Source organism: Geotrypetes seraphini, chromosome 8, assembly GCF_902459505.1.
Source record: "Geotrypetes seraphini chromosome 8, aGeoSer1.1, whole genome shotgun sequence".
Lineage (NCBI taxonomy): Eukaryota > Metazoa > Chordata > Amphibia > Gymnophiona > Dermophiidae > Geotrypetes > Geotrypetes seraphini.
The window spans coordinates 5393948-5465656 of NC_047091.1; the positions used below are offsets into that span (position 1 = coordinate 5393948).

Here is a 71709-nt window from a genome sequence, read left to right on the forward strand (position 1 = left end):
TAGAGCTTTAAATGGTTAACAAATAAATTACAGATCATCCTTAAACAAACTGAATTTCAGATGTCATAACATTTATGAAATAAAAAAAAAAAAAAAAGTCTTGAGATCTTTGTGGAACAGATACAAAGCCATTCCCCCGTGCAGCAGAACCCTGCTGATCCTGCCAAACCATCCCCCTGCGCAGCATCTTTCCTTCCATCCTTCCCATCTCCCCGTGCAGAATCCCATGGACCCTCCCACCGTGAGGCTGACAAACCTCCCTTTCAAACAGTAGCAGTGGCAGCCTTCCCTATGCTGTGGGTTTATTTGGGGGGGGGGCTTATATTAGGACAGTAGTAAGAATTCAAGCCTAGTTTAAAAACTAGAGGAAAATGATCTCACAACCTTAAAGACAGACTTTAATCTGTTCCACTTTTCATTGGTCAAAAATAAAATTTTTTTGAAGGTTAAGTGTCTATAATATGCTTTCAAAATATACGATATGTAATCTTAAGCAGCTAAATTTCAAACACAAAATCATCAAGAGCTTAAAGACATTACAGCAAGCACTTATTTTATGCAACCTGGCGGGGCCCATTTCACAGGCTTCAGGAAGCCTATTAAAACGGTAAAACAGGCCCTGTTGCTCTTCCTCTTTAAATTGTAGATCATGTGACATAAATGAGCCACTGCTAGAACTCTGGAAGCTTCCAAATCTACAGGGTTGTGTTCTTGCCCAGAAATAGCTAAGAAAAAAAAACAACTTTTTTTTAATTGAATCAGGTTGGGCAGACTGGATGGACCATTCAGGTCTTTATCTGCCGTCATCTACTTTGTTACTAAATCTTGTCTGCAAGTTATTACAGTACAATGGATGAAGCCTGGTGCTTGGAATATGGGTTTACTGCTTGAACACAACAAGAAACATACAAATGAAAGAAAAAATACATACAAGTAGTAAAAATCCATAAAAGGCTTTATTTTAAAAGATTTTTTTTTAAAGAATTTCAAATACATGTAGAAAGCACGGTCTAACCCATGAACACATGGAAGAAGCATCATTTACCTTAAACTTGAGCCACTGTATTGCCAACAATTCAAGAATGCCATAGTCCCAAAATTCTCAGAAGATCCTACACCACATAATTCAGAGATGTACAAATGGAGCCAATTTTGCAGCATGAGAAACAATGACACCCAATGTATCAAGATAAGTTATGCACACAGAGAATCTGTGTAGTAGTTCAGAAGTCGCCATATACATGACCATTAACTCATCTCTTACACGCCCCAGCAGGTCCTATGCAATTCAGAAATATTCTCCTGCTGTGCGAGAGCAAATCAAGAAGTTGCAGGATTTATCTTCTTTTTCTATCCTACCATTGTTTTGATGTTCTTTTCCTAGTGTTACTTTATTGTACACTGAATGCACTCTCATAATGCGGTGTATCAAATTTAATACACTTGGACGTTCTCTTGGCATTTTGATTGGACAGCTGGGTTCTCGCAAGTTTCTTAGGCTAGTGCAACGGAGAAAAGCAATAATACATCCCCATAGTTAGTGTTTGTAAATTTATCAAATGACATTTTCATGGAAGAAAAATACAGGTTTGGAAATCAAGATTAGATTTTGCATAAGTTCAGTAAAGCAGAGCTGTCCACAAAAACCCACCGAGACCCTCACCCCTCTTCACATCAGTAAGCTTGAAACTTGTTCAATATACTTAACCTGATATGGCTTTAAATTTCATACGTCTGTCTGAAAAACCATAACATGCACTGTTTAACAAAGCATCTATAGCTTGAAAGTTCCATGAGATGATCTGTGATTTCATAAGAATACAGTGCCAGGTGTTACCAAACCATTAAATTCATTTTGACTTGTGCTTTAATAATATAGTTAATAGTTTTAGTCATTAACACAGACATCTGACTTCATGGCCTTTCTAAGCGTCGTAAAAATGAATGCTGTGCTTAAGGGCCTGGCCTAGCCTTCACAGTGCATGTAAATATTTTTTTCAACACTAAAAGACAAGATAAACTTTGAGAACAGTACATGGCCAGCCAGCTTCGCCACTACTTTGGTATTGGGTCATGCTGTTTTGTTTATTTGGCTTAGGTATTCCCTAAGCAATGCGAGGTGCACAACCGAGGTTTAGAAAACAGAATACATTCGGAGGGTAATGTTGGACAAACTATCCCAGGCTTCTCCTATCTAGAATACATAACATTTCAAACACCATTTGCCCTCTTTTCTGGAAGGACACTGGCCCTGATTTACATAGTTATTAGACTTGTATACCATGAAATACTAGGAAGTTCTTCTTTACCCAACGTGTGGTGGACACTTGGAATGCGCTTCCAGAGGATGTTATAGGGCAGCGAACGGTACTGGGGTTTAAGAAAGGATTGGACAATTTCCTGCTGGAAAAGGGGATAGAAGGGTATAGATAAAAGATTACACAGGTCCTGGACCTGATGGGATGCCGCGTGAGCGGACTGCTGGGCGCGATGGACCTCAGGTCTGACCCAGCGGAGGCATTTCTTATGTTAATTACCTTGCTAAGTTTGGCTCCAGAATGATCAAGTCTTAAGCGTCTCGATTCGGCATTTTTTTCCCCCGGAGTATGGACTTGTTGATGTTAATCAGTAGTATAAAAATGGAACATTTCACACATGTAAGTGAACAACCTATGCCCTTCCATGCAGCAGTGCATATATCTAGACATAGTAAATAAGTACTAGTAGTAATATATATTTTTCTTAACAAAAGGAAACCGGTTCCACATTTAGTTTTCACCTTTGGCCTTTATACACAGCACTGACCAATAGCAGCAGCCCCACCACCAGTGAAAAGTGAAGGGCAAATACATACCTGAAATGTTTCCATTCCTGAGAGGGTACCAGAGGTAAAGATTAAAAAATGTCTACTTTTGGAATGGGACTGAATTAGTCAGCAGTTCAGATCTGGGGGTGTGCTTTATTCGAGGACTTCCAGTTAATGGCAATAAAAACTGGGCAACTAGAATTTTTTTTTTTTCTGCAGTTCGATGATGGTTCGGAATGAAGAGCCTTAAAAAAAAAAAGTTTACATTCTACTGCTTTACAATACAAAATAAGTTGTTTGGTGATGTTCTCCTAAATTAGCTTCAGCTGCACAGCTCTCCCCCCCCCCCCCCCTGCTGACGGAGGACCCATACCACCACTAGGTTGGTTCCTTTCCTTCCAGAGATACCACAGCGGCTGCCCTTCTTCTGAACCTGTGTCAATTACTTTATAGTTTGGTTCCAGTTTAGGCTCAACAGACACATTCAGATATTGGTTCAGGAAAAAAGACAAATAGCTAATGCTGGTTTTGGGTTCTAGATGAACCAACCGCCAAGGGAGAATCTGGTACTTAAAACAACATTGGAACAAGGCAGCAATCTCTGCCTTCCCTCCTACAAATCCTGTTTCTCAGGAGCAAAGCACTGGAGCTTTTGAAGAGTGCAGCAGTAGCGATTCCACGCTATAAATCGGTCAAGGCACAAATTTAAATGTCCTGCAGGGGCGCTGCCCCCAATGCCACCAGCTCAATGTTGATGCTCCATTTCTGGACATCTTCTATAGTATGTAAAAAGTCTGTCTTTTGTGAACCACCATCAATTGACTGTATTTCTTTTGGGTTTTTAAGTGCAAGGTGAATCTTAGTGCTCATTATCAAAAGTGATGTGCAATGTCACCACTCAGAACTAATAAGGCACCACTCGGTGTAAGTTTTCCCACCTAGGTCTGCCAGTGCGTCATTTAGCACCTTGTTATTCTGATCTTAGGTCTCTGCCAGGTACAGATCTGTGGGACCCCTTAAGATTCAAGGAATGAAAATCCGCCTGGCCTTTACCACTCCCTGCTACATGAGTACTAGGCTCTCATTTAGCTCTTCTCTACTCCAGTCCTGACCTGTAGTCACTGCCGCTTCTGCAAAGACATTTCCGCCAATACACTCTACTCCAGACCCGCCACGCCCTCTGCATTCGAATTCTGGCTGTATTTCACAAAGCCACCAAACCATTTTTAGCACCAGTGAATGTCAGCACGTCACAGGCGACACGAGGCTATTCCAAGATGAGGCTTGTCGCATCCAACGCGGATGAGGATGTGATGCAGTTTTAGACCCACCACCAATACACAGCTTCAAATTTGGGAATATTTTGTGGAGAAGTATGCGGCGCAGTGGTTGGAGCTACAGCTGGGGTTGTGGGTTCAAACCCTGCGCTGCTCCTGGGCAAGTCACTCAGTCCTCCATAGCCCCAGGTACGTTAGATAGATTGTGAACCCACCGGGACAGAGAGGGAAAAGTACTCAAGCACCTGATTGTAAAACCACTTAAATAACCTTGATAGGCGGTATATAAAAACCTAATAAACTTGAAAACTCGAGTCACCAAAACTTATGCACAAACTAGGTGATAATCTCACACACACACAAAAAAAAATCATGTGTCGCACTCAGGTTTTGTGATATCAACACCCGATGAGGGCTGGGATTAGGTTAATCAATTTTGAAAACTGCAGCATGTGAAGACACTCAAATCTTTGCTAACCTTTCTGCACCCCTAGTCTTTCCCACCACCGAAAAACTCCACCCATTATCCCTAAAACTATTTAGTTTATAAAAAGGTACAAACTTCTGCCTATGATGCCTTTTGCCTGGAAATACCCCATAATGGAGTTTTAAAGTAATCAAGCAGCAGGTAGGAAGCAGACTTTGGAATCACATTCATGTAGGTGCAAACAAAATACTTAGTTCTTTACTGCCATTTCTACCCCGTCAGACTTGCTCACCATCATTTACAAAAATGCTACAAAGGTCAATGATACTAATTTTTTAAAAAAGTGTCATCAATGAACAGAAAATGATAAATATTGCAACAAAGCTACAAAAAATATGCATTTAGAGCTGCACTATCCTTTCCTGGTGAGAACACCGCTGGCTCAGCATTGCTGGAAGCCTTGCTATCACAGAGTGCAGACCTCAGTTAAATCCTGAATCTCGACCCTTTGCTCATTTACGATTATGTCTCACTTCTGCATATTAAACTGAAAGGAATCTCGTTGAGATGCCATGCTAAGCCTCAGTCTTGTTTCCTTCTATGAAGTTGCTTATGCCTGGATCAACTCTGGAGTGCGTTTAGCACTGCAACTTACACACCTCAAAATCTGTTTCTGCAGCACATGAACCCTCAAGACGCTAAATCCAAACCCAGCTTTGGCAATGATGAAAAGAAAGGAATGTAGTGTAATAAGGCAGGTTCTTGCCAGGTCATAACCTGGATCTGCCTGCGATGAGGCATATTGATGCCACCTTTGAGTCTGTAAGTATCCACCTGGAGAGTCCATTTTCCTAGCAGTAAACCTTGAGCAGTGGTGCCCCAGAGGAATCAGTCTCTGTGTCCTGGAAAGAATCATCCTTGCCAAGTGGAGATCCTAAAAATGAAATGAAGAGAAAATAGAATACATAAATAGCAAGAAAGAACAGAGCATTTCTGAATCCTTCCATTCATCATATAAACTGAAAATTGTAAAGTTGTTACCTGGGGCACTGTATGGTCGCATTTTCCTTGCTAGGATGTCCGATGTAGTTTCTTCAGAAATCTGCACATCTAAATCTGAAAACAGAGAGGAGCAACGAGATAATACATCAGGTAGTGTGTGGAGCTCACATAATGTCTTTCCAGGAACTAATCTCTATCTATAAAAATCAGAACGTGTAACTAAAAAAAGCAATATAGCCCCATAATTACGGCATCAAGATTTACAAAGACTAGGGGGCACTCAAAGTTAGTGTAATACTTTTTAAAACCAATAGGAGGAAATATTTCTTCACTCATAGAATAGTTAAGCTCTGGAACGCATTGCCAGAGGATGTTGTAAGAGCGGTTAATGTAGCTGGTTTTAAAAAGGGTTTGGACAAGTTCCTGGATGAAAAGTTCATAAACTGCTATTGAGACAGGCATGGGAGAAGCCACTGCTTTGCCCTGGATCAGTGGCACGGAATGCTGCTACGATCTGGGATTCTAGAATCCGGTGACTCTTTGGGATTCCGGAATCTTGCTATTCCTTGGGTTTCTGTATGCTACACTTTGGGTTTTTGCCAGGTACTTGTAACTTGGATTGGCCTCTGTGAAGATGGGATACTGGGCCGGATGGACCAGTGGTCTGACCCAGTAAGGCTATTCTTATGATCATAAGTTAAGTGTAGCTTCCCTAACTTGTCTTTAAAAGGGAGTTGTTAGGGGTGTAGATGGCAAGTTTTTCCTTTTCTCAAGAGCATCTAGATCTTGAAATTGCATGCATGGACTTTGTGCAAACAATCTCAAAGTGTGGACTTGGGCTGCAAAGTAATAAAACTTGTTCTGGAGAGACACCATGGCATATAGTGTTTTGATTTACTTATAAAATATTGCATCCTGCTCATCTACAAATCTAGACTTGGAGATGAGTCTCTCTTCATTACATAGAAGCTTCCTTTGCTTCTCTGGTGCAGAATCTCTTAAAGCAGGGGTGTCCAATGTCGGTCCTCGAGGGCAGCAATCCAGTCGGGTTTTCAGGATTTCCCCAATGAATATGCATTGAAAGCAGTGCATGCACATAGATCTCATGCATATTCGTTGGGGAAATCCTGAAAACAAGACTGGATTGCGGCCCTCGAGGACCGACATTGGACACCCCTGTCTTAAAGGGTGGGCTCTGGAGGTTCTGGCAGTGGCGTAGTAAGTGGGGGGGGGGGGGGGCAGTCCGCCCTGGGCACGGTGTTCCTTGGGGTGCTGGCACCCCTCCTGCTCTCTGAACATAAGAATTGCCATACTGGGCAGACTGAAGGTCCATCAAGCCTAGTATCCAAGTACCTAGCTCGATCCCAAGTAGCAAAACAGATTTTATGCTGCTTATCTTAGGAATAAGCGGTAGATTTCCCCCAGCTATCTCAATAATGGCCTATGGACTTCTCTTTTAGGAAATTATACAAGCCTTTTTTAAACCCCGCTAAGCTAATGGATTTGGACAAGTTCCTGGACGAAAAGTCCATAGTCTGCTGTTGAGACAGATATGGGCGAAGCCACTGCTTGCCCTGGATTGGTGGCATGGAATGCTGCTACTATTTGGGTTTTTGCCAGGTACTTGTGATTTGTATTGGCCTCCATGAAGATGGGTTACTGGGCTAGATACCATTGGTCTGACCCAGTAAGGCTATTCTTATTCACAAATCTGTTACCCACAAAATGTGTTCTTAATCGGCATAAGCTTAATACGACTATTTTGCATTCCCTTTATTCCACATCTTCCTATCCAGCCCATCTTCCCATTAATTTCCTCCAATATCCTTAAACATTGTTGCTCACCATTATCCTACCCTTAACCTCCCTCTATATACTGTATATATATATATATATATATATATAGTATATTAAAAGAAATCCCACTAGGGAAGTTAAAACATCCAAAACTTATTTGCCTGAGCAGTGGGCAGCTGAAGAATGAAGTTCTTGAAATATTTCAATTAAAACTAGCTTAAAAGGGAAACTTGTTCAATGAACATAAAAATCAGTAGAATGTCAGTCCAAAACATAATACATTTAGCATGAAGACATGTGGCAAAAAAAAAAAAAAAGCCTACATACATGTTGGCCATTGTAATTTTAAAGAACTAGTTTTCAATTTTTCTCTGGTTCAGAGTTTAATAGTAAGGCTTTTTCTTAATCTACAAAAGCATATTGCTGGGTATGAATGGAGGCAGATGCAGTAGAAAGGCTTCATGATCTCATTCCCAAACCCCACTCTCTATATCCAACTGGAACATACCATCTTGGCTGGTTATGCAGGACTCTATCATGGTTTCATTGCCACTGTCTGGCAAGACTCCCTGGCTGACCTTGTTCTCTTGGCTGTGGACGGCAGGGTTTTTGGACACATATGGTGGCCTGGTCCTGCTTTTGCGGGTACTAATACGGATGATGCCACGAACTAGTCGGCACTCTGCATCCTGCTCATCCAAGTGATAGTCTTGTGTAATGCTACTAATCAGGTCAGAAATCTTGTTGGTCTTTTCTAAGAACACCGTGTCCGTCATGCATTTGGCCAGCTCGTCAATCTGATGCACAGTGAAAAGCTCCGTCAATTTACGCAAGATGAGAATATCAATCTCCATGCTGGACATGGAGCCACTCAGCTCAAACTCCAGGTCGGACTCGTGAAAAGAATAATATTCCTCAGATCCCCGATGGCTAAGAGGAGGTTTTTCCATACTGTCTCTTTTGACATTATGTTCTGGCAGCGGCTCTTTGTAACATGACTCTGTCTCAGCATGCTGGTGGCTGGGGCTTATGTTGGAATACAGTGGCACTCCCTTTATTTTGACATCTGTATAGCTGAAGCTACCACCCATGTGAGGCTTTTTGCTGTGGTTCTCGTTTCTTTCCTTAGGGGAGATACTGGCAGGACTGATGGGAGGGCGTCCATTTTCTCCAATTTTGATATCATCAGTCGAGCTCTCAGCTGAATGTGCACAGGGCAGGTAGCATTCGGAATCCTTTTGGAATCTATGTCCACAAGTCACGATGCAGCATAACACAGATTTGTAGGAGCGCCAAACCTGAGGCGTGGTAGAACAGCATGTGGTCTTTTCTGATGTTCTCTCAGCTGTGCCAGAGATGAAGGTGATCGCCTCGGACTCTCTTCCATTGGAGTCTTTAGGATTGGTTTTCCGAGTTCGATGTTTCTGAGCTTGCTGTGCCGCCAGCCTGCGGTTGGTTCTGAGCTCGGGGGTCGACCCCCCAAATACCTCCAAGCTGATATCAGTGGTGTCGGATAAGTAGTTCTTCTTACGGCTGCCATCTGGGAGAGAGCTGTATATTCGATGATTGCCACATGATTCCTGGGGGTTGCCTGGGCTCTCTTTCAGCATGGCCTACCTACAAAACAAAGCATGGGAAAGAGGTCAATGTGGGAATACAGGCAGCACTCTGTTTTGAGGTTATAGGCAGATAAATTAAGCAATCAGATCACAGGAACAAGTAAAAGGGTGATTGAGTAACCCAAATTATTTTCTTTATTCCACTGATATGAAAGATGCTTTCCATTCTGCCTCACTCAGATCCCTCCTCTCTGGTTCTCTATCTTATTGGGTAAATAAGCATCCAGATTTCTATGCTTAAACTGACCTCAGTCCATCTCTCCTTCTTTCTATTTTACTCAGCCTCTCAACCTTAGATATGGAGGGCAGTAGTATAAATATCCAAGCTTTGCTATTATTTGCTCATTGATGTTTGGTATAACCTATGGTTGTTCCATGTAGGCTATTCCAACCTTCCCAAAAGCTCAATTCTACTCTGCTACAGTTGATAGGGTTGTAGCCTTCACTCCTTTCAGGTTACCCCAGCTTCCTTGTAACAGCCATAACAGCCATTTTGGGCAAGTCACCTTAGTCATTCAGGGATACTGATGTACTTGTACCCTTGAGGTTTTCTATTTTAAAATTTATATCTTTTCATTAGTAGAAATAGTACATATCAAACCATTACAACTGAAACCGTTCAATACATTTCAACTGGTTCAATAAGATATCAAATTTCAGACATATTTTGTATATAATCCCCCCCCCCATTTATAATCTATGCCATATTCCCCCACCCCCATCTATACTTGTACCCTTGCTTTTACATATTCTAACCAAAGCTGGTTACTACAGCCTCCAAGGAAGACCTGTGCTCCTGCTAGAGTTGTCACAGTTATTCCATAAAAGCTACCCAAAGTGCTGTCGACTGGAACCATGGTAGTCCAATGCTGCCATTACTACCGTTAGGGCTTTAAACTAATACAGTTGCACATCCACTCTCTGTACACTGACTTGCGTTTTCACCCTCTGCTCTGTCATATAGATACTTTCAACACCCAAACCCCTCAATTTCTCCTACTTGTTACCTCCCGACCCTATGCCCGTTTCTTAACACTGTGCGCTCTCTCATAATACAAACACAACACAGATGTAACTAATTCGCCAAGATTCATCAAAGTCTTTTCAAGAAAAGCGTATCTTCATTTTATTATTTATGACTCATTATTTATTCTGTTATATATATTTATAGTTAGTTAGGTGCCATTGGCTTCCTGTTAGGTAGCTCCAAATGCATCATGAGAAAAATATATTATGGTTCTCGTTTCAAAATGTCCTTGAACTCACCACTTGCACTTGTTGCATAAATGTGTAAAGGGCTACCTGATCCATCACCACACCATAACGGAAATGTCTCAAGAGTTTATAAAACTAGAAGGTGCTTTCTTTTTCAAAAATGGATGCTGTAGCAATACTATCAATTATATATATGAATAGTGAGGAACATACATAAATGCACTTTTCTTCAAAGATTTTTAGATGAATCTTGACGAATATTTGTTCTTGTACAATCCCGCTCAATTCCTGGATCACCAGACAGCTTGTGGGAAGCCTCATTTACATGGTGTTTTCAGTCTCTCCCCTCTTACCTCAGGAGGAGGGCTGCGGAAGGGAGACTAGCAGCCGGGAGACCAGCAAGCCTAGGGGTAGCGGCGAGAGGTAGCTCCGCCCCCCCTCAGCGTCATCGGACAGACTCCCCCTTAAAAGGGGAGGAGTCAACGGCGCGAGGCAAGAGATCGCTCACCAGCCAGGCGTGCCTCGTGGAAGAGGAAGGAGAGGAGAGTGAGACACCAGCACCGGCAGGAAGCGGAGGAGAAGGGCTGCGGAAGGGAGACTAGCAGCCGGGAGACCAGCAAGCCTAGGGGTAGCGGCGAGAGGTAGCTCCGCCCCCCCTCAGCGTCATCGGACAGACTCCCCCTTAAAAGGGGAGGAGTCAACGGCGCGAGGCAAGAGATCGCTCACCAGCCAGGCGTGCCTCGTGGAAGAGGAAGGAGAGGAGAGTGAGACACCAGCACCGGCAGGAAGCGGAGGAGAAGGGCTGCGGAAGGGAGACTAGCAGCCGGGAGACCAGCAAGCCTAGGGGTAGCGGCGAGAGGTAGCTCCGCCCCCCCTCAGCGTCATCGGACAGACTCCCCCTTAAAAGGGGAGGAGTCAACGGCGCGAGGCCGTTCGGCGCGCGGCGAAGGCGAGCGGCACTGAACGGTAAGGAAGCGACAAACACAGAAGGTAGGGAAGAGACAGACGCCAAAGGAACAAATCCACACATACAATCAAGGTGAAGTAGAGCGGAGACAGCACACACAAAAGAGACAGCAAGGCAAGCAACATAAGGAAGCAGCAGGCAAGGGACACAAGCACACACAAGGGAAGCAAGAAATGGAAGCCCAAGGAAGTCAGAAGGTGAGCTTTCCGGTCTTCTGTATCGGCTGCAATATGTATGACTACCTCCCTTCGGGGACCCAGGCATACATTTGCAATCGATGCATGGAGATGGATAGCTTGAAATATCAGGTAAGACTACTGGAAGGAACAGTGATGGAACTCGAAGACAGAATCCGAGCACAGGAGAAGATTCTAGTGGAGTACAGTCCAAACGACGAGGTCAAGGAACTAGAAATGTTCATAGAGGAAGCTCATCAGCACCACGTAGAGATCCCAGGGCTGGAAAACTGTACTCAGGAAACCGATGTGAGGAGAGAAGACACCCATGCAAACACAGAAGAAACCGAAGACGAGGTAGGAGACAACCGCACACCAGGAGGAATAGTGAGAGCACAGGAAGACATCGCCCCACCCAAAGAACAGGAAAAAATTTCAAGAGTATCATTGGAGGAAGAAGACTGGCCCTACTCCAAGGACGTGGACCAACGCCCCCCAAGGAACTCCCGAATAAAGAAGATGGGGATCATCGTAGGCGACTCCATCATACGACATGTGGACAGCTACACCGCAGGAGGAAGAGAGGACAGAGTCGTCACCTGTCTGCCTGGAGCAAGAGTGAAGGATGTGACCAACAGGATCTCCAGGATCATAGATGGAGCAGGGGGAGAGGACACCGCTGTACTTATCCACGTGGGAACAAATGATGTGAGCGGGCGGAAGTATGACAGGGAAGAGCTGAAGGGCCAGCTCCGCTCTCTCGGAAGAAAACTGAAGATCAGGGAGGTGAAGGTGGCCTTCTCTGAGATCCTCCCAGTACCAAGAGCGGATGGAAAGAGACAAGGGGAATTGCAAGTAATCAACGCCTGGATGAGACGATGGTGCGAAGAAGAAGGCTTCGACTTCGTGCGCAACTGGACGGCGTTCTGGGGAAAAAGCAAGTACTACAGAAGGGACGGACTACACCTCAACAAGGAAGGAGCAAGAGTTTTGGCAGGCAACATGAAGAAAGCAATCGAGAAGGCTTTAAACTGAAAGACAGGGGAAAGCCGACAGTCGACCACCGGTCGATGGTACGGATAGCAGGATGCCCCGACGAAGAAGCCAAGGACAACTACACCTACACAAGAGAAGACGACCTCACAGCCAATAAGGGAGAAAATGCAGGAAGGGACAACTCAGACACAGGAGGGGACGACCACACAGCAAACAAAGGTGATAACACAGGAGCAGTAAAGGATACCGTAATTGAAACTACAGGGAAGGCCAAGAGTAGAAGGTCCAAAAAGGTAACACGAAGGGAACTTAGATGTATGTATACGAATGCTAGAAGTCTGGGTAACAAAATGGGGGAACTAGAGACAATAGCAAGACATGACATATTGGATATCATTGGCATAACAGAAACATGGTGGAATGAAGAAAACAAATGGGACACAGTACTACAGGGATACAAACTGTATAGAAGAGATCGAGTAGGGCAGAAAGGTGGAGGTATTGCTCTATATGTTAAGGAGGGAATAGATTCTGTTGAAATGGTTACAACAGAAATGAAAGAGAAGCTTGAATCACTCTGGATCAAAATTCCTGGTCAATATGGCGCAGATACGAAAATTGGCCTTTACTATCGTCCACCAGGACAGGCGGAGGAAACTGACTCAGAAATGATGGAGGAAATCAAACAAGAATGCAAGACAGGCAATGTAATTATATTGGGAGACTTCAATTTCCCAGGGATAGACTGGAAACTAGCAACCTCCAACTGCGGCAAGGAAGCCAAGTTCCTGGAGGTGCTAGGGGATTGCTTCCTGGAACAAATGGTAAAAGAGCCGACAAGAGGCAACGCCACCTTGGACTTGGTCCTAAATGGCCTCACGGGACCGATAACAGAAGTGGAAGTCATAGTTCCACTGGGAACGAGTGATCACAATGTAATCAACTTTAAACTTGACATCAGGAAAGGGAAACATGCCAAAACCTTAACCACCACCTTGAACTTTAAAAAGGGTAAATACGATAGCATGAGAGCCATGGTAGAAAAACGACTCGAGAAGATGGTGGACAAACTTGAAACGGTTGATCAGGCATGGACCCTACTGAAAAATACTATCACAGAAGCACAAGATCTCTACATTCCGAGGATTTCCAAAGATCGGAGAACAAAGAGCAAAAGAGAACCGGCATGGCTTACCATACAGGTGAAGGAAGCCATAAAAGAAAAAAAGGACTCTTTCAAAAAATGGAAATGCATAAAGACAACCGAAGCCTGGAACAAACATAAAGATGATCAGAAGAAATGTCACAAGGCGGTGAGGGATGCAAAACAGGAATATGAGGAAAAAATAGCCCAGGAGGCCAAAAACTTCAAGCCCTTCTTTAGATACGTGAAAGGGAAAAAACCTGCAAAAGAGGCAGTGGGACCCCTGGACGACCAGGGAAGAAAAGGGTACATCAAGGAAGATAAACAAATCGCAGACAAACTAAATTCCTTCTTTGCGTCCGTCTTTACGAAGGAGGACACCTCAACAATACCTGAAGCGGAGAAAGTGTTTGCAGGAGAAATAGAAGACAGCCTCACCACAGTTGAGGTGGACTTAGACCAGATATACTATCAGATCGACAAACTTAAAAGTGACAAATCCCCTGGACCGGATGGGATTCATCCGAGAGTCTTAAAGGAATTGAAGTTTGAAATCGGAGAGTTATTGCAAAAACTTGCAAACCTGACAATCAGAACTGGACAGATACCGGACGACTGGAGGATAGCGAACGTCACCCCAATTTTCAAAAAAGGATCGAGAGGGGAACCGGGCAACTATAGACCTGTTAGTCTTACGTCTGTCCCTGGCAAGATGGTTGAAGCACTGATCAAGGATAGCATAGTCCTGCACTTGGACGCATACGACTTGATGAAACCCAGTCAACATGGATTCAGGAAAGGGAAATCATGTTTGACTAATTTACTCCAATTTTTCGAGACCGTGAACGAGCAAATTGATAGTGGGAAGCCGGTGGACATAATATACTTGGACTTCCAGAAAGCGTTCGACAAAGTTCCACACGAAAGACTTCTCAGGAAACTACAAAGTCATGGCATAGAGGGGGATATACAAAGATGGATAGGCAAATGGCTGGAAAACCGAAAGCAGAGAGTGGGCATAAATGGGAAGTTCTCCGACTGGGAGAAAGTGACTAGTGGTGTACCCCAGGGCTCGGTACTTGGGCCGATCCTTTTTAATATTTATATCAATGACCTGGAGGAAGGAACATCCAGTGAGATCATCAAGTTTGCAGACGATACAAAACTATGCCGGGCAATCAGATCGCAGGAGGATAGAGAGAAACTCCAGAGCGACTTGTGTCGGTTAGAAACATGGGCGGAGAAATGGCAGATGAAGTTCAATGTGGAGAAATGCAAGGTAATGCATTTAGGCAATAAAAATAAGGAATACGAGTATACAATGTCAGGTGCAACTCTGGGGAAGAGTGAACAAGAAAAGGACCTGGGTGTACTGATAGATAGGACCCTGAAGCCGTCGGCACAATGCGCGGCAGCGGCAAAGAAGGCAAATAGAATGTTGGGCATGATAAAGAAAGGAATCTCGAGTAGATCGGAGAAAGTTATAATGCCGCTTTATAGGGCAATGGTCAGACCACACTTGGAATACTGTGTCCAACATTGGTCCCCCTACCTAAAGAAGGATATAAAGCTGCTGGAGAGGGTGCAGAGACGAGCAACAAAACTGGTGAAGGGTATGGAGAAACTGGAATACGAGGACAGACTTATAACACTAGGATTGTTCTCCCTTGAGAAAAGGAGACTGCGTGGGGATATGATCGAGACCTTCAAAATACTGAAAGGAATCGACAAAATAGAGCAGAGAAGATTATTTACATTGTCCAATTTGACACGGACTAGAGGACATGTAATGAAGCTGAGGGGGGACAGGTTCAGGACTAATGTCAGGAAGTTCTGCTTTACTCAGAGAGTGGTTGACACCTGGAATGCCCTCCCAGAGGAGATTATGACAGAATCGACCATCCTAGGCTTCAAGAGCAAACTAGATGCATATCTCCTTAAGAGAGGCATATAAGGATTTGGTGGAATATAAATTACGCCAGGTGTACACCTGGCAGGGCCTCCGCGTGTGCGGATCGCCGGACTTGATGGACCGAAGGTCTGATCCGGAGAAGGCAGTTCTTATGTTCTTATGTTCTTATGTTCTTAGGAGTGCTCCCAGGAATCCAGTTGCATTCCTACAAGCCAGACTGTAGAAGCTAGTCTTTTCTGCTCGAGTTTATTTTTTTCTTTATACTCAGTCTTTTGATCGCGATTTGCGCCCTTGTGCTGCAGAGGTTCTCAATGGGGACAGCTCTGACCGCAGGAGTTTGCAGACTTTGCGGAAAGTCTGTTCCTGGGAGATTGGCTGCCTAGCAGTGCAGCCCCTGGACAGCCTGCACTTTTAGAAACATAGAAAGATGACGGCAGAAAAGGGCCACAGCCCGTCAAGTAAGTCTGCCCACTCTACTGACCCACCCCATTAGGTCTGAGTGCTAATGCTAGTACCTTAACTCAGCCCTCGTAGGGACCCCACGTGGATGTCCCATTTATTCTTAAAGTCGAGAACGCTGGTGGCCTTGACCACTTGCACCGGAAGTTTGTTCCAGTGATCCACCACCCTTTCTGTGAAGAAATACTTCCTGGTGTCACCGTAAAATTTCCCTCCTCTGAGTTTGAGCAGGTGCCCCCTTGTGATCGAGGGTCCCTTGTGAAAGAATATGTCGTTTTCCACCTCGACACGACCTGTGATTTACTTAAATGTCTCAATCTTTAGATCAGGGCTCAGGGACTGTTCCCTTGGGAGCTTGCACACCCCAGGTTCGTCCACCGCTAGGTCTGAGCGCAGGCTGTGTGGCTCTGTGGAGATGCATGCCCGAGATCAGCGCTGACTGCATCCCTCCACCAGGTCGCAACTGTGCGAGTGTCTGGTGATGGTCACCTATCGTGGGTATCGGGCTAGGATAAGACCAGCAGTCCAGTTTGCATGCATGTTGAGGCAGAGGATCTCCCTTCCTTGCAATTTCTAGTACCTCATGCCACAGTGAGTACAGAGCTGACAGCCTGTTTTTAGCAATTCGGGGGTTGATTTTGGGCAGTTTGGGAGCAAGTCCTACCCCTCCACCCCTAAAATCCCCAAATTCTGGGGGTTCCTGTGCTTTTCACAGGTGGCCTCGGTGGCTATCTTGGATTTTCTCAGTTTTAATTAAAAGTTATTTTTGGCCCCTACAAGCTTCGTTTTTGCAAGAAAACCACTTAGATGGACTCCCCAAGGCAGGATTCTTTGGATTCATGCCTTATTTGTGGTGGATGGTGTCTGACGAATGGCCGTGTTCCATGTGCGCTGTGGCACAGAAGGAGGCTAATCTTATCAGCCCAAACTCCCTCAACTTCTGAAGAGGGTCCTGCTGCTCTTTCTGGCTGAGGGCACCCTAAAAAGTCAAAAGGGGGCCCCGCAGATTGTGACCTTGCAGTCCCGGTGAATCGCAGCTGTGATTCGTCGTTCAAAGCTCATAAGTCCTACAAAAGTTCTAAGAAGTATTCGCAGGAGCTGGCTCCTGCCCCGAATGATGGGTTTTCCCCAGAATTTAACATAATGTATCAAGCTTATTTGGCAAAGGAAAGGTGCCTTCTGCGTCTCCTCAGGCTTCCAGTCCAGCTGAGGAGTCTGGCTGAGTTCCCCCAAGCTGCCTTCTGCGTCTCCCTCGGTGTCCAGTCTGGCTGAGACTCCCGCCTTTCCAAGACAAGGGTGTCAAACCCAGTCTCCCCGAGGTGTCCTAGGCTGCGACGCCAGGATCTGGATGAGGATCCCACGGTGCAGAGAATTTTCAAACCCACGAACCTGGTTGATTTGATCTCTGGGTCCCTCCAGAAGTTAAAGTTGGAAGTTGATCAGTCTGCTTCTTCAGCATGCTCTCTTATGAGTAACGAAAACCCACAGTCTGCCATTTTCTCTGATCATCCAGACATATTAAGATGCTCATGGACATTTGGGAGGTGTCAGTGGTCCTGTGACTCGTCCTCTAAGGCAACCCTGAGCAAATTGCCTTTCAGAAAGCAATTGCTGTTTAGTAAAGGTTTGGATGATCTTATGGCTAGTGTGCAGGACCGTAAACCCAAGTCCTTGCCAGATAATAGGCCACAACCCCCTAGGGAAGGGGTATCAAAGTCCCTCCTCGAGGGCCGCAATACAGTCGGGTTTTCAGGATTTCATCAATGAATATGCATGAAATCTATTAGCATACAATGAAAGCAGTGCATGCAAATAGATCTCATGCATATTCATTGGGGAAATCCTGAAAACCCGACTGTATTGTGGCCCTCGAGAAGGGACTTTGACACCCCTGCCCTAGGGGAATCGGGGCATCCTAGCTTTCACCCCTTCAGATGTTCCCGTCAGTATTATGGGGCTCCTCAGGGCAGCATTCTTCTCAGTCAGTAAAAACAGAGGTTCGGTGGCTTCTGGCGCTAGCCATCGACAGGGAGCCATCTGGCCTCTGGCTGCTCCTCTACAGATCAGGGGGTGTCTCTCTGCTTTTTTGGCAGTGGAAAGCCATCACCTTGGACTGTTGGGTTCTGAAGGTACTTCAAAATGGCTACAAGCTTAAGTTTTATCAACCTCTGGCAGAGTTTTTTCTGGATTCTCCTGCAGGGAGGCCAGAGAAGGCAGCCCGGCCTGGGTGGGGGCCATGGTCCAAAGACTGCTGAACATTGTAGTCATGTAGTCTTCCAGAGCCTGTTCCAGAGCATGATTCAGGCTCTGGAAGATACTCAATATACTTCATCATGCCAAAGAGAGGATCCAAAGACTGGAGAATGATCCTGGACCTGAAAGCGGTCAATGCGGCTCTAAGAGTTCCTCATTTCCGGATGGTTATCACCTCTATGGCTTCAGGAGAATTCTTAGCTTCTCTAAACCTGACAGAGGCCTAGCTCCCTATTCTCATCTTTCCGGAACACAGGAGGTACTTTAGATTCCATGTCCTGCAGAAGCATTACCAGTTTGTGGCTCTGCCCTTTGGGCTGGCGCCAGCGCCCAGAACTTTCACCGAGGTGATGGTGGCGGCTCACCTCTTTATTCCATATGATGCACTGCCTTTCTTGGAAGTCAAAACAAAGCAGTTTACAATCAAATCAGAAACTGGAAAGGAACGTCATTTTTTTGGACAAGAAAGCCAAAAAACGTAAGAAAAAAAACCCAAACAAACAAGTAGCAGGGAAGAAAGTGCAAAGAAGAGAACACAGAGCCACCTCCACAGGCTCAATACTCTGAAGGCTTGTCTGAAGAGGTGCGAGTAGTGGCACTGTCTAACCATCAAAACAACCAACAGCCTTGTTTCTGATTTATTAGAAGGAAAACTATATCAGCTATATCCACATGTTTATTCACACCTTCAAAGAAGTCAAGCAAATTTGTTCAGCCGAGGGAGATCTTGCCTCACAAATTTGCTTGACTTCTTTGAAGGTGTGAATAAACATGTGGATATAGTGTATCTAGATTTTCAGAAAGCTTTTGATCGAGTTCCTCACGAGAGGCTCCTGAAAAAATTAAAGAGTCATGGGATAGGTGGCAAAATTCAGTTGTGGAATAGGAATTGGTTATCGGATAGAAAACAGAGGGTAAATTTAAATGGTCATTTTTCTCAATGGAGGAGAGTAAACAGTGGAGTGCCGCAGGGGTTCTGTACTGGGACCGGTGCTATTTAATTTATTAATAAATGATCTGGAAATTGGAAAGACGAGTGAGGTGATTAAATTTGCAGATGACACTAAACTGTTCAAAGTCATTAAAACGCATGCGGATTGTGAAAAATTGCAGGAGGACCGTAGGAAATTGAAAGACTGGGCATCCAAGTGGCAGATGAAATTTAAAGTGGACAAATGCAAAGTGATGCACATTGGGAAGAATAACCTGAATCACAGTTACAGGATGCTAGGATCCACCTTGGGGGTTTGCCCCAAGAAAAGGATCTGGGTGTCATTGTAGACAATACGATGAAACCTTCCGCCCAATGTGTGACGGCAGCCAAAAAAGCAAACAGGATGTTGGGAATTATTAAAAAAAAAGGGATGGTTAACAAAACTAAGAATGTCATAATGCTCCTGTATCGCTCCATGGTGCGACCTCATTTGGAGTATTGCGTTCAATTCTGGTCTCCTTATCTCAAGAAAGGTATATTGGCGCTAGAAAAGGTTCAAAGAAGAACGACCAAGATGGTAAAGGGGATGGAACTCCTCGTGTATAAGGAAAGACTAAAACGGTTAGGGCTCTTCAGCTTGGAAAAGAGATGGCTGAGGAGAGATATGATTGAAGTCTACAAAATCCTGAGTGGAGTAGAACGGGTACAAATGGATCGATTTTTCACTCCCGTCAAAAATTACAGAGAAATACTCTTAAAAACAATAGGAGGAAATTTTTTTTCACTCAGAGAATAGTTAAGCTCTAGAACACGTTGCCAGAGGATGTGGTAAGAGCGGATAGCATAGCTGGTTTTAAGAAAGGTTTGGACAAGTTCCTGGAGGAAAAGTCCATAGTCTGTTATTGAGAAAGACATGGGGGAAGCCACTGCTTGCCCTGTATTGGTAGCATGGAATATTGCTACACCTTGGGTTTTGGCCACCGTGAGAACGGGCTACTGGACTTGATGGACCGTTGGTCTGACCTAGTAAGGCTATTCTTATGTTCTTAGAGAAATTTGCAAGGACTCTGTATGGGGAAGTGACACAGTAATAGATCTCCTGCCAAGTTCAGCCTCAATTTCCAAACCCTGTCCCATTCTTCTAGTTGGTTTTTTCAAGCTCCTTTTGTGCCTACCACTTTTCTAGCTTGGCTGCAGAAAAGGAAAATCAAGGGCAAAGGTTCAAAATATGAACAAGACACGGTGTAATCTTGCAACATTTAACAAAGGATCAAACTAGGTGAAACTCAGAAAATATTTTCAGTCTTGAGCAGAACATATTCAGAGTGCTAATTGTCCTAAACTTATGCCACCAGCTACATATTGCTCATGAGGATATGCAACATGAAACTGTTATTTAATCTGACTACACTATTTGTGAATCATCAGATACACCCCAAATTAATCACATTCCATATGCATACAGTTTCAGATGCAGGTACTTTTTGATGGTTCAGAGCTGTCCATACAAGAGGAATTCTCACATGGTTCTCTTTCTGGAACGATACTGGCAATTAGAGGGGATGGTAGATCAGTGCAGGCTAGAGACCTATGATCATGCATAAAAGTTAGAGGAGCAATATGTGTAATATGTCCTGGGTTCACCTTTACTTATTTTTGTGGAGGAATTGCATTTCAGAACCGAGTCCATAAAGCCGTTTTCTTTTTAGTATGGTTGACTGAAAACTGTCCCAATTCCCTAAGTAATTAAGCGCAACTCGTTATCTTCTGTATTCTGATTGCATACATAATAATCACCATGCATCAAGCTCCTTTGGTAGATACTTATCCAGATGACCTAAGTCGGTGCCCAAAGCCAAACGAGAGAGCCTACCTTACATTAACCACTATGCAAAAGCTTAATGAGGGCATCACTCACAGTATATGGAATGAGAGTCAGAGGAAATGGTCCGAGTTTTGTAAGTTTCACAAACAAGAAACTGGATGTCATAAAGATTTATTTTTGACCTGGCAGTTTCTTCCTGCTCCTCTGGGCTTCCTACTGTTCCTCCCCTTCCTCTTTCAGACTCTGATATATTTTTTGACTTCCCTCCCCTCCTCTTTCTGTTCCAGTCAGTTTTTGTTGATACACCCCTTTTTCAAATTTTATTTTTCCTTTCAAATGACATTGGTTCCAAGTTTATTCATCACTTGATTTAACGTTCATCAAAAAAATACCTAAAACGGTTTACAATTGTGTAATATGCTAAAAATTTTAAAAAAGAAAAAAAAATCTCCATACAAAATTTGAATTTGGAGATATGAGCTTTAATTCTGTTCGATATAAGAGATTTCATGAACAAATGCTTGCTTTCCAAGCGGGGAAAAAGAACACTTGGTTGAGCTCTCTTATTCCTTTACATAGTAACATAGTAGACGACAGCAGATAAAGACCCGAATGGTCCATCCAGTCTGCCCAACCTGATTCAATTTAAATTTTTTAAATTTTTTCTTCTTAGCTATTTCTGGGCAAGAATCCAAAGCTCTACCCGGTACTGTGCTTGGAGTCGATTCTTATTCTTTTAGGAAGATACTAAAAACAAAATTATTTGATAAAGTGAAATTTGATGAACTTTTAAACCGCTTTTAAAACTTTTAAACTTTTATGTTAACCGCTCAGAACTTATGGTAAGGCGGTATATAAAAATAAAATTTATTATTATTATTAATTCAAAAATATCCGGGGATCTCTCTCCTATTATGTAGCTCCTTCCCCCCCCCCCCAAAAAAAAAAAAAATTAGTTTTGCGATAGTCCTCAACCAGCTGCCATGAACCAGGGCTCCCTGATTGCAGGTTTCCATTCCAATACCAAAAAGCAGCAGGGGTAAATAAACCGAACTAAATCATTGGCACAGAAAAGTTAAAGGATTATGTTTAAAATCCTCAACAGTATACCACAAACAATACAAGTTATAAATATAAAAGCAACGAACAGTCAAGACATCATATATCTACCACCTGATGTTTCAGGGGGGGGGGGGGGTTACTCTTTGTATTTTTATTGAGAAAATTAAGGGTTGTTTTTACAAAAATGTAATCATCAAAATTGATGTAACATGTTTTATCACAACAATTATGAAGAAAAAGTAAAAAAATGCTAATATGAACAAAGTTAAACCTAAAACAATGTGATAAGTAGGTCATCTATATCAATAAAGGTAGATAAAATAGACCATTTGTCAGTGTTTTTGGAATGGATTTTTGGTTAAATAAAGTTTCTTATCGATATGTTAAGCAAACCAATTCCACCATTGCAGGTAATTAATTTTGGATAGGTCTTTCTTTCCAAGAGTTTAAGATGTTTCAACAGCCTGAATCAGGGTATTCAGTACACTAATGCACATAGACAGCCCTTTAATCTCTTGTACATCTGTTAGCGCTCTAGAAATAGTAGTAGTAATAGTTCTATATAAACGGAAAAGGTCTTTTTGTGTGTTTGTTCAGACCAAAACATTATTACATTGCCTGAACAATTGGTTCTGCTGTCACAGGCAATAGGTTTGATGGGAATATTGGTGGTCAAAGGCAACCCACAGCATGGAAGTTGATAGTGATCATTTATGTTTTACATTTTAAAATCAGATTTTTTTTTTTTATAATCTTGGGCTTATGATCTTAATTTAATTATGGTTTTAGGATGTTTAGCCTCAGTCCTGGTTTTTTATACTTTTTGTTTTCATATTGTTTGAAATTTTGATTAAAATTTGCTTTTATAAAGCTGATGCATCCCTTCTACTCAGGGCTGCGTAGTCCAGGATTCGGAGACAATTTTGGTACTCGGCGACAGAGTCGTGGGTACCAGAAACTGAGGCGTCGGAGTCAAAGGATTTATCTACCGACTCCACAGCTCTGATTTCAAAACATATAGATAAAACCAGGGCTGTGGAGTCGGAGTCAGAGACAATTTTGGGTACCTGGAGTCGGAGTCGTGGGTACCAGAAACTGAGGCATCTGAGTCGAAGGATTTATCTACCGACTCCACAGCCCTGACTTCTACTTCTCATCAGATGTGAAAAGATAACTATGGCTTGAAGAAGATACACACTTATTGGTTATTATTGTGTTTCTCCAAAAATAAGACAAGTGCCATATTAATTTTGGGTCCCAAAAAAAAAAATGCACTAGGGCTTACTTTTGGGGATGTCTTTTTTTTTAAATGTAAAACAATTCTCTCTCCCTTCCTCTCCTCTATCCCTTTTCTTCCTCTTTCCTTCCCCCCTCCATATTCAGCATCTTTCCTCCCCTCACCTATCTCCTTGTTCAGCATCTTTCTATCCCTCCCTCCCAGCCCCCTGTGCAGCAGAACCCCTCTGACCTTCCCACTGCGAGACAGACACACCACCGCTCCGAGGCCTCCTAAAGCAGCAGGGGTGGAGTAATCTGAATTGACGAGTCCAATTTTTTCAGCAAATCAGGCAACACTAGTGTCAGGGAATGCGGGGGTCGATATTAACTAGGGCTTATTTTTGGGTTAGGGCTTATATTAGGAGCATGTTTAAAAATCATGCTTGGGCTTTTTTTCAGGATAGGTCTTATTTTCAGGGAAACAGGGTATATGCTCTGAAGTCTTTCACAAACTGGTTATCCATTCTTTTAAGTTGCTATAGACTAGTGATTATCTTTAGATGTGGTGGAAGGATAGTCATCTTCATCTATATTACTAGACTCAATATTCTTGCCAGGTAGTTGCTTGTAGTAGTATAATGTCTCGACTGTTCAAGGTAAATATTTTAAATCTTTTGATAGTATATGAGGGGCTGCTGAAAAGTTCTCAGCCCGACCAAGAAGAGAACGACGTGGAGCCATGAAACAAGTTATTCCACACTTTTCATTTCAATGGCTTCTTGGTTGGGCCAAGAACTTTTCAGCAGCCCCTCGTTATCATGAAATGAACTGACCTGTGCCTACAACTGTTTTTGGTTTATTTTCACTGCATCAGTCTTGGTTTATTTGTGCAGTAGGGTCTGCTTGTTTGTTTTCCAGGATGATGTTAACACACTAATAAAGACCTTTTTTTAAACTTAGAAAACAACTTCAAATATGACACTTCCTTTTTGGACCATTTTAGACTCAATTTTTAGGCTGTGTATTTTTATTTTTCGGGTATTTCGTAGATTGGCTCCCGACTTACATAACAACTTTATTAAATTATCCTCATTTGTGCTGAACTTCATACAGTGCAGATTAATTAATGATTAATTTTTCCTCAAAGATGTTAGATTTAAAATGATGCTCTCTTCTGACTTTCTAACAATATGGAGGTTTTGAAAAAAAAAAGCTGACGTCAAAAGGGGATCAGAAGTCCAAGATGGTGAGAGGAGCCATGGGAGAAAACTTTTACTTTTCCATGAGGATGTGGAAAAGCGCAAGGGGAAACCTAAAGACATTCCCTCCAAGTTCCAGGTGATAACCCCCCCTTTCAGTAAGTCATTATTGCCAAAGCTTTCTCCCTACAAATGCTGACCGCTTCTGCTATGTCATTTGAAGCGATGACTTTGGAAGACTCAGATGTTACCTCGAGTCCTGTCCAGCAAAAAGCCCCTCTCCCTCTATGGCGTCTCAACCTCGGGGAAAGGCCGAGATGAGTTTCAACAACAAAGAGGGCAGCCTAAATAAAGAAGTCATGCGGCAATAGATGTCAATCACTCAGCGATGGGCTTATCCAAAGTGTACTTTATTAGTAGACAGCACAATATAGAAGGGGACTCGACACCGCCAATTTTTCGCAATCCTGCCTTTGTCGAGAGTCTAATGTTTCATTGAAAAATATAAATACACAAACAAACAAAATGAAAACAGGACTGCACCAAAATGATCATGTGGACATGATTAAAACATGATAAGATCATGATTACACAGTAAAAACAAAAATGACCATGGGAAATTATATCAATCTGACTCTGGAATGTCGATGCAGATAGACCCTAAGTGCTAATGCTCAGAATTCACATACAGAAAGCATCCAGGCAGACTGTTTCAAACAATCCTAATTAAATTATGCTTAAAAGGTAACAAACTAACTTGCAGCTAAGAGGGGCGAAGAGGTGCTAAGAAGATGTGTTAATGTCTGATGCTTAGGATGGACAGCTTACAATGGATCCAGATGGTCAGTGAAACTAACTATTGTTTCAAACAGTTTACAAATTCTAAACAGATACTGGGAAATACAATAGTTTCTATATTTAGAATAAGATTCCAAGCTATAAAAGGCTCCTCTCTACAACACCCCCCTCTCTTGCTCGTCTAGCTCTCTCTCTATCTCTGGAACCCGAAGTTTGGAACATTACCCACCCCCCTTTCTCTCTCTACCTCTCTGTCCTCACAGCACCTATTCTCTCTCATTGAGAAGAGCACAGAAGCATTCTCTGTAATTGTAAAACTTATATCTCTCATTAATTGTAATGCTTAATTGTAACTTTTATGAATCTTGCTTTCTCTGCACAATTTTGAAGAAGTTTTGTTCTTACCAAAGGAGTATATACCACCTATGTTCAGAAATGATTACATGAGTAGAAACTGATAACCACCTATCCACGAAGAGCTACGTACAATCAATAATAAAACAAATCTTTTCTTGTGATGGGAAAGCTAAGATCCATCAGAAAATACTTTGAACAGAGGCTTTCCGAATCTTAGTGCAATCCCCAATCCTATCTCGACTAGACTATTGTAACCCTAGCTCTTTGCTCCAAAACATCACTATTGCGTCTACAACTAGTTCAAAATGCAGCAGTAAGACTCTTATATTATGGACTATGGAAATCAGAATACCTACATCCCTGCTATATGAAACTACATAACCGCAAGGATCAAGTTTAAATTAATAATCACTGCCGTTAAGATCCTGACAGGCAATGCCCCCAACTACCTAACAGAGTTGGCCAACCTACTCCAGGGAGACTCCAACAGATCTTCCACCAGAAATCTTTCCTCTTAAAATTCTTAGCATGAAACAATATAAAGTCTACCAGGCAAATGACCTTATCCATCCAATATCAAAATGCTGAAATAAACTACCATTTATAGTAGTAACAAGATCCAGAATACCTCTTTTGTAATCTGCCTAGAACTGTTATGGTGGAACAAAACTCACTAATGTAATGTAACCCCTCAACTTTAGAAAAACAATAAAAATATACCTCTTCACCTAACTCCCCTACCTAAGGCCAATAGATTACAAAGAAATATTCATGTATATTGATCCTCAGTAAGTGTCACATTAGGATAAAAACGTATATTGATAAATCTTGCACTGTAAATATGTCAAATCTATCCTGTAAACTGTACATTATGTAAATTGGTATTAGATCCATATTATGTATCAAGTTAGGATAAAACTTGTATTGAAAAACCTTGCTGTGTAATTGTGGCAAATTGTAATCTGTAAACTCTATGTATATTGGTTTTATTCAAAACCTTAAACGGAACGGCACCCACCCACCTAAACAACCGTCTAAACAGGAACCTCTCAACCAGACAGAGGAGAACCCAATCCCTTTTCTCCTTCCCCCATTTTAAAGGAACTAAACACAAAAAGATGTATGACAACTTACTTGCAACACATGCAGCTAAATTGGACCCCTCCATCACCAACCTACTGACAGCATCAACTGACCTCAAGGCTTTCCGCAAAGAAATCAAGACCCTACTATTCAAGAAATTCACCCAAACGTCCTAATCCCTTCCTTTTCCCCTCTCTCCCCCTCTTAGAATCTACTCATCAAAATTGCTTTAGACCTTACGCCTTAATTGCAATTTGTATTTCTCTTCCTGGAAATGTCCAGTTATAGTTCTGATGTAATCCGCTTAGAACTGAAAGGTACAGGCGGAATATAAGCCAGTAATGTAATGTAATGTATTAGATCCCTAGTATGTGCTGAATTAGAATAAAACTTGTACTGTAACTATGTCAACCTGTAACTTGTTCTTTCTTTGGGGAGAATGGGTCAGAAAATGAATTAAATAAATAAATTGATTCCCTGATGAAAACGGTGGGATTTAAGAAGTTATGTACAATACAAGACCTGTAGACAGTATTATGCATTCCATTCCAGCCACTTGATGTCTCTACTAAATTCTACATGTGCTGTGAATGCTGCCCCTGCAGCACCTCCAGCCCTGGAGCAGAATCGGACCAGATTTCTTGCTTTCAATTCTAAGTGCCCAACCTAGTGACTGTCCAGAGAATGCAGCTGGCCAACTACAAGCAAAATAAGCAAAATACTGCTGTGGAGTACATAAAACAGATAATAAAGTTGTCATAATTTAACCTGATACTTTTCCTAAAACAGAAGGATCTATAATAGAGAATAAGTTAGTGAAGCAAAACTAACAAGAAAGGAAGTCATTATTAACTGTGGAACAACTATTATTCCATCTCGACTTAATATGCATCTTCTTCTAGAAAATGCCAGAAATAATCTGTAGACTGCAAAGGGGGCCCGGCCCGGCCCGGCCAACTTTTCTACCACACAGCAGCGTCCCCCCCCCCACCCTACCCACAAAATTAGGCTCTCCCTTTTTTTAACGATTATTATTTTTTTTTTTACCTCTCTGCCGTTGACACCGAGCCGCCGTTCCCCTCCTCGCCTCGGCATTCAGCTCCCGCTCGCTACCGGAGAAGGAGAACACGGGCCGAACGCAGCCCTCTTCCGCGCACGCGCAAACATCAACAACCTGGCCGGGTGGGGAAGGGGAGGGGGGAAATAAGCCACCGCCGCAGCTTCCGGTTCCGCGTTCACTGTTGTCGGGCGCATGCGCGTGGACGCGGCCTCCGCAAAGAGCCGCCGCCGCCGCCGCTTCCGCTTCCGGGCTGGCGGCTGACGCGCATGCTCTGTGTTGGTGTCAAAGGTTGGTGCGGAGTGGCTCTTCGGGGGGTGTTTTGTTAAGAAGGCTGAAGCCAAAAGTGGGAACCTGGGAGGTTCGTGATTTATTTCTTCAATTTTCTATACTGTTCTCCCAGGTGAGCTCAGAACAGTTTATACATGAATTTATTCAGGTACTCAAGCATTTTTCCCTGTCTCACAATCTATCTAATGTACCTGGGGCAATAGGGAGATTAAGTGACTTGCCCAGGGTCACAAGGAGCAACGTGGGTATTCCAAGTTTTCCAAGTTTATTAGGTATTTTTGATTTATCGCCTATTCAAAATTCAAGGCTGAGGCTGTAGCTTTTAATCACTGCGCCACACTCTCCCTGTGCCACTCTGGCTGTTTTTTTTGTTGGGCAGTGCAATTGGTGCTACGTTCCCTAAAAGACAGTCTGGCAGGTCCCCTTTGGCACGGTGCAAGTTTTTGCAAACCTGGTGGGTGCTGCTTTAAAAATACGCACCAAAGCGAGGAGCTTGTGTACGAAATAGTGTTGTCTGTGCCAATCATTCTACCACCTCATGCTTAAGAGGGTGCAATATCATAAGAACATAAGAATAGCCTTACTGGGTCAGCCCAGTAGCCCGTTCTCACGGTGGCCAATCCAGGTCCCTAGTACCTGGCCAAAACCCAAAGAGTAGCAACATTCCTTGCTACCGATCCACGGCAAGTAGATGCTTCCCCCTTGTCTTAATAACAGACTATGTACTTTTCCTCCAGTAATTTGTCCAAATCTTTCTTAAAACCAGCTATGCTATCCACTCTTACCACAACCTCTGGTAATGCGTTCCAGGCTCTCTCGTATCTTTGGTCACAGTAGTGTAATTTCAAGACGTTATGCCCTAAGATATAAGGCATTGTTCTACTTAAAAAAAATAAATTGCTGTCTTATCTATGATCACTTAAGTAAGTTGATCTCTTCAGATGGCTGGACTTCAGCCACTGGGAGAGAACCATGGCATATGTCAGCCGATGCTAACTTTAGTAAAAATGACCTCTAAGAGAGTCATACACGTTGAAAGAGATGCAGTGGTAGCTGTGTTAGGGTTTGACTTGGGTTCCAGTTCCTCACCCAGGAAATCAAGGCTTTGGAGTCTTAGTTAGAATTGATAAAAATATATTGATTCCAACTCCTGCTTCAACATTATAATAGATGGTAACTGTATCATTTTATTCTTACCGGTATATATTTATCCTGGATCTGAAGTTCTGGTAAATTATAAGTTATATTTACCAGTGCTTTAGATCCAGAACAAAAAATATTAAAGCATAATATCAGTAGGAGTCTGAGTTGAAGAATCGACTCCACAGCCCTGCAGGAAATGTGTGAGGGTACCCTTTATAGCATTATAGTCAAGCTAGGATTCTGGCAGAATGTAGGTTCTGAAAAATGGCAGGAGAATCTTGCACCACTGGTTTCAAAAATTACACCTGGGGAACTAGCAAAATGCTTAGCAAACAAAAGAACAGACCCCAGTGCATTGAACTATGAATTCAGCAGTATGCAAGAATTATTTGAAATAATGTATAGAGAACTATATGCTCAAAGACCCGAAGACCAGATGGGGGACAAACAACATACAAAAGGTCTCACGATGCAATGATAGCATACTGCTTTCAAAAGCCTAATATCTTTTTCAAAAGGTGAATCTTTGCAGTTAAATATGTAGCACCAACTAGTGCAATCACTTATCTTTTAACTGTTGCTAAGGTTTGTTCTTGTGTTAGAATGTAGGTCCTGCCATCTAGACTATTACCTATATGCCAAATGTTCGGGCTAAATTAAATTATTCATTCCAAATAATTTTGGACCACTTCTGTATCCATCATCCATGGGATATGGATGAAAGTCCTCACAACTCTTAGATTTACTCACACAAATTAGGGTAGCATCGGTAAAAGTAAGAGGCATTTTCAGAAACTTACAGAGTGTATTAAAGTTAGTGAATTTGAATATATGGGTTATATCTTCAATCATAATTTTAAGTTCCTTAAATTAAGCTGAAAATTGGGCACAAATTTAGGAGACCAGCTTTTGTTGTTCTCTCAAGCCCTTAGTGATCATTTTGAATTCATGATAGTATTTTAATATGGTTGTGTCGCTTTCACGACAAACCTTGGAAGTCAGGCTTCCTCAATATTTGCAATGAATATTTATGAGAGATTTGCATACAAAGGTACATGAAAATATCTAATACAGTACATATTTATTGTAGATATCCTGGAAACCCAAATGGCTAGATGATCCAAGGACTAGGTTGAGAATCCGTTTTAGGGGTCCTTTTATTAAGGCACGCTATCTGATTCAGCATGTGCTAAAGATTAGCGCACGTTACATGCTAAGGTGCCCCTAGAATATAATGGATGCCTTAGCATTTAGTATGTGCTAAATCAGTTAGCGAGTCTTAATAAAAGGACCCCTTAATGAATATGAAATCACAATAAATGGTTTTGCATTTCATTGGATAATGCTAATTCAGTGAGTTTTCTGTGGTTGTCATAGTGACTTGCTCTTTTCTTTGTTCTTGGTTCAGGTGTGAGGGCTATGGATGATTATTTTGATCTGGATGACTAACCTTCACTCCATCATTCCTCATTATGGAAACACTAAACAAAAGATGTTTCAACAGTATCATGCTCTAGGCTTGTATGACCAACTAAATATCTTGCCAAAAAACGGAATGCTCGGTCCCATACACTGCTTGTAAATGTCCGGGGTACCTGCACGTTGTTCAAGTAGGCTGGAGACTTGAACATCGAGGCCAAAAGAATTGCCAGAATGGATTCTCTCTCCCACGATTGGGCTAGAGACTCCGTTCTGTGAATTCAAATAACAGACGAAAAGCCATGTAAAAACAAATGTTTTATTGACAGAGCTCCCTTAGTCTGGGAAGAGCAAGTCCTCAGAATTTCAGTGCTCTTCAAAGAGAGAAAACAAGGCAAACAGATTTATACCCTATGTGACATCATTTGTAGTAATTATCATGCATTAGAATACAATGGCACAGACTTAAAACGTTTGCAGTTGATTCAAAATACTGCTATTAAGATAATCTCAGGAGCAAAGAAGTATGATCACGTAACCCCTCTTCTTCAAAATGCCCATTGGTTGCCAGTCTCACAAAGAGTAACATATAAAATCGCCCTTTTAACATTCGGAACTCTGCAGTCAAATGCCCCAGCCTTCATAGACAGATTACTGATTCCATACGACCCACCAAGATCCTTAAGGTCCATATCTCAATTTAATCTCAACATTCCTTCCCTAAAAAATATCGGCACACGCCGTACCTCAATTTTTTCAGTCACAGCCCCAACAATCTGGAACACTCTTCCACTATATTTAAAAATGGAAAAAAACTTAAAAAAATTTAAAAGTAACTTAAAATGTTTCCTTTTTAACGAAGCTTTTAACTGAAAAAAAAATAAAATAAAATAAAAATAAAGAGGCACATTTCAGACATCAAATCATTAATACTAGTTTTTAATTTATACCCTTCCCCCTAATTCCTTTTGTGTTTACCTTAAATGTTTCTTATTTTTATTTTATCAATTGTATTTCTTACCCCCTTTACCAATCGTGTCTATTGTATGCCTGTCTATAATTACCTAATACGTCAGTCATGTCGATCTTAAAAGTTTGTATTAAATGTTTTATTTTTTATCTGTAAAGTTATTTTTATTCTGTACAACGCTTTGAAGAAACGAAAAAGCGTTTAATCAAAAATTGAATAAACTATAAACTATAAACTGATCACATGACTTCCTTTCCAAAAATGCCTTACGTCAATGTTAATATTAAAAGTCCATTCTGTTAGTAAAAAGCCCTACTTTCTGCAGACACATCTTAACTTCTGTATCACCTTCAAATTAGTATTGTAGTTTTTATTCTAAAAGAAACAGATTCTCTGTAAAACACTCAAATTTCCTGTTCCTCTGAGAACCTTATCCCCATGGATCCATGTGAAGAATAGTACATAAATCTATGTCTCTTGAGTCACAAAATCAACCTTCTGAACTTCCTAGCATTAGCTGAAATCAGCAATTTAAACCTTCCAATCCTTAATTACAATTGCCTCAGACTGTGTCCCTATAGATCCATCTGAGTCCCAAATCTTTAATAGACACCTTATTTTAATTCATTCTCCAACCTCAATTTTCTGTGACACCTGTAAGTTTCAGAAATTCCTCAACAACGTGGATTTCCAAGCAGCATATGAGACCGAGTATTCCATTTTTTTGCAAGATATTTAGTTGGTCATACAAGCCTAGGGCAATCCTTTTTAGTTTTCATTACACCAGCACCATCTGCTGGTGGTTACAAGCACACCCCTGATGAAGGCTTTCATTTAGAAGCTGAAACATGGACCATGTTGGGTCCCATAATCTGTACCAAGTGGTCTTTTTGTACGCAACAAATTGTTTGTTGGTTTTAAATAAACTTTGCCTGCATCTTGTACATTCATCTGCAGTTCTTTTCTTGCCTTTGTTCCATTGCATCCTCATTGCAGATCTGTTGAATTTCTTTTTTGTCTGGTATTAATTGTACATAACTAGTCTATTATGTTCAGCTTCCGAAAATTGCCTGTTGTCAAGACAACTGCTGTGGCTTGTCTTTTTCATGGGACAAGGGGCACAGACCATGTTATCTAATGGCTTCAAAGCCTTCATTATTTATATGTCCAGTATAGGATGCAATTAAACCATCCTGAGCTGGTCAACCACTAATATTTGGCATCACTTATACAGTGTCACTGCCCAGTTATCAGCCCTGACTACTGCAGCAGCCCTGGAAAAGATGTGAACAACTGGGTCTATTTTAGTTGGCTGTTATCAGCATTTAGAAAATTACTCATTACCACTAACTGAATATTGAACAAGTTGTGACTACTATTTAACATTTCTATAGCGCTGAAAGGGGAGCACTGTACATTTGACAGTCCCTTCTCAGAAGAGCTTACAGTCTAATTTGGACAGACAGATAGGACATATAGGGGTTAGGGATTCAGCAGGTTGGTCCTAAATATTTCTCTGATTTGCTTGTGCCTTACATCCCTTTATGAGTCCTTTGGTGCTTTGATTTCTCAAAATATTGACTCAGTTTTTCTTAGGAGGAGAGTGCAGCGTGGCGTTTAAAGCTACAGCCTCAGCACCTTGAGGTTATGTTGGTTCAAGCCCCGCACTGCTCCCTGTGACCATGGGCAAGTTACTTAATCCTCCACTGTCCCAGGTACATTAGATAGACTGTGAGCTCACGGGACAGATAGGGAAAATGCTTGAAGTATTAAACCAGCTATGAGCAAGGTTGTGTAACTACAAAAAGGCAGTATACAAGTCCTCTTTTAATTCTAGCTTTTCTTAATATACTGTAACTTTTTTTTTTTTAATTAATATACTTTGGAATAAAAGATGAACTATTCTTACTGGCATTTCTCTTTATTCCTAGAACACTCTTGGTTATTCCTGTGTGGAAATTCCCTAAGGAAAACATTTCTCATGTTGAGAAAATGTACTGTGTTCTTCCTCTCTCTACTTCCACCCATCGCTCCCATCCTCCCTCATATCCTTCATCCCCTCCTATATAGCACACTCCTTTCCCTTATCTCCCTGCATTTCTTTGACTCCCTCCTGTGACCTTGCTGCTGCACATTTTGGTTTTTCCCTATGGACCCTTTTTGGGGTGAAAAATGGTGAGGTCTCATTTTTGGAATGAAGATAAACAATGTAGTATTCTTCTGGTCGAGACTGTAGATGCCACTATCTTGAGGGCTTGTTGAGCACTACCAATCCAACCATGAAAATAAGTTTTATCATCTTGGGTATAATGTCTGCATGGATTAATTTCCTATAGGGAATCCATGCAGACATTATACCTGAGGTGGCAGAGCCTTGTCCTATTTTATTTGAATTTATACTAGTATAGAGATGGCATAGAAAATATGTAGGTGCCATCTGAAAATGTTTAGGAGCCAGAGAAAATGGTATGTGCATTCAAACACAATTTTTAAAAACTTTTTTGCAGTTTCTTTTATTTTGCTATTCTTTGTTCTCATTTTTCTCTCTTATGCAGCATGCTTCCCACAGTCTGACCTCTCTCTCTTATCCCTCCTGTGAAAATGTCCAGACCTGTGTGAAACCATTCTCCTTAGCTGTTCTTGTAGCAGTTGCTGTATTTCTGAGCTCCAGCCAAAGCCCTGCTGCATTTTTGTTGCGAGCTAGGCCTCAGTTTTGGGCAGCCTGACACATTGAAGTTTTCCAACCTTATACAGTGGAAGTAGCTAAATAGGAACATCATCTAACATTGTACACTAATCTTAGAAAATGGATTAGAATGAAAAGGCGGATCCTAATGATTTTCATAACTGATTTGAATAAATAATTTTTTATTATTATTGCTGCTTTCAGTCTTTTCAGCACTGTATCCTTGAAACATTTTTGGGCAAGCTTATTCTTTCTGCAATGTCCATGTTGTTTGGAATCACGTCTGCATTTTCTGCTAGTTAAAAATGCACTTAGAACTAACCAAAAACTTGCATCTCCACATTGTGGTCAGGGCTGTAGAGTTAGTCCTGGACAAGTTCCTGCTAAACTAGGACGTACACAGGTGAGGCTGGACTCATTTTAGAGCACTGGTCTTTGACCTGGGGGCTGCTGTGTGAGCGGACTGCTGGTCGGACCCAGCAGCGGCAATTCATATGTTCTTATTCCGCCGAGCACTACTTCAGGTACCTGTTCTTGACCAAACTTGTCTAGTATTAACTTGGAAATGTGTGATTGGGGGGGGGGGGTTCTTTGTTATGCTGGCCCCCCTAACTTTGGAATTTGGTTTCATGTTGAACTGAGACAGAAGTTGAACTTATTCTCACTTCAGAAGAGAACTAAAGCATGGCATTTTTACATTGGCATTCAATTCCTGCTGAGCTAGAGTAGAAAGTGAATTATTGGTTCCCTTAAAAATCAGCACCACAACTACAAAAAGAAACCCCACAAAAAGAAGTGGGAACAAAACAGAAAAGTGAGTTTATTATGTGAACTAAAGTATGTTTTTTTTATTTTTGGGTCTTAATGATATTTTCCCTCCTTTTACAAAACTGTAACATGGCTTTTAGCGCTGGCTGCGGTGATAACAGCTCCGACGCCTGGCCTGCGCTAAAAAAACCCCGCTATGGTTTTGTAAAAGGGGGAGGTTATGAGGTGTGTTATGTGGTGAGCAGCTTTGATCTATTGTAAAGATAAAGCATAAAAAAAATTTATATTTGTAACTGATGCAGGACAATATAAAATTTTATAAATAAAATAGATCAGTGCAAAGCATAGCAGCAGTTAAATTATGAAGCAAAGACTTGCAGTCAACACATTTTCCTCTGTAAATGACCTGGCTTGTGGCAGGATCTGAAAACCCAAGGAACAGCCACTGATCCTCTTTCTACCCCTTTACCTACTGACTTAAACCAGGGATTATCATCTGGAGAGCACCACAAGCTCTTTATATATTTCTATTTTGCAGTAGTTTTAGAGCACTAGAAAGGTCAGGTATGAAAGAAACCAGAGCTCTGTGTGCCTCCCGCAGTGCCGGGATATTTAATGCCAAACCAGTCCTGGACATACTCAGCTTTTAACCTGATGTAAACATTTTCCCTAGTATTATTAGCCCTGGAAAAGTATAGAACCGAACACTGCTATTTCTGAGTAAATCATAGGGGTGCCTAGTTTGACTCCTGTTTATCTAACTTCTATCCATGTACCTCTAGGGAATGATAGTTCTCCATTACTTGTTGGGTGGGGATTTTTGCCCTTGGGAAATTTTGCTAGGCAGCTGTAAAGTAGCTTATTAGCTGCCTTGTAAGAATGAGTCATGCTGTGTGACTTAGAGCTTAGTGTCAAGGAAGATGGATTTTCTAGAGGAGCTACAGTTGAATGTGATCAAAAGCTCAAAGATTCTGAAAATGAATTTGGGGTTTTTTTTAACAGAGAAAATGTCTAGGTAATGTACAAATAAGGCTTCCAATTATATTAGAGAGAGGGATTGCTTGACAAACAAACAGGAGAAACTGCCTTCACACCAGTGAATAGCAAAAAGCAACAACAAAGGTGACCAATTGGTGCTCAGTCTTTTTTATTACGATAGACTCAACACAATCGTGTTTCGGCCAAAAGGGGCCTGCCTCAGGAGTCTACAATGGAACATGTAACAGAAATATAGTATACAATTATATAAGCATCCTCTGAATCATGAGCATTGTTAATAAACGAACATTAAAAACATGAATATTGAACATAAATATCATATATACCGTATTTTTTTTTGCTCCATAAGACGCACCTGACCATAAGATGCACCCACCTGTAGAGAAGGAAAAACCAAGAAAAAAAAGTTCTGAATCCCTCTCTAATATAATTGGAAGCTTTATTTGTATATTACTTAGACATTTTCTCTGTTAAGCCCCCCCCCCCCCCCATTGCAGTCCGAATGGCTGCCTGTCAGTTCTCGCGGGCTTGGGACTGGCCTTTTCATTTTGGCTTAAGGCAAGTTACTGTACCTTTGAGCAGAATTGGCATTTTCTTCTTTTAAGAGGATTTACATTTGGTAAAAGCCAGTAGATAATTTGTGATTTTCTTCTAGTATCTTTTATTAATTTACTATATGTACGCTAATGCAAGGAGCCTAAGGACCAAAATGGGAGAACTGGAAGTCACGGCCAAAAAAGAGGACCTAGACATCATTGGAATCACGGAAACATGGTGGAATGAGGAAAACAAATGGGACGTTGTACTGCCAGGGTACAAACTCTATAGAAGAGACAGGACTCACAAGAAGGGGGGAGGAATAGCACTATAAATAAAGGACACCGTTCACTCAACCAGAGTGGATACGGCAGCAAAAGTGGTAGGATTGGAATCATTATGGGTTAAATTACCAGGAAGAAATGGACTTGACATAAAATTGGGACTGTACTATCATCCACCTGGACAAACAGAAGCAAACGATAAAGAACTGGAAGCAGAATTGAGGCGGGAATGCAAAAATGGAAGTGTAATGGTAATGGGGGATTTTAACTACCCCGGGATAGATTGGATTATTGGAAACTCCAACTGCGCGAGGGAAACAGAATTCCTAGAGGCTGTGAGGGACTACTTCATGGAACAGCTCGTCAGCGAACCAACGTGAGGCGATGCCACTCTCGACCTAATCCTCAACGGGCTAGGGGGACCTGCAAAGGAAGTGGTAATAGTAGGACCATTAGGAAACAGCAATCACAACATGATCCAGTACAAATTAGAAGTAGGAACATCAAAAGTGAAGAGAACCACAGCGACTACGCTCAACTTCAAGAAAGGGAACTACGACGCTATGAGAGCAATGATGAGAAAGAAACTCAGAAACAGCTCAAGAAAGATGGAGACCGTGGAAAAAGCCTGGTCCCTATTCAAGGACACGGTGCAAGAAGCATAAATTCTGTACATCCCCAGGTTTAGGAAAGGGTGCAAAAAAAAAAAATTTAACAAAAGCCCCGGTATGGATAACAAATGAAGTGAAGAAAGCGATAGGAGACAAGAAAAAATTGTTCCGAAAATGGAAAAAGGACCAAACCGAGGAAAACTGGAAGGAACACAAGAAGCACCAAAAAGAATGTCACCGAGTGGTTAGGAAAGCAAAGAGAGAATACGAAGAGAGGCTGGCTGGGGAAGCGAGGAAAACTGGAAGGAACACAAGAAGCACTAAAAAGAATGTCACCGAGTGGTTAGGAAAGCAAAGAGATAATACGAAGAGAGGCTGGCTGGGGAAGCAAGAAATTTCAAAACGTTCTTCAAATACGTTAAAGGGAAGCAACCGGCGAGGGAGGAAGTAGGACAGTTGGATGATGGAGACAGAAAGGGAGTGGTAAAGGAGGAAAAAGAGGTAGCTGATAGGTTAAACAAGTTTTTCTCGTCAGTCTTCACAAGCGAGGACACATCCAATGTACCAGAACCCGAAGAGATCATAAGTGGAGACCAAGAAGAAAAACTGTCGCAAATAGAGGTAAGCCATGAGGATGTCCTCCAATAGATAGATAGATTGAAAAGTGACAAATCACCGGGCCCGGACGGAATCCACCCAAAAGTATTAAAAGAATTAAGAAACGAAATAGCAGAAACACTCCGACAAATTTGCAACCTATCCTTGAAAACTGGGGAGATCCCGGAGGACTGGAAAATAGCAAATGTTACACCTATCTTTAAAAAGGAATCGAGGGGTGACCTGGGGAACTACATGCCGGTAAGCTTGACTTCAGTTCTGGGCAAGATGGTAGAAGCGCTGATAAAGGACAGCATCTATGAGCACATAGAAAAAAATGGACAAATGAAAGCGAACCAGCATGGCTTCTGCAAGGGAAGATCGTGCCTAACAAACTTACTGCACTTCTTTGAAGGGATAAACAGCCAGATGGACAAAGGGGAACCCGTAGTCATCATTTATCTTGACTTCCAAAAAGCCTTTGACAAGGTACCCCATGAGCGGCTACTTAGGAAACTGTGGAACCACAGGGTGGAAGGGGACGTATACAGATGGATTAAACACTAGTTGGCAGGCAGAAAGCAAAGGGTTGGAGTGAAGGGCCACTACTCGGACTGGAGTAGGGTCACGAGTGGCGTTCTGCAGGGGTCGGTGCTCGGACCGCTGCTGTTCAATGTATTTATAAATGACCTAGAAACAGGGACAAAGTGTGAAGTTATAAAATTTGCGGATGACACAAAACTCTGTAGCAGGGTTAGAACCGCAGAGGAATGTGAAGACCTACAAAGGGACCTGAACAAACTGGAGGAGTGGGCTCATAAATGGCAGATGAACTTCAATGTAGAGAAATGCAAGGTCATGCATATAGGGAAAAAGAACCTGATGTTCAGCTATAAAATGGGGGTATTAGTACTAGGGGAAAGTAACCTTGAAAAAGATTTGGGTGTGCTGGTGGATACAACAATGAAGTCAACGGCACAATGTGCGGCAGCCGCAAAGAAAGCAAACAGAATGTTGGGTATTATTAAGAAGGGTATTACAACCAGGACGAAGGAAGTCATCATGCCACTGTATCGTGCGATGGTGCACCCGCATCTGGAGTACTATGTCCAATATTGGTCGCTGTACCTTAAGATGGACATGGCAATACTGAAGAGGGTTCAGAGAAGAGCAATGAAAATGATAAAAGGTATGGAGAACCTTCCATACGCAGACAGGTTAGAAAGGCTGGGGCTTTTCTCCCTGGAAAAGCGGAGACTCAGAGGAGACATGATAGAGACTTTTAAGATCATGAAAGGCATAGAAAAGGTAGAGAGGAACAGATTCTTCAGCCTATTGGGAACCACAAGAACAAGGGGGCACTCGGAGAAATTGAAAGGGGACAGGTTTAGAACCAATGCTAGGAAGTTCTTTTTCACTCAAAGGGTGGTGGGCACCTGGAATGCGCGCTTCTGGAGGTTGTGATAGGACAGAGTACACTATGGGGTTTTAAAGAAGGATTGGATAAATTCCTGAAGGATGCGGGGATTGAGGGATACAGATAGAGGTAGAGATAGGATTATGAAAGGGTATAGATAGAAGCATAAAGGGGAATAAAGGGTTTTAGACAAGGACCACCTTACAGGTCATGGACCTGATGGGCCGCCGTGGGAGCGGACTGCTGGGCGCGATGGACCTCTGGTCTGACCCAGCGGAGGCAACTTCTTATGTTCTTATACTGTACTTAATCATATAAATATTTATTCCATCTTTTTCATTCGCTGTTTCTGTCATTAAATTCTTTCTCTTTTCATTTTTCTCCTATTTTCCTCAAATTCCTTTTGCTTCCATCCCTCATGCTCCTTCTATACTTGGATAAGATATTGGAGTGTGGGGGGGGGGGGGTAGGTGTGCTTCAGTTGGATTATTGTAGAGGAGCTGCTTCTCAGCTCAGCTCTCAGAATCAGAGCTACTGTTGCAGCCAGATCGAAAAGCACAGATTGCTGAAGTCAAGTTAGCATGCATAACTCTTGCGCTCTGTTTCTAAGCTTTTCTTTTGGGGATATTACATTCTCGTTCAAACAGTTCATTCTTTTATTCTGTTGTTTCCTTATTGGTGCAATACTAGTATAAGGTTCTGTAAAAGGCAGCCCAGCAATCTCTGCTAATCTCAGGCATCACCTGCTCATCATAAAGAACCTAAAATAAATTATTTTAAATGCTTTGATTGCAGAGCTTTTTTTTTTCCTTTTCTACAACCCTCTAAGTCTAATGCAAATAGATGATATGGACAGCTGGTTTTGGAAATAAGCCGCCCACTTGCTTGTTTTTTTCCCTAACCTTGAAATAAAACAATCGAATCTTTTGGATTTTATTACAACTGCTAATTACCTCATTTTAATTTTGTTAGAGCTGATGCACATGTGAGTTTGGAAGAATCTCCATATTCTAAAGCTACAGCCGATGGATCCACTGCTTCCAATGCTGTGTGTCCTTATGGTCTTTACTTCTGACCGCTTGCCATAACTCATTAGAGCTGCAGTTATTGCAAGTTCAGGTCGGAGCACTTTGCCATCTCAAGAGTGGCAGCTGCACAAATGACGGGGCAGGAAGAGTAAATAAGTTCTGAAAAAAATGAATTAGCAAATGGCAAGGGAGCTTCGCCTCGGAGGTGTGAGAGCAAAACATTCTCCATTGCAAAGAGCACGCGCAGTGGAAGCGGAAGCGGCGGCCGGCTTCCGGTCTAGTAGCAAGAAAGCGCGCGCGGACAAGCTCCGGCGCCCAACTTTTGCCGAGCGTCGCTGGGATCCGGGTCCTTCCCATGCCCGGGTCCAGGAGGCGCCGCTTGGCCCGGGTCTCGGCCCGCAGCCTGCGGGGTTTGCAGAAGGTCTTCCCGAGCCGCCGGGAGCTGAAGCCGAAGCCGAGCCCGGCCGCCGCCGCCGTCGCGCGCCCCGAGGCGGCCAACCGCAAGCCCGAGCCGGCCGCCGCCCTGGCCAAGGCGCTGGGCAGCGAGCTGAGGCTGCACCCGGGCGCCCCCCGCGCCGCCGCCGAGCGCCTGGAGCTGGCCCAAGCCCGCCGCCGCCTGCTGGAGGTGGAGAGCCAGCGGCGCGCGCTGGGCGAGCTGGAGAGGCGCGTGCGGCAGCTGCACCTGGTCTTCGTGCAGACCGAGGTGCAGGTGGCCGGCCAGGGGGAGGGGCTGGGCCAGGCCGAGGTCTACCTGGGCGTGCACGCGCAGCGCCTGAAGACGAGCCTGCGCCGCCGCAAGAAGAGCTGCGCGCTGGGCGGCTGCGCGCCCTGGGGGAGGCGCGCGCGGCGCAGGTCGGCGTCGGCCCCGCCCGCGGCCGTGGAAGCGTCGAGCTCGAGGCGAACAGCTGTCCAGGTGTGGAGTGACGCGTGACAGGAGAAGATGCCGAGCAAACAGAGGTCTCTTCTCAATTTCTTTATTTATAGGACAGTTCAGCCTTGCCCTTTGCAATCTCTCCACTTTATTACAATGTTCAATTTTTCTCTTCTCTTCCCCTTATGAAACTGTATTTTCCAGATTCTCTTTTAATAGAGGGACACAACCCATCATGTCCAACATGAAACTACCTGTTGGACATTTTAGTTATCAAATGCTTCCCAAAGAGTCAGACCTGGCTTGTGAAGAGGTAATGTGAGAAATTGCAATCTACTGGGACAGTTTTACTTGCAGTTTCCTTTAGACTTATTTTATTTTATTTTTTACACCAACTCAGCTTGGCGTGGTGACTAGACTCCCAGGATTAACCTTCAAATTTTGACATGAAACATCCAAAGTGAACTCTAGCAGTCTAAGTTCCTAATCTTATTCAAGCAAGGAGAGGCTCTGCTGCGAAGTGGCACAGGAGAAATTTCACCTGCCTGTTCCAGACTGGAAAAAACTACTACCAGATGGAGCTGAGAGGAGGGAGAGACTGTTTTTACTTCACCTCTGAAACCTTGCATCCAAAATTATATATATATATATATATATAAACAAAGTTTATATGTGTATGTGGGTATGTCTTTTTGTATACTGTATGTTTACTTATAATTAGAGAGTGACATGGGGACAAATACTTCCCCGTCCCTGTGGGAACTCATTTTCCCTTCCTGCCGAGTTGTTTTCCTGTCCTTGCCCCCATTCCTGCAAGCTCTGTCCTCATCTGCACAAGCATCAAACACTTTAAAATCATAAGTGTTCGAGGCTTCTGTGGTTAAGACAGAGCTTACAGGAATGGGGCAGGGACAAGAACAGCAACAACAGGATGAGGAAATTGAGTTCCTGCAGGGATGGAGAAAAATGTGTCCCCGTGTCATTCTCTACTTATAATTTAAGACCTGCCAGTCCTAAGGACTCTAAACATCTGGGATGTAGTGCCCTCCACTCATTTCAGACCTTAGATTGAAGCCAGCAGAGGAGCAGGAAGAGGCAGGCAGAAAGTACTGATCTCCTCCTCTCATCTACAGGTGAGGGGAGATTGCATATTGTGGGGAGAGGTACAGAAATATTGAGCCAGAGAACATTGAAGCATATATCTTTCCAAACTTGCTGATTAGCATCTGTTTTATCATAGACAAACTTTGCATCATAAAATGAAAGTAACATGTACTTTGAACAAAATGCTTTATACGTAACCTATGCAAGGATCACCAGAGAAGTTTACAATTAATACATGTTAAAATAGAAAAGGCAGGAAAGAGCACAAGAGGAAATGCTTATTTGCCATAGGAACAGCCCCAGTATATGGCCCACACTTAATAGCCACCCCCTTCTCTAATGCTAGAATATAGAAATGAGTTTGGACTAGACAGGTGCCTAACAGTGAGATGGTGCTCACTGGTGAAGGGATTGTGCAATACATTATTATACTGTGAAACCAATAGTTCGTAGTACCATGAATTCAGAGAATGACACGGGGACAAATTTGTCCCCGTTCCCACAGGAACTCAATTTCCCCATCCCCATGAGTTTTGTCGCTGTCCCTGCCTCTGCCTCATTCCTGTAAGCTCTGCCTTAACCGCACAAGCCTTGAACACTTATGATTTTAAGGTTTTTTTAAGCTTGTGTAGATGAGGACAGAGCAGGGATGGTAAAAGAACTCGTGGAGACAGGACAGGAAAATTAGTTACCACAGGGATGGGGGAAATATTTGTCCCAGTGTCATTCTCTAGTTCTCATGTAATGTTTGTGTGTGTGCTACCATGCTGCTGTTTAAAATGGTACACTATACTCCTATTTATGTTGTGGTTTGTCAGTAGTTGTTTTAAGAGTCAGATTATAACTTATACCTAAAAAGTACACAGAAGTGCATTCATACTTAATGGCCAGTACGGTAAATGTAATAATCAGCATATGAATTGATGTTGCTGCTTGAAAATAGGTAGTTTAGCAGCTGTAAGTGGTAGTCATTTGAATGCCACAGCTCATCTGCATCAGTCGTAGCACGTAGACACAAAGTAAACTGTCTGCGATGGTACTGAACTTGAACCATTGGAGATACGCATGTGACTAATTCAGGACAGTTTTATTACTGCTTCACGTAGGGGGTGTTTCTCGTGCTGTTGGTCTCAGTTCCTGCCGGATTTTCACTGAAACTTATTTGGCTGTGTTTCTCTCCAAATTAGTCTGTGACTCGGAGAGGAGAGCTCTACCTAGAGTGAGAAAAGCGAGAGCCGCCTCCTGTCTGAAAACTCCATTCCTTCAGTGCTTGCTGCTTTCCTTGTAAGCAAGCTCTTCTTTCTTGGAAATGACCATAGCCTGCTTTTTTGTAGTCACTAAAACATTTGTAATAAAATATTAAAAAGACAATTCAAGATTCAGCTCATGAATTAGCAAACCAAAGATCTGAAAAAAGTCAAGTGTGATTGATTTTAGTGAAAGAGTGGGCTGGCACATAATTAGATTTGGAATATAAGAAAATATTTGAATGCATATTTTAAATTCCTCCTACTTGCAATATGGCTTTCCTGAGTGTTTGTCATGTGCTCTGTGTAGAAAGAAACTTACTTGACAGGTTGGATGATTTGGGGGGGGGGGTAATTTTATAACAGTGCATCTGCTCTATAAAGGGAAAAAGTGCCTATTTCCCTTTATAGCACACTGGTGTAACAGATGAAATACACCCCTATAATTTAGGCGTAAGTGCTTGTGTGAGCCGTGAAGCTGCACATGTAACTTATAAAGCAAGGCTACTCAAGTCTGGTCCTCAAGGTTCACAGGCAGGCCAGGCTTTCAGGATGCATACCATGGAGGCAGTGCATGCAAATCTCTCATGGGTATTCATGATGGATATCCTGAAAATCTTGCCTGCCTGAGAACCTCAAGGACTGAAATTGAGAAGCCCTGTAAGTATGGTCCTACCCAGCCCCCACTATGTGTACACCTACCTGTCAATTGCACAGTATTTACAGAGCAGTGCCACGAGGTACTTTTTGGCCAATATGCAAGTAATTGGCATGTTAATCTGAGCATCCATGTTATAGGATACATGCCTTTGTTGCAGGGAGACCATGTTCTATAATGGGGCTAGGCAGTTCTGGTCTTCGAGAGCCACTGGCAGGTCAGATTTACAGGATATCTACACTGAATATGTATGAGATGGATTTGCATGCACTGCCTCCTTGAGATGCAAATCTAGCCCGTGCATATTTATTGTGGATATCCTGAAAACCTGACCTGTCTGTGGCTCTCGAGGACCGGAATTGCCTACCCCTGTTCTCTTTCTAAAAATTCAACCTTGAGCTTTCTTTTTTGCCTTTGAAAACCTGAGAAAGTGTATTTGAAATCCTTAAGCAGAAATACAGACCATGCCAGGAGCCTCCAGCATGGTCAGAATTTTTCGCCCCGTCATGACAGGTCTGTGGCTTCGTGTGTATGGAAGGGCTGTTTCTGCGGATACATACAACTGGGCTCCTTTGCCTTTTAATAGCCAATGTTCAGATTCAGGAAACTTGCAATTTGTATGTATAATACCAATGTAACATGAGATAAAGCCATTTAAATACCTCTGTGGCATAAATACATATGAAGTGGGCCTCTTTTCAAATGATGGGAAGCTCTGGACTCCATGAGTATGAAAAGGGGAGGGGGGTAGACTAGGGAGCAGTCTAAGAGAGTCTGACTTTACAGAAAGGGTGGCAGATGTGTGGAACAGCCTCCTGGCAAAGGTGGTGTAAACGAGGACTGTATGTGAATGCAAGAGAGCATGGGCAGGGTACCTAGGATCTCTAAAGGAGAGGGTTTGGAAAAACAGACTGAAGAGGCAAATGGTCTCTGTTGTCATTTTCTCTGTTTCTAGGTAATCTTGTTAACAGGCTACCTATCACATTTCCAAAACTGTCTTTTGTTAAGGCAACCTAAGTTCTTGTATGCTTTTCTGAAATATACTCCGGGAACCTGCTACAAAAGTGCACATGTGCTGATGTATTAATTTGCACCTGCTCTAAAGCAGTGGTTCCCAAACCTGTCCCGGGGGACCAGCAGCCAGTCGGGTTTTCAGGATATCCCTAATGAATATGCATGAGACAGATTTGCATGTAATGGAAGTGACAGGTATGCAGATTTCTCATGCATATTCATTAGGGATATCCTGAAAACCCGACTGGCTGCTGGTCCCCCGGGACAGGGTTGGGACCTACTGCTCTAAAACACATGTGCTCTGTACACGCACAGAAGTATTTTAGAAAAATCCCAGCTCAGCTCCAACTTTGCCCTGGTGTGGCTCACTGGTAGAGTGGTTGCCTCTGCGCCCAGAGGTGGTGAGATCAAAATCCCAGTGCTGCTGGGCAAGTCACTTAATCCTCCAGTGCCCACCGCTTTGAATGTCAATTTTGAAATGCCAAAGCCACAAAAGGGTTTGTGTACAAGTCCTAACTAAACTAAACCTTAAGTTTATATACCGCATCATCTCCACAGATGTGGAGCTCGGCACGGTTTACAAGGACTTAAAATTTAGGAAGAGAAGGAAAAAAAAGGTTTACATATAGAAGAGAAGAGTAAGGGGGGGATAGAATTACATTTTAATGAAAAGGCAATTCCGGTCCTCGGTCAGGTTTTCAGGATATCTACAATATGCATGAGATGGATTTGCATGCACTGTCTCCTTGAGATGCAAATCTCGTGCATATTTATTGTGGATATCCTGAAAACCTGACCAGCCTGTGGCTCTCGAGGACCGGAATTGCCTACCTCTGCCCTAGTACCATCTTTACGCTTTATACATACTATCATTCAACCTTAGAATAGCCTTTTTCAGGTGGAAAACATGCTTTATGTGTGGAAAATACTCTATAATTACCTCTGTTGTAATTAAAAGGTAAAAAGAATTGTGTAGTAAAAGAAAGGTTGACAATGAGGCCTACCAGTTCTTATTGACCTTGATTGGATCACATTTTTGGCTTGGTAGCAAAGTACATGTTTTGCTTCTGTCTTTGCTCTCTCTCCTCTTCTTCCTGGGCTATGTCAGTCTAATTTGGTGAGGCTACAGCGAAAGCGTCCCTTAAGTAAGCCCTGGTTTTGGTAGGAGAGATCAGTGAGGGAGAAGGGATTCGGGTACATGGGCTCTAGCTCATGACATTTGTAAAGGTCCATTTGCCACTTGGTAAGGGCCTCAATAACAACAACAAAACACCCATCCACCCAGCCCAGATTCTACATAAAAAGCAGGTCACAGTGCCATTCAAAGTAGGCACTTCCTGCTCCCTTAGTCTGACAGGTCCTTCGTTCACTAAAACATGACTTGAAACGGTTACACGCTTCATGTGGGCCTGAATATTTAATCTTTTTGATGAGTTGTTTAAGTGATTGTGTAGGAGGGAATCATTACATGAATCACAAAAAACAGCACAAATAATATAAGCAGAATTAATCTTTGTGTAGGAGGAGAATGAAAACTTGCATTGTGTTTTCCCCGACGAATATGCATGAGATCTGTTTGCATGCACTGCTTTCATTGTATGCTAATAGATCTCATGCATATTCATTGGGGAAATCCTGAAAACCCGACTGGATCGTAGCCCTCGAAGACTGACATTTGACACCCCTAGATTACCCTATGCAGTTTCTTATTTTTAAATTACCAGTATGAAATTGGCTATATTAATGACAACCCAAAGGCAGGAACGTAGGTTGGTGGTATTAGTCTAGTTCCTGCATTGGACAGTTGCCCACATCAGTCGACATCTTCCTTTAAATCTGCAAGAAATTTGGGAGGTGGATGGGCTCAGTCTGGCTTTTCAGCATTTGGGCGCTGGCGGTGGAGGTCCTGGGAGAGCAGATGGAGGTGCGGTACTTGCTCTGATCCACCTGTGTTGCACTTGTTTATGAATAAATTGGAGGCTGTCGTTTCCAGGAAGAGTAATTAGGCACTTAACAACCAGCATCACATTTAATTAAAAACAATTCACCGAGGGAAAAGCAAGGGAAATATTTATTTCAACTCTGATGGGTGACAAATGTCTGCTATATGGGTTAAATACAGAGAAATCATTTGGCCTTTTCGAGAGCTATAATTCTGTCTAGTGCCTTACATATATGTACATGTTGTTTTCTTCTTTGCCCTGATGCTAAAAGCATATTCTGTTCCATGTGTTCACGCTGTCCATGGCTTCAAAAGCAGCGATCTCTTACTAATGCAGGCTTCACTGATGTTGATGGACCATAATGCTCTGCTTCCAAACTTCATATACCTAATTTTCCTCCAAATGAAATCCAAAATCAATGAACTGATTGTAGTAGTTTCTGTTTTTGGGAACTGCTGCTTTTGTAAGGCTTGAAGAGAGAGGGAGAAGAGTCACTGTGTCTTCTCAGAATCACTGGGCCGGGTAGGGGCATCCTCCCTGTTCCAGGTGTTCAGGGTTATTAGCGAACAGCTGTGAGTCACATGTCTTTCGCTCTTGCACTTTGTTGCCTTTTTATTTATTTTATTTACTTCAATGCAGTTACCGTACTTGGTGGTGTAGTCTGGCATAGAAAATGACACAGGGACAAATTTTTCCCCATCCTCATGGAACTCATTTTCTCATCCCTTCCCTTTTCCTGTCCCTGCTCCATTCCTGCAAGCTCCGTCCTCATCTGCACAAGCCTCAAACGCTTTAAAATCCTAAGTAGCAACATTCTAGAGCTCAGATTGTGATGTCATAATGCCTCATTCCACCAATGCCTAAGCTCCGTCCTCATCCGCAGAAGCCTCAAACGCTTTAAAATCCTAAGTAGCAACATTCTAGAGCTCAGATTGTGATGTCATAATGCCTCATTCCACCAATGCCTAAGCTCTGTCCTCATCCGCAGAAGCCTCAAACCCTTTAAAATCCTAAGAAGCAACATTCTAGAGCTCAGATTGTGATGTCATAATGCCTCATTCCACCAATGCCTAAGCTCCGTCCTCATCCGCAGAAGCCTCAAACGCTTTAAAATCCTAAGTAGCAACATTCTAGAGCTCAGATTGTGATGTCATAATGCCTCATTCCACCAATGCCTAAGCTCCGTCCTCATCTGCACAAGCCTCAAACGCTTTAAAAATCCTAAGTAGCAACATTCTAGAGCTCAGATTGTGATGTCATAATGCCTCATTCCACCAATGCCTAAGCTCCGTCCTCATCCGCAGAAGCCTCAAACCCTTTAAAATCCTAAGAAGCAACATTCTAGAGCTCAGATTGTGATGTCATAATGCCTCATTCCACCAATGCCTAAGCTCCGTCCTCATCCGCAGAAGCCTCAAACGCTTTAAAATCCTAAGTAGCAACATTCTAGAGCTCAGATTGTGATGTCATAATGCCTCATTCCACCAATGCCTAAGCTCCGTCCTCATCCGCACAAGCCTCAAACGCTTTCAAATCCTAAGTAGCAACGTTCTAGAGCTCAGATTGTGATGTCATAATGCCTCATTCCACCAATGCCTAAGCTCCGTCCTCATCCGCACAAGCCTCAAACGCTTTCAAATCAAGTGTTCGAGGCTTGTGCGGTTAAGGCAGAGCTTGAAGGGACAGGGAAATTGAGTTCCCACGGGGATATGGACAAATTTGTCCCCGTGTCATTCTCTAGTCTGACAGTCAAGATTAAATGAATACATTCAGTTTCTGCTGGAAATGCAAAGAAAGTTGGCAGAGGAGGGGTCAGTCCTGCCGGATGCAGTGCCAGGGACCTGGCTTTGCAGTCTTCAACAACAACAACAAAAGATTAGTCAAGCAAATCCGTAGTTAACCTTGCATCACTGTATTACCTTGTGTTCTGAGCATTCCAGCAGGCATTCTGTTCAATGTATATTTCAGTGGTATAGACAGGACCAACACTGGCTGGATTGGCTGGGTGTGTACAAATATTTTTTCGCATGAGCGACAAGTTGTACATTTTTTGTGCGTGAGCAACAAGTTCTAAAAGCCAATAATTTTCCAGATTTGCAAGTATTTTTGTGAGCGACCATGTAAAATCTGTGAGCGGCGCTCCTAGAATGAATGAGCAATTGCTCATGTGCTCAGCTTAGAGGGCTCAAAAATATAACCTGGAAGAAAACCAACTACCAAGCTCTCAGATCCTCAAACAGGTTGGTTAGGCTAAGTAAATACTACAGTAACATAGCAACATAGTAGATGACGGCAGATAAAGACCACAATGGTCCATCCATTCTGCCCAACCTGATTCAATTTACATTTTTTAAATGTTTTCTTCTTAGCTATTTCTGGGCAAGAATCCAAAGCTCTACCCGGTACTGTGCTTGGGTTCCAACTGCCGAAATCTCTGTCAAAACCTACTCCAACCCATCTACACCCTCCCGGCCATAGAAGCTCTCTCCAGCCCATCCTCCCCCCAACGGCCATATACAGACCATGCAAGTCTGCCCAGTACTGGCCTTAGTTCAATATTTATTATTATTTTCTGATTCAAGATCCTTTGTGTTCATCCCACGCTTCTTTGAACTCCATCACCGTTTTCCTCTCCACCATCTCTCTCGGGAGTGCATTCCAGGCATCTACCACCCTCTCCGTAAAGTAGAATTTCCTAATATTGCTCTTGAATCTACCACCCCTCAAATTATGTCCTCTGGTTTTGCCATTTTTCTTTCTCTGGAAAATATTTTGTTTTACGTTAATACCTTTCAAGTATTTGAACATCTGAATCATATCTCCCCTGTCCCTCCTTTCCTCTAGGGCAGGGGTGTCAAAGTCCCTCCTCGAGGGCCGTAATCCAGTCGGGTTTTCAGGATTTCCCCAATGAATATGCATTGAAAGCAGTGCATGCACATAGATCTCATGCATATTCATTGGGGAAATCCTGAAAACCCGACTGGATTCCGGCCCTCGAGGACCGACTTTGACACCTGTGCTCTAGGGTATACATATTCAGGGCATCCAGTCTCTCCTAATACGTCAGTGAAGAAAAAGATCTCAGAACACCACACCAAGGATCATGCTATCTCCTATGGTTGAGTGTGGTTCGAGGTATCTTTCATCAATCAAAAACTTTCACATTATATTGACTTATAATTCGTAGTCTTGAATTTTAACTCTAATTTTACTTATACTTTAAAAAAATTAAAATTAATTTCTCATTTTTTTGACTCTTAAGAAATTAGGCTTTAGAGAAAAGTCATTTAGACTCAACCAATTTGAGCATAGTGCAAAAAACACACAGTTAAAGTCACTTATCTTAAATGTTACTTTGTTCATAAGTAACACTGTGCAGTATGTGGAGCCTCCTAATATATAGGATTCCAAGGTCCAACGGGACCCGCTTCGCCTCAATTGCAAAACTTCATCAGGGTATAAAGTTAGGCTGCTTGCACTTATCTGAATGACTTTTCTCTAAAGCCTAAGGTTCTTAAGAGTAAAAAAAAATGAGAAATTAATTTTAAAAAAGTATAAGTAAAAGTAGAGTTAAAATTAAAGACCATGAATTATAACAGTCGATATAATGTGAAGGTGTTTGATTGATGAAAGATACCTCCAACCACATTCAACCGTAGGAGATCGCATGATCCTTGGCCTGGTGTTCTGAGATCTTTTTCTTCACTGCAGTACTTACTTAGCCTAACCCAGTGATTCCCAACCCTGTCCTGGAGGAACACCAGGCCAATCAGGTTTTCAGGCTAGCCCTAATGAATATGCATGAGAGAGATTTGCATATGATGGAAGTGATAGGCATGCAAATTTGCTTCATGCATATTCATTAGGGCTAGCCTGAAAACCCAATTGGCCTGGTGTTCCTCCAGGACAGGATTGGGAACCACTGCCAGTGATTCCCAACCCTGTCCTGGAGGAACACCAGGCCAATCAGGTTTTCAGGCTAGCCCTAATGAATATGCATGAGAGAGATTTGCATATGATGGAAGTGATAGGCATGCAAATTTGCTTCATGCATATTCATTAGGGCTAGCCTGAAAACCCAATTGGCCTGGTGTTCCTCCAGGACAGGGTTGGGAACCACTGGCCTAACCAACCTGTTTGAAGATCTTAGCTTAGAGCAGGAATCTCAAAGTCCCTCCTTGAGGGCTGCAATCCAGTTGGGGTTTCAGCATTTCCCCAGTGAATATGCATTGAAAGCAGTGTATGCACATATTCATTGGGAAAATCCTGAAAACCCGACTGGATTGCAGCCCTCAAGGAGGGACTTTGGATCCCTGGCTTAGAGAGAACATAAGCCAGGCTCGTTTTTTGTTGTTTTTTTTTTGGGGGGGGCCCTAGGCAATATGGCTATTGACACCGCCTCCAGCTCTCTTTATTTTCCTGTGCCACTGCTACTGCCTAAGGCAGGGATGTCAAAGTCCCTCCTCGAGAGCTGCAATCCAGTCAGGTTTTCAGGATTTCCCCAATGAATATGCATGAGATCTATTTGCATGTGCTGCTTTCATTGTATGCTAATAAATCTCATGCATATTCATTGGTGAAATCCTGAAAACCTGACTGGATTGCAGCTCTCGAGGAGGGACTTTGACACCCCTGGACTAAGGGGAGCCTCAATCCAAAGTGAACGGGGGTGGGGCACAGCCTGCCTTTGTCTCAGTATATGTTCAACCTTATTTCAACATGCCTGAAAGTGAGTCTTCATTGAGAGCTCTGCTGAGTTTCCAATTGCAACAGTGTTCAGTGTGAAATTATACCCGGCTGCTTCAGATGGTCACAGATCCTGCCTAAACATCAAGTTTGCATTAAATCTGAGATACGGATATGCGTAGACCTAGTGTAAATACTGTAAAGGCATGTGTAACTTGGCAGTATTCTGTAAGTGGCAGTACTGGCTGTGCTTTGCCAGGTTCCCGTGCATGTAATCACTTTCTGCTTGAACACCCAGTTTTAAACTATTATATGAGTACATCACTTCATGGGATACTCTGCAACAGGGGTAGGGAACTCCAGTCCTCGAGAGCCGTATTCCAGTTGGGTTTTCAGGATTTCCCCAATGAATATGCATTGAAAGCAGTGCATGCAAATAGATCTCATGCATATTCATTGAGGAAATCCTGAAAGCCTGACTGGAATATGGCTCTCGAGGACCGGAGTTCCCTACCCCTGTTCTGCAACATATATGTATAATCTGTACTTGCAAGCATCGTTTGGCTGCATCTAGATTCATCTGATAAGGCTCATCCAGTCCTGGCTTTACCCCACTGCATGCTGGGACTTGCAGTTCTGATTTTTTCCAATTGTGTTCTCTTAAGACAGGGGTGTCAAAGTCCCTCCTTGAAGGCCGCAATCCAGTCGGGTTTTCAGGATTTCCCCAGTGAATATGCATGAGATATATTAGCATACAATGAAAGCAGTGCATGCAAATAGATCTCATGCATATTCATTGGGGAAATCCTGAAAACACAATTGGATTGCGGCCCTCGAGGAGGGACTTTAACACCCCTGTCTTAAGAAAAGCAAGACTACATGTCCCTGCATGCAGTGGGGTGCATCAATCGAATCTGGATCCAGTTGACAAATTTATGCTTTATGTATCTCACTGTGCTACCAAAAACCACCTATAATGAAGATGGCCCAGAAAGATACATCCATAAGCAGAGTATTTATTGCCTATATGTATTGATTATACATATGTGAGTCATCTATATACACCCGTATATAACGTAAATTAAAATGTCTAGATCAGTGTTTCAAGCTATTTGCTTTGCTAGACACTATCTGGAAAACAAGCACCAGCGTGTCTAAACTCTCACCCAGCTTTTGGAAATAAAGGAACATATTCTGCCAGAGTCTGATTGAAGGTAGAGAATGACACGGGGACAAATTTTTCCCTGTCTCCACGGGAACTAATTTTCACGACCCTGTGAGTTCTTTTCCTGCCCCTGCCCCGTCCCTGCAAAAGGAAAGAACAGAGGGAGGCCACAGGCTGCGTTTGAGAGATGCCGCCGCAGCTGCAAGTTCCCTGCAACTAAAATAGATGCAAAGTTGAATGAAGGTGACTTCAGACCAGCATGCTTAGAAGAGGGAGGACATGCCAGGCAAAGAAGTCTCCTGGACCAACAGATTTTTTAAAAAGTAGAATGGGGGAGGGGTTTCAAAGAAGTGCCAGACGGGGGGGTGGGGGGAAGGTGAAGGTGAAGGAAGAAACAGAGAGCACTAGAGAGAGATGGTGGGTAGTGGTCTGGAGGGAGAGAAGTTGGACATGGGGTGCTGTGAAGGAAAGGGAAAAGAGATACTTGAAGCGAGGACAGTTGGGAAGAGAAAGGCAGAGATAGTGGACCTGGGGGTGATGTAGAGGGAGGGAGCGATATAGAATAGGAGGATATGATAGTTGGGGAGAGAACGAGAGAGATAGTGGATCTCGGGGAGGCAGGGAAAGATATGGGATGGGAGGGCAGTTGAGAAGAGAAAAATTGGACTTGGGGTTAGAAGGAGGGGAGGGAGGGAGAATTGTTAGGTGTTGGGGTGGAAGGGAAATAGAGAGGCAGCATCACTTTTTTCCTCCCTTCCATTGTTCAGCATCAAGGAGGGAGAAAAGAAGAACAGAAAAGAGAGGGAGACATGTTGGACCATGGGGAGAGAGGGTGATAGGTGGACCCATAGGATGCAAGAGAGGTGGGATAAGAAGATGTTAGGGGATGGAGAGATAGGGACAGGGAGATATAGCCTGATGAGAGAGGAAGGGGGATTCTGGAAGTGCTGAGGTCAAAAGAGAGATGGCGGGATGAGAGACAGCAGTGAGTACAGTGGTGGAAATAGGAGGCTGGGAAAAGAGTGAGATGGGAAATGGGAGAGCTACAAAATAAGAGGAGATGGAAAATTGATAGCTGAAAATTTAAAAGAAGGAGAAGGATGAGAGAAAGAGCAAGATTTGAGTGGACAGAGGCAGAAAAGAAAAAAAGGAGGAAAATTGAAAGAAAAATCAAAATGTTGGAGACAGGCATAGTAAGGGAATGGAAAAAAAATGGACAGCAGACACCGGAAAGAGAATTAGAAGATAGACAAAAAGCAGAAAGAGAAACTGGGACCAAGATGATGGAAAACCAAAACGTCCAGACAACAAGGTAGAAAAAAGTGTTTTATTTGGAATTTATTAACTGGAATATATTAGCTTTGGGATATCTACATCACAAATATATTTGCATCTATTCAGTAGCATAGCCACGTGGCTAATTTGAGGGTGGGGGTGGGCTGGAGCTCAAAATGGGTGGATGGGCACCAAATTTGCTTCCCACCTGAATGCAAAATATAAATACTTGACAGGTGGGGATCTCCCAAGCCCTGTCAACTGAAGACCTCCTCCTCTGGTCCAGCAACCAGAAATCTCCAAGCTTTGCAGCTAGTGGTTGTATCCTCAAACTGCCACTGCTTTCATGCATGCATGAAAGCCAAAGGGGTAGAGAGAAAGCAGCAACAGCTCTGAAGCAGTATTGCAAGCTACAGAAATGAGAAAGTTCTGGTCACTGGACCTAAGGAGGGGGAGGAGGTGGTCATCAGCTGGTGAGGCTTGGGGATCCCCACCAGCTACAGCAAAGGAGATGTTCATTTTGAGGGGGCCTAAGCGCAAAGTGAAAAGCCCAGCCTCCTCTCATAAAGAACTTATGTGCACAATGGAAGAGCGGGACTTGGGTGTGATTGTATGTGATGATCTTAAGGTGGCCAAACAGGTTGAAAAGGTGGCATGAAAGCTAGAAGTATGCTAGGTTGCATAGGGAGAGGTATGGCCAGTATGAGAAAGGGGGTATTGATGCCTCTGTTAGACCTCATTTGGAATGTTGTGTACAATTCTGGAGGCTGCGCCTTCAAAAAGATATAAAAAGGATGGAGTCAATCCAGAGGAAGGCTACTAAAATGGTGTGTGGTCATCGTGATAAGGCGTATGGGGACAGACTTAAAGATCTCAATCTGTATACTTTGGAGGAAAGACAGGAGAGGGAAGATATGAAAGAGACATTTAAATACCTACATAATATAAATGTGCATGAGTCGAGTCTCTTTCATTTGAAAGGAAACTCTGCAATGAGAGGGCATAGGATGAAGTTAAGAGGTGATAGGCTCCGGAGTAATCTGAGGAAATACTTTTTTACAGAAAGGATGGTAGATGCATGGAACAGTCTCCCAGAAGAGGTGGTGGAAACAGAGTGTCTGAATTCAAGAGGGCCTGGGATAGGCACGTGGGATCTCTCAGAGAGAGAAAGAGATAATGGTTACTGTGGATGGGCAGACTGGATGGGCCATTTGGCCTTTATCTGCCGTCATGTTTCTATGATTGCATTTAGTATAAAATGAAGTATTTGCTGAGTTTAACGTTTTGAGGCTTCCAGTTTAGTTTTGGTATTCATATTTCTATTTCTAATTTGTGATCCATTGTACTCTATTTGGTAATAGCCTGTCTATGTGGTTTCCCCTGGGCTGCTGAAGTTGCAAGAATTTTGCTATTTTCTGTCTTGCAACTTGTTCAGAATTAAAACTCTTGTTATCTTACCTATGTAAGAGTGAATCCAAGTTTTAATGAAAAGTGTTCAGCAGTTAATTGAATATACTAATAAGAGAGGCAGAAAAGGGAGATGTAGGTACTTATTGAGGTGGGGTTCTGCCTTGATACTGAAAGTCTATTATAGCCTAGACTAGAGGCTGGGGCTCTTCTGGTGTAGCACCTTTGCCATTCTTTTGAGAAGTAAACCAAGAAGACATGAGTAGGAGCAAGCAGGCTCTGGGATGAGAGAGCACTGCCCCTTCTTCCCAGAAGGTGGCACTATTGCTCTCCAGTGAAAGAGCTGACTCCCCAGTCCAAGGAGTTATTACTGATCAGGCTAGATAGAGCAGTGGTTCCCAACCCTGTCCTGGAGGAACACCAGGCCAATTGGGTTTTCAGGCTAGCCCTAATGAATATGCATGAAGCAAATTTGCATGCCTATCACTTCCATCATATGCAAATCTCTCTCATGCATATTCATTAGGGCTAGCCTGAAAACCCAATTGGCCTGGTGTTCCTCCAGGACAGGGTTGGGAATCACTGAGATAGAGTACTGTAGTTGTTTCTGGAGGAAAGAATGGTCAGCCTCCTGCTTCCCAGAATTTTGGTCCAAAGACAGCAAGAAAACTGTGAAATGCGGACGAGCAGACAGCTGCCAGATTTAGCTGAGACATATGTTTATTCCTGTTGCTCAGGAAAGCATTTTTATTTCTTTGGCCAGCTAAGGAGCTTGGGAACACAGCATCAAACTTCTCAATTCACCAAGGAATGGGCTGAAATGCCCAAACATGTTTATGCTGTGTTTCATATGGGTTGATTTATCACTTGGCACTGGTTTGTGTTGAGTTTCATGATGTTCCAGCTTGTTCTGGGATTGGTCAGCTGTGGTATATGTAGATTGCTCAGTTTGGGTTGTCTTATGCTATATCATCTGATGCTGGTTTGTGTTGTATTTCCCGGTATAAGGATGGGTTGTGTTTGTTCTAGTTAAAACTTTTAGAAAATGTAACAAAAGGGAAAGGGATTTGTAGCTCTACAATCACACTCAAAGTGGTTTTATAGACAGATACATCAAGCATTTTCCCTTATCTGCCCTGATGAGCTCACAATCTGTCTAATGTACCTGGGGCAGTGGAGGATTAATTGACTTGCCCAAGGAGCAGTGCAGGGTTTGAACCCACAACCTCAGGGTGCTGAGGCTGTAGCTTTAACCACTGCACCACACTCTCCTCTTTTTTTTTTTTTTTTCAATTTTCTTTAGTTTATTCCATGGTCCACTTCTAACCTTTTATTTTCTACAGGCAGTAAAATTCTTTTTTTTTTTTAATACTCTCTTTCCATTTATTTCTTATGCACTTTTTTTTACTCTCTTACTACTTTTTCAGTTTGTCTCCACATCAATTCCTTCAACTAAGTTTAAGAAAATTAAAGAATTACAATTTCATGCATGTTTTAGGGCAAAGCCGGAACTAGATCATCCTGTTCAGCAGAATAGAAATGTGAAAACAACCCTAAGCCTGATCCTTGAGAAACTTAGAGTTTTCAAGGTAAACTTAACCAGTTGCTTTTTCTGGATAGCCATAATGAGTATGCATGAGATAGATTTGCATACCATAAGTTAGTGGTTCTCAAACCTGTCCTTGGGGACTTACTAGCCAGTTGGGTTTTCAGGATATCCCTAATGAATATGCATTACCATTCACACTAGGACCAGGATTCTCAAAAACTCGCATTAAAAAGCGAGTCTTCTAATGCAACCGTTTTGATAGGGAATCTAAAAAAGCGAGACATTCTCAAAAAATCACACATGCAAATGAGGTTGATGGACAGCAGAAAAGATTTGCTAAATTTCCATGTGCCCTTTGCTGGTGATAGCACCACACTCTCCTCTGATACAATGTCAGAAGTGAGCCAAGTATAGAACAATGAAGCCATTGTGACATCACTGATGAGGTTGGCTCTTATTGGTGGAATGAGGCATTATGACATCATGGAAAGGGATGGGGACTTGTATATTGCCTTACAACCACACTCAAAGCTGTTTGCATACAGGTACAATACAAAAGAAGATTGGTATGGGTCCTACATGAAACTCAGAGGAATTCACCCATGTAAAAATAAGACAATAACTAATAAATGAGACACCTCAGTACGGGCTAGAATTAAACTTATGCCCCGGGCAGAAACTCATAGATGACAAGCACCAGGTTTGAGTAAAACTTAAATAAATTCTGCCCCGTACATCATATGGTCTCGATGAAAATCATAAAATTTAACAAAACATTGGTGAAAAACTTTGAGAGTAGCATAGAGGGTCAATAAAACAGCCGAAAAAGCCCGTCCTTGCTAGTAAATATCAAAGTGCAAGTGCCAAATTACAAATAAAAAAGATAAAATATAATAAATGGCTAAAGTGCAAAAGGTGAACAAAAAATTCTGTATGTATTTTCATTCAAAATCCATAAATCAATCAATTCACGAGTACATCCCGGTACCCCTCCCCCGCCTCTTCCCTTCCCCCGTGCTTCTAGTTGTTCACCGCTGTGAGTAACAACTTCAGCATGCTTCTTGTGACCATGCCGGCTCCTGCTGACATCACTTCCGGGTGCTGCACATAGGAAATGATGTCAGAGGGACAGCCTCCTCTTCTCCGTCCCCACCTCTTCATGTGTGCCTCACCTTACCTTCTCCCACACCTCTAGTCGTTCACCACCATGAGTAACTACTTCAACGTGCTCTGTGCGACCGCATTGGCAGCTGCTGACATCGCTTCTGGGCGCCGCGCATAGGAAATGGTGTCAGAGGGATAGGAGGAGCACACTGACGTTGCTGGTCGTGGCGGTGAACAACTACTACGGGGGAAGGGAGGGCACATGTATGGCGGGGGGGTGTCAGGGAAGGAGCTGGGGGAGGGGCGCCACCCCCCTTGGGTGCCTCTCACCCTCGCTGTGTCACTGTTGACTCATGATTAAATTGACTTTGACATTTCTGGAACACAGACTGGAGAGGTTCGCCCAGTATTGTCCTTCGGTTCCAACTGCTGGAGTTACTGTCAAGGCCCCTCTCCAGGCTATGCAAACCGTCTTGTCATTTCCAGGGCACAGACAGTCAAAGTCTGCCTGATGCTGGTTTTAAGACAGGTTTGGACAAGTTCCTGGAGGAAGAGTCCATAGTCTGTTATTGAGAAAGACATGGGGGAAGCCACTGCTTGCCCTGGATCGGTAGATGGAACGTTGCCACTCGTTGGGGATTCCGCATGGAATGTTGGTACTCTTTGGCGTTCCGGAATCTTGCTTACTCCTTGAGATTCTGGAATGTTGCTACTTTTTGAGTTTTGGCCGGGTACTAGGGACCTGGATTGGCCACCATCAGAATGGGCTGCTGGGCTTGATGGGCCATTGGTCTGACTCAGTAAAGCCATTTATTTTCTTTTTTTAAGGAGTTCTGTAATTCTATTTATACCAGTGTTCTTCAACCTTTTGCATCTATGGACCGGTAGAAATAAAATAATTATTTTGTGGATCGGCAGTTGAAGAACACTGGGCTAAGTCGTGGGCCAGACCCCGCCCATCTCCACCCAATCTCCACCCCAGACCCCGCCCACATAATAGTACTAATTGTAACACCATTTTTTCCATTAATTTTTCATAGATACACACAATATAATCTTATTAACAACACATAATGGTTAACCACAAAATTAAACTACACAAAGCACACTGACAGCAGATGTAAATTCTCAAAATTGACATAATTCAATCACTAAATTCAAAAATAAAATCATTCCCGCCCTACCTTTGTTGTCTCCCTCCCTCTGTGCTATGCCTTACCTTCTGGCCTGCTCGCGCCTGGCCATTTTATGCTGCCACCGGTGTTATCTTCAGGCCGGCTCCCTCACTGATGCATTGCACAAAGCTGCGGGCAGCGGCTCCTTGTGCGTCCCGCGCCTCATCTGGAAGCCTTCCCTCTGTCGTTGTGACGTCAGAGAGAAGGCTTCCGGTTCAGGCACAGGACGCACGTAGGAGCTGCTGCCCGTGGCTTTGTGCACTGAATCAGTGAGGAAGAGGGAGCCGGCTCAAAGATAATGCCGCATTGATCGCACCGTGGACCGGCGGTTGAAGAACACTGTTTTGGGCCTGGCCCTGTGGACCAGCAGGAAATTTCAGTGGACCGGCACCGGTCCATGGACCGGTGATTGAAGAACACTGATTTATATCACTATGATACACCTTGTTCAAAATTTCAAGTTGAGCATACCCAAGAAATCTGTGAAACAGGAGTTCCTAGGCCGTAGAATTGGTACACCGACATATGCGTGCATGAAAATAACGCAGTACGTAGCCTACGTGCGTGATGAACGTACATCACACGAGCGTATGTCACATCCGTCTATAGTTTTAGAAAGTGTTTTTAAAATTAATTTATTTGGAATGTATTTGTTTAACGTGTGCGCGCAATTGTCTGTGTGTGTTTTTGATGGGTCACCGTAGAACTAGATAGTCAAGCATTTCAAACGCGCCTGTGTACTGTGCCTGCCTCTCCCTGTATTAATAACTTTGAAATGCACCACCATGTTTCTTATATCATCAGCTAGCAAGAGTTGACTTCCCAAGACCACTTTTGTTTATTGGACAACACAGTTTGGTTTCACCACACTCAGAAATCCATCCATAAACTGGAATGTCAGGAATGGAGCGGAAAGGAAACTAGTCCCAATAAACAGGTGAGTCAATGCTATTTTCGATATTTGTCATGGTCAGGATCTTCCGGAAGGCTTTGAAGCCCTGGACTGGCTCAGCTGTCCCTTAGGGTCCAGGTGATAACTTGATTGCTATCCTATATAATAATACACTTAGCGCGCATGCGCACTTCAATCTTCATGGCTCCGTGCGTCCGTCGCTCTGTGGCCGGCAGAGAAATGTTGGAGCGTATGGCGCCATGTGCGTTCGGCGCGTGCGCACGTTGAGAGCTACGAGGCGGTTTACTTTCCTGTGTGCCGGTTGCCCTTTCCAACACAACGCGTGCTAAAAAAAAAAAAAGGTAGGTGAGAAAGTGGGCAGGAACATTGACAGACTGACAGAAATAGAGACACACACACAGAAGGACAGGGGGCCAGGGAGAGAGATTGAAAGAAAGAAAGAAAGAAAGAAAGAAAGAAAGAAAAAAAAAAAAAAAACCAGACAGCGGACAAGGAGAGAGAGACAAACAAAGAAAAAAAGACAAACAGACAGCGGCCAAGGATACAGACAGCAAAAAAAAAGACAGACAGACATACAGCGGCCAAGGAGAGAGACAGCAAAAAAAGAAAGAAAAAAAGACAGACAGAAAGCGGCCAAGGAGAGAGAAAGAAAGAAAGACAGACAGACAGACAGTGGTCAAGGAGAGACAGAAAGAAAGACAGACAGAAAGCGGCCAAGGAGAGAGAAAGAAAGAAAGACAGACAGACAGTGGTCAAGGAGAGACAGAAAGAAAGACAGACAGAAAGCGGCCAAGGAGAGAGAAAGAAAGAAAGACAGACAGACAGACAGTGGTCAAGGAGAGACAGAAAGAAAGACAGACAGAAAGCGGCCAAGAAGAGAGAGAGAAATAAAGAAAGAAAGACAGATACACACATCTATTCTAGCACCCATTAATGTAATGGGCTTAAAGACTAGTCTTACATAAATCATTAACAATGCTAAATGAAATTAAAAACACTTCAGGCTCCTTATGGTTCCTTAAAGAAGAAACAACTACCTACTACCACCGTTTACTCTTTCCAAAAATACAAGTTCTAGGGGGCACTCAAATTAATCTTTGGCATTTGTTGCCAGAGAATGCTGAAAGTTAACATAGCAGGGTTTAACCCTTTCAGGACCAAGGGACATATTTGTCCCATAACTTTAAAATCCTATAAATTTTGATTGGGATAGTCTACAGTTCTAAATTTGATATGTACGGATTCCATATGATACTGCCTTTATGTAAACAAACTGGTTCCGACATTCATTCATTAGCGTCGTTGCCAGATTGACGAGAAGATTTACTTGCCACACTGTCCATAAGCCAGAAGTGTGATTTTTTTTAAAAAAAATAATGATATTTCACAAAAAAAATCAATTTTTTGCCATCTGCAAGCCCTTTTTACCATAAAAATGTCGTCAAAACCACAAAAATTGGCCTACGATCCTTATGGTCCTGAAAGGGTTAAAATAAGGTTTGGATAATTTCCTAAAACAAAAGGCCATAAGCCATTATTAAGATGATCTTGAGAAAATCCACTGCTTAGAAAAGGACTTGGGGTAATGGTGGACAAAACGATGAAGCCGTCGGCACAGCGCGCAGTGGCCTCTAAGAAGGCGAACAGAATGTTAGGTATTATCAAGAAAGGTATTACATCCAGAATGAAAGAAGTTATCCTGCCGTTGTATCGGGTGATGGTGCGCCCGCATCTGGAGTACTGCGTCCAATACTGGTCGCCGTACATTAAGAAGGATATGGCGTTACTCAAGAGGGTTCAGAAAAGAGCGACGCGATTGATAAAAGGTATGAAAAACCTTTCATATGCTGAAAGATTAGAGAAACTGGGGCTCTTTTCCCTGGAAAAGCAGAGACTTAGAGGAGACATGATAGAGACGTACAAGATCATGAAGGGCATAGAGAAAGTGGAGAGGGAGAGATTCTTTGAACTTTTGAAAACTACAAGAACGAGAGGGCATTTGGAAAAATTAAGAGGGGACAGATTCAAAACCAATGCTAGGAAGTTCTTCTTCACCCAAAGGGTGGTGGACACTTGGAATGCGCTTCCAGAGGGTGTGATAAGACAGAGTACGGTATTTGTACAAGCTAATTCTGAGTTTTGTGATGGAACCACACTGCCTGAGACAGTCTCGTTGTCTTTGCTTTGTCCAACATAATGCCGCATAATCCAAGCCTAATATCTTGGAGAAGTTGTGCCACCTTCTGGAAGACAGAAAGCACACATTTGTGGCAGCAGAGTGACATTGAAAGAGCCCCTCCCCATTCCTCACACGGTTTACACTGTACCAGACTTACATGAATGCCTATAATCTATGAGCTAACAGAAACAATAGTGGGTGTAGGGAGGGAAGGTTAGTTCAGGTGCACGATTTTGGGCAGGGCTTCAGCCCCTTCCTACCATGTGGAGGTGTGGGGCTGAAGGAACATCACTTTCTCACTCCTGATTTCTGCACCGGTGCTAAGACCAGGGCCTGGAGGAAGAAAGGACCCTTTCAGTTAAAGCGACCAATGATACACTAAAAAGTCACCTTCTATACACATCCAAATAGCTGCATGGTCAGAGAGTACAATTCTACAAATTTGCGTGTCTTTCAAAAAAGGCAAAAGGGTCTGTGAAATGACAAAATAATCAATTCACAAATAAGACAAATGTACTGGTGAGAAAAAAGTGGCATGCCTTAAATTTGGGTGTTGAATCCTCTCAGGGTCTACTAGTCCCAGTTCATGTCTCATGGAAGTAATAGCTGTCCTCACTTTCGAATCAAGATTTACAAAGACTAGGGGACACCCGATGAAGTTACAGAGTAATACTTTTAAAACCAACAGGAGGAAATATTTTTTTACTCAGAGAATAGTTAAGCTCTGGAACGTGTTGCCAGAGGATGTGGTAAGAGCGGTTAATATAGCTGGTTTTAAAAAGGGTTTGGACAAGTTCCTGGTTAAGGTTGCGTGCGCTGGCAAAAGGTGGCGGGGCTTATCTGGAAAAGATCCAACTTTTCATCCAGGAACTTGCCCCCCCCCCCCCCCACTTACTACGCCACTGCCAGAACCTCCAGAGCCCACCCTTTAAGACAGGGGTGTCCAATGTCGGTCCTCGAGGGCCGCAATCCAGTCGTGTTTTCAGGATTTCCCCAACGAATATGCATGAGATCTATGTGCATGCACTGCTTTCAATGCATATTCATTGGGGAAATCCTGAAAACCCGACTGGATTGCGGCCCTCGAGGACCGACATTGGACACCCCTGCTTTAAGAGATTCTGCACCAGAGAAGCAAAGGAAGCTTGTATGTAATGAAGAGAGACTCATCTCTAAGTCTAGATTTGTAGATGAACAGGATGCAATATTTTATAAGTAAATCAAAACACTATATGCCATGGTGTCTCTCCAGAACAAGTTTTATTACTTTGCAGCCCAAGTCCACACTTTGAGATTGTTTGCACAAAATCCATGCATGCAATTTCAAGATCTAGATGCTCTTGAGAAAAGGAAAAACTTGCCATCTACACCCCTAACAACTCCCTTTTAAAGACAAGTTAGGGAAGCTACACTTAACTTATGATCATAAGAATAGCCTTACTGGGTCAGACCACTGGTCCATCCGGCCCAGTATCCCATCTTCACAGAGGCCAATCCAAGTTACAAGTACCTGGCAAAAACCCAAAGTGTAGCATACAGAAACCCAAGGAATAGCAAGATTCCGGAATCCCAAAGAGTAACTGGATTCTAGAATCCCAGATAGTAGCAGCATTCCGTGCCACTGATCCAGGGCAAAGCAGTGGCTTCTCCCATGCCTGTCTCAATAGCAGTTTATGAACTTTTCATCCAGGAACTTGCCCCCCCCCCCCACTTACTACGCCACTGCCAGAACCTCCAGAGCCCACCCTTTAAGACAGGGGTGTCCAATGTCGGTCCTCGAGGGCCGCAATCCAGTCGTGTTTTCAGGATTTCCCCAACGAATATGCATGAGATCTATGTGCATGCACTGCTTTCAATGCATATTCATTGGGGAAATCCTGAAAACCCGACTGGATTGCGGCCCTCGAGGACCGACATTGGACACCCCTGCTTTAAGAGATTCTGCACCAGAGAAGCAAAGGAAGCTTGTATGTAATGAAGAGAGACTCATCTCTAAGTCTAGATTTGTAGATGAACAGGATGCAATATTTTATAAGTAAATCAAAACACTATATGCCATGGTGTCTCTCCAGAACAAGTTTTATCCCAGGACAAGCAGGCATGATATTCTCACATGTGGATGATATTCTCACATGTGGGTGACGTCATCTACGGAGCCCCAGCGCGGACAGCTTTTCAAGCAAACTTGATTGAAGTTTCAAGTTTGCACACTGCACCACGCATGTGCTAGCCTTCTTGCCCACTAGAGGGCGCATCCCCACCTCGTGGTCCTCAGTTCAATTTCATCCGCGGAGCCAGAAGCCCTGTGGAAAAAATTGTGCTCTTAGTGCCTTCTGTCGCCGCGGCTGTGTACGGAATTTCGACGCGGTCGCTGCGTTTTTTGTCTTGTTATTTCCTTCTTTCTTTTCTTCTCAAAAAAAAAAAAATTTCGATTTTCGTCGCTGCCGGGGGCTCCCGGTAGCCGTGGCCGAGGAACCTCGCCTGTTCCCGGTCTCTCTTGGGCCCAAGTCCACACTTTGAGATTGTTTGCACAAAATCCATGCATGCAATTTCAAGATCTAGATGCTCTTGAGAAAAGGAAAAACTTGCCATCTACACCCCTAACAACTCCCTTTTAAAGACAAGTTAGGGAAGCTACACTTAACTTATGATCATAAGAATAGCCTTACTGGGTCAGACCACTGGTCCATCCGGCCCAGTATCCCATCTTCACAGAGGCCAATCCAAGTTACAAGTACCTGGCAAAAACCCAAAGTGTAGCATACAGAAACCCAAGGAATAGCAAGATTCCGGAATCCCAAAGAGTCACCGGATTCTAGAATCCCAGATAGTAGCAGCATTCCGTGCCACTGATCCAGGGCAAAGCAGTGGCTTCTCCCATGCCTGTCTCAATAGCAGTTTATGAACTTTTCGGATCTTTTCCAGATAAGCCCCGCCAAAAAGTTAACCCCCACCACCCAAAAAAGATTATAAAAAAGAGGCGCGATCTGTATAAAGTAAAGTGGGGGGGTTTTATATAATCACGCCTACCAAAGCTGTGCACCTAAGTTTTAATGCACTCAAATGAATGTCAATTATGAGGAGTTAATTGCCAATTATCAGGGCCAATTTAGCCTATTAATTAAGTTAGGCGTGCCAATGTAGGAGCCTAACCTTAGGTGGTCTTTATAGAATTTGTCGGCTAAATTGCAATTCCAGTCTCGTTCTGCCTATTCCAAGAGTTGTATAAAAAATGAACATGCTCTTGTCATCATATTTACTTTTATGCATGGGATATGGTTTACAATTAATTAGGGTTTGATAAGCAGTTTGCAATATAAAAACAGAAAGAAAAGAGGCATCTTCCACATGTATGCTCTTATACTGTACTGTACATAAGAACATAAGAAATGCCTTCACCGGATCAAACCGAGGTCCATCTTGTCCGGCGATCCGCGCACGCGGTGGCCCATTTAGGTACTCCTTTTTGGAGACCCGGATTTCCCGTATCCCTCAATATGATTTGCCAGAAGGTGTGCATCCAACTTGCGCTTGAAACTCGAAACAGTAGTCTCCGCCACAACCTCCTCCGGGAGAGCATTCCAAGCGCCAACTGTATATGCACATAAAGTGTTACGTGCCATCTACTTGTGTTTGAGTCCTAGCAACTCTATGAATTACAGATCTAGTCCGCTAAGGTCCTCCAGCGCCATCCCATGTTGTTTTCAACATGCCCAGCCATTTGATTGCAGATCACGATTTTGAGCCAATCATCCAAAGGTATGGGGATGTCAGGGGATGTTGGGGGGTCCAGGAATGTTGGGGGGTGTCCAGGGATGTTGGGGGATGTTAGGGGGAGGGGTGTAGGGCTTGGCAGCTCTTTTTTTATTTGGTTAGTTTGGAGGTTTACTGGAGGGGATCGGTGCCTGTGAGGGAGGAATCTCCCTGCCAGTACAGCTGATCCTGGCAGGGGGAATCCCCAACAGCTGAGCCAGCAGGAATCCCCAAAACTGGCTCAGCTGATGGGGATTCCCTTGCCGCAATCAGACAAGGTAGTCGGCTACGTCTGCAAAACTTGCTTTTGTGTGTTTTTCATGTGGACGTTTTTATTTTAGAAAATGGCCAAAAAAGATAGACGTACTAAGGACCAAAACGTCTACATAGGTGATTTTCAAAAATAAAAGATAGACGTCTGGCTGTTTTGAAAATAGACATTTTCTCTACTGGACTTCTGGACATTTTTTCCCCCCAAATGTCCACATTAGACTCAGAAAATGCCCTTCATAGTGTCCAGCTTTTGCATTTTTAATTGACCACTGAGAAAATGAGTGCGTGGTGAAGTCTGATCTTCATGTGGAGTGTTATTTCCTTGCCTTTGAATACTTTGTCAAGAGCTTTCATTGAAGAGTGACCAAGTGCTATTCTGTGGAGTATTTCCTCCCTGCTAGTTGCTTCTTTGTTTACAAAAGAGCCCGGGAGATTGAAATCCTTTAAAACTTCAATTCAGTCGCCTTCGAGCTCAAAATCTTCATCTTGTGAAACTTTACTTTGCTCTTGCATGTCAAAAGCTCCTTGATATGGGGCCCTAGGCACACATACCCTTATGGGCCCCTAACGTGAACTGTCGTTCACTCCTTTCCTTCCTCTCTGCAGAGCCACTTTAATTCTTTATCCCCCACCACCACCACCCCACCTGTACCTCCTTCTTGGCTTTTGCCCCTCCCTCTACATATACCTTCTCCCCTCATGTTCCTCGTGAGCGGACTGCTGGGCAAGATGGACCCCTGGTCTGACCCAGCGGAGGCACTGCTCATGTTCATGTTACTTGAGGGAAAATTCAAGGGCTGATTCTGTACGTGGCAGTGGTGAGTCTCTTAAGTTTCCCTTGTCTACTTTCTGGAGATGAGTTGGGGAAGGGGAGAAAGTGGAGGTCTGTGACAGAGAGAAGCGTGACGTAGTGGAGGTAGATAGGGAAGTTGTATATCAAAGGAACTTGGGGAGGGGCTGTAGGCCAATGGAGGGAGAGGGGAGAGTGTGGCAGATCGACTGCTAGAGATGCTGCAAGCATTTGATAGATTGTTGGCCTCCCTTAATTAAAACAACTGGTTGAGAACTCTTCCCTGGCCCTGAGGCTTCACATCTGTCAAAGATTTATTAGTGTCAGGCGGTACACTTGGCAGGTCTGCATGCCCACTCTTGACTAGCTTGCTAGTCCTACCCAGATCCCAGCTGCCAGCACAGAGTCTGCAAAATTTCTCCATATACATTTGTATCCCTCCTTTGTATTTCACCATCCTGGGTTAGCTCCTTGCAGTACCCACCTTTCCTATGCCTGCCTAATCACAACATTTCACAATAATTTAAATAGCCAACAATACTAGTGTGGCTATGACAGAAAGAACTGGCCTCCTGGATCCATGGCATAGCCTGCCACACAGACCCACCTATCTGAGGGCGATTGTGTCGAGTCTCTTTCATTTGAAAGGAAGCTCTGGTATGAGAGGGCATAGGATGAAGTTAAGAGGTGACAGGCTCAGGAGTAATCTAAGGAAATACTTTTTTGCTGAAAGGGTGGTAGATGCGTGGAACATTCTCTCGGTAGAGACGGTGGAGACAGAGACTGTTTGAATTCAAGAGGGCCTAGAATAGGCCCTTAGAGAGAGGAAGAGATAATGGTTACTGCGGATGGGCAGACTGGATGGGCCATTTGGCCTTTATCTGCCATCATGTTACAATGTTTCTATATAAATAAACAAAAAAGACCTGAGAGAGAAAGTACATAAATCATATAGATTCACAACTAATCAAATACATTAACCGTCCGAAAAAAGTCAGTATTCATAATCCATAGATCCATGTGCAGCCAAATCCCAAGGTGTGACATCAAGGTAAAGTGCAAATGCAGCAATCATGTGATCAAATCGACCATCCAATATAAAAAGTTAAATGTTGAGTACAAAAGCATTTCACATCAAATCCAACTCCCTCAACACGAGCCGTGTTTCGATAGCACTCTTTATCAAGAGGAAGAACACACAGAGCAGACTAGGAAATAACCTAAATTACAAAAACAGCATGTACTATCCATAAAAGAAAATGTATAACGGCAATCATACCAGGTGGGAAGAAGAAACTAGCTTAACCAGGAGCTACAGTCAAAGCCGCCACCAAAACATCACAGACTCTGAACCTGGTATGATTGCCGTTATACATTTTCTTTTATGGATAGTACATGCTGTTTTTGTAATTTAGGTTATTTCCTAGTCTGCTCTGTGTGTTCTTCCTCTTGATAAAGAGTGCTATCGAAACACGGCTCGTGTTGAGGGAGTTGGATTTGACGTGAAATGCTTTTGTACTCAACATTTAACTTTTTATATTGGATGGTCGATTTGATCACATGATCACTTGATTGCTGCATTTGCACTTTACCTTGATGTCACACCTTGGGATTTGGCTGCACATGGATCTATGGATTATGGATTATGAATACTGACTTTTTTTGGACGGTTAAGGACTTCCATTGGCCTTTTGATGTCTCCTTGGACTTTAGGTTGAAGTCTGAATGAATTAAAGATAAGTGAATTAATTAATTAATTAAATGTATGTAATGTCTATTATTATCCTTTTGGAGATATGCAAATGTGATGAAATTTTGTGTTCCTTCCTCTGAGTTTTGGAATATATTTTAATGTAAATGTTCATGTTATGATATTATTGAATTATTGAACTACTGAATCATTAAATTATTGGATTATGTGAATGAATTCATATTGTAATAGTGGAGTCTCTTGACAGTGTTTCTATAACCATAAAGTTCTCTGACCTCACAATTCAAGTGTAAAGAGCCTTAGCCTATAGGAAGAGGAGATGCAAATGTTAAGAGCCTTAGCCAATAGGGAGAAGAGGAGCTAGTGAATGCTGTGGATGGGTCATTTGGCTTTTATCTGCCATCATGTTTCTATAACCAGAATGCTCTATGACCTCACAATGCAGGTGTAAAGAGCCTTAGCCTATAGGAAGAGGAGATGCAATTGTTAAGAGCCGTGAGTCAATAGGGAGAGGAGACAATAGTGGATTCTGCAGATGGGCCATTTGGCCTTTATCTGCCATCATGTTTCTGGGCCTCACAGGGCCTGCAGACATTGCTGCTTAGTTTACGTTCCATCTGAGTGCCAACCTCCTTTCTCTCTAGTGAAGTGCAGCTTCTTGACACCAGGTTGCCCTGACCAGAAGAGTCAGAATGCAAACTTTTTCTCCCACACAGTGAATAGATATCTGGTTTCAAAATCCCTTATGACTAAAACCATCATAGAGTGCCTAGCAAAAAGACAAAAAAACCCCACTCTTTACAGATTTGCTCTGGCAAGCTTCCAAAGGCACATAAGGTTCATACCAGCAACTTACTAGATTCAGAAAGGGGCATTATTTTGTGGGGGATTTAAGAGATGCCCATATCAGAGAAGAAAAATCTATGATAGTCCTTTTGAAACACTGGGGGTGGGGGGAGGAGGGGAGGTTAACCTGCTGTTCTGTCCAAAGCTCACTGCCTGGTACTAGTGAATGGAACAATTTAGGGAGTTATGGTGATTCTATGGGGAAGTTAATTGCAGAATTATTTTTTTTAGTATTTATACACCACTTATAGCCTGAAATATGTCTAAATACCCGTCCAAGTGTCTAAAAGACAAGGTTGTCCAAGTGCCGATAATCGAAACGGGTTTTTAGATGTATCCAGGGACTTTTCAGGCCTCTGAGTGCCGCTGTGCGCCCAGAGACGAAAGGGGCATTCTTGGAGGAGTGGTTAGGGCGGGATAAGTTTTGTAGGTTTACACATGCATTAGAAATAAAATGTTAGTACCTATTCTTATGGTTAATACCCCGTTTATAAAGATCTGAGCCCACTATTCAGCTGTCTGTGGTGACAAAGCGTTGGGATGAAACAATTTAATAGAATTTATAGGCTAAAAAAGCACAATGGGGATATTATAATTTACAGCAACTTTGATAAGTGAATTGAACATAATAATCTCAGGAGAGAAGCTGCAACTAGGGCTTAGTTAATTAAAGGTTTTACCAGCATTATTGCCAAACGTAAACCATAATTGTCAGTTGGCACACTTCCTGCCCGCTTGCCACCCTTCCCATCTTTCCAAAGGAGCCTGTGGCTGCAGCTGCAGACCTCTCTTTGAGTCTGTCTGGGCCTTGGTAAAGTCTTGGGACCACCCCAAAGAGCAGCAAATCAGCAGAGAAGCTGAAGGCTGCAGAGAGCAAAGCATTCGCCGTCCTTCATTCCTGAACCCAGCACCAGTTTTGGAAGGGAAACTGGCTTAGTTTAATCTTTTAACAAACTCACTAGCTTAGCTCATAAAAAAAAAAAAAAGAGAAAAGAATGCATGGCCCCTTTCTGTTAGCCCCAACTAAGGGCTAGACTCACTAACCTGCCCGAATCCTATTCAGGCAGGTCCAACAAATTTACTAACCTAAAATATGCAGATGAGGCGATCAGAGGAACACCCCATCTGCCTGCACGAAACACGCATGCGCGATCCGTGCGCATGCGCAGACCCGTCCTAGGCACGATCTTTTTTTTTTTTTTTTTAACTTTTTTAAAATTTAAACTTTTGTGGTGGCGGCAGCCTCTTCCCTCCTTCCCTTCAGTGCGAGCCCGTGGGTTTAAAGCTGCCCTGCTTTAAAACCACAGGCTTGCACTGCGGGGAAGGGCGGCAGAGAGCAGGAGAGATCGGGGCAGGCAGGCAGGCTCATTCGGACTGCAGGAGATGGGGCTGACAGGTTAGAAAGCAGGGCGGCAGAAGGCAGGGCAGTCGCAAAGGGCTTCAGCAGTCGTTTTTTGCGAGCACAGTCGGATCGAAAAAAAAGTTTAGTGAATCGCGTCCCTGCCTACTTTGCATGCAGTTCCCCTCATTTGCATGCGCGCACCGGATTAGTGAATACTGCAGGAGGGAAATCTGGTCACCAAGGGCTCGCAAAACGATCGGTACACGATCGGTTTGCTTAGTGAATCTAACCCTACGATAGGCAATCTGAAGCTCTTTGGAAGGTGGGCGTGGGGAAGATTATATGATTATGTGCAGTGTGACATTATCTGA

At 43.1% G+C, this 71709-nt stretch overlaps 2 protein-coding genes and 1 long non-coding RNA gene across 8 annotated transcripts; 2 read left to right on the forward strand and 1 right to left on the reverse strand.

Annotated features, from left to right (window-relative positions):
- Nucleotides 1-943: 943 nt before the first annotated feature.
- Nucleotides 944-27722, reverse strand: KDF1 (keratinocyte differentiation factor 1). Of its 2 annotated transcripts, XR_004540419.1 has the most exons (5): nucleotides 27574-27722; nucleotides 7818-8926; nucleotides 5552-5626; nucleotides 5170-5444; nucleotides 944-1499 (listed from the first exon to the last, which is right to left on the reverse strand). XR_004540419.1 is itself a non-coding variant. In XM_033956076.1 (4 exons), the coding sequence occupies exons 2-4, from the start codon at nucleotides 8917-8919 to the stop codon at nucleotides 5362-5364; spliced, it is 1260 nt and encodes a 419-aa protein (XP_033811967.1). In that variant the 5' UTR covers nucleotides 8920-8926; nucleotides 27574-27722; the 3' UTR covers nucleotides 4741-5361. The 2 variants fall into 2 exon arrangements, 1 of the variants encoding a protein (XP_033811967.1); XM_033956076.1 differs by lacking the exon at nucleotides 944-1499 and having other exon boundaries at nucleotides 4741-5444.
- Nucleotides 27723-27859: 137 nt separating this feature from the next.
- LOC117365565 lies at nucleotides 27860-31168 on the forward strand. Its single transcript, XR_004540420.1, has 2 exons — nucleotides 27860-27986; nucleotides 30426-31168. It is a non-coding gene; the product is annotated as an uncharacterized LOC117365565 (long non-coding RNA).
- Nucleotides 31169-40317: 9149 nt separating this feature from the next.
- Nucleotides 40318-42036, forward strand: TRNP1 (TMF1 regulated nuclear protein 1). Of its 5 annotated transcripts, XR_004540284.1 has the most exons (3): nucleotides 40319-41246; nucleotides 41409-41517; nucleotides 41605-42036. XR_004540284.1 is itself a non-coding variant. In XM_033954009.1 (2 exons), the coding sequence occupies exons 1-2, from the start codon at nucleotides 40689-40691 to the stop codon at nucleotides 41647-41649; spliced, it is 603 nt and encodes a 200-aa protein (XP_033809900.1). In that variant the 5' UTR covers nucleotides 40318-40688; the 3' UTR covers nucleotides 41650-42036. The 5 variants fall into 5 exon arrangements, 3 of the variants coding, with proteins under 3 accessions (XP_033809900.1, XP_033809903.1, XP_033809902.1); XM_033954009.1 differs by lacking the exon at nucleotides 41409-41517 and having other exon boundaries at nucleotides 40318-41246; XM_033954012.1 differs by having other exon boundaries at nucleotides 41409-42036.
- Nucleotides 42037-71709: the final 29673 nt, after the last annotated feature.

Excerpts from the sequence above, each read along its gene's own strand:
- KDF1 (XM_033956076.1), bottom strand. The coding sequence starts at position 8,919 with ATGCTGAAAGAGAGCCCAGGCAACCCCCAGGAATCATGTGGCAATCAT. Across the intron at positions 5,627-7,817 it reads CTGCATAACCAGCCAAGATG|ATTTAGATGTGCAGATTTCT; the intron begins GTATGTTCCAGT and ends CTCTGTTTTCAG. Across the intron at positions 5,445-5,551 it reads GCGACCATACAGTGCCCCAG|GATCTCCACTTGGCAAGGAT; the intron begins GTAACAACTTTA and ends TTTCATTTTTAG.
- TRNP1 (XM_033954009.1), top strand. The coding sequence starts at position 40,689 with ATGCCCGGGTCCAGGAGGCGCCGCTTGGCCCGGGTCTCGGCCCGCAGC. Across the intron at positions 41,247-41,604 it reads CGAGGCGAACAGCTGTCCAG|CTTGGCGTGGTGACTAGACT; the intron begins GTGTGGAGTGAC and ends ACACCAACTCAG.